The following is a 67,481-nucleotide window of genomic DNA, read 5'->3' on the forward strand; positions in this document are numbered from 1 at the left end:
TGCCAAAATACTCCTGTAGGAATATTTTTTGTTGGTAGTACAATAAATAATAAAGGCAAACTTATATCAATTCTATCCAAATGCATATTTTCTATATATGTTTCAATGATTTTTAATGCCTTTCTTGCTTTAGGTGTTAACATTCGGGGTGAATTTGGATCTGATGGACCTTTTAGGATATCAAATAAAGGTCCCAACTCTCCTGTTGGTATGCCTAGATAAGGCTTTATCCAATTTATGTCTCCTAATAAGTTTTGAAAGTCGTTAAGTGATTTAAGTTGATCTACTCGTATTTGAATTTTTGGTGGAGGGACCATGGTTGAGGATAATAGAACTCCTAAATAATTAATTGGAAAATTTAATTGTACTTTATCTATTGCTATCTCTAGATTATAATTTTTTAATAAGTTTGTAAGTGTGGCATAACATTCTAGCAATGTGTTTTTATCTTGTGCTAATAATACATCATCCATATAGTGAAATATTTGTAGTTCAGGATTTTGATTTCTAAGTGGCTGGATTGCTTTGTTAACATAAATTTGACACATAGTTGGGCTGTTAGCCATCCCTTGAGGTAGTACTTTCCATTCATATCTCTGATCAGGACCTTCATGATTCAGTGCAGGGATAGTAAATGCAAAACGTGGACTATCCTCAGGATGAATTGGAATTGAAAAAAAAATCTTTAATATCTATAACTAAAACATACCAAGTTTTTGGCAAAGCAGACAATTGGGGAATCCCCGATTGGGCAGGTCCCATAATAACCATCTCATTATTAATGGCTCTTAAATCTTGCAATAATCTCCATTTGCCAGATTTCTTTTTGATGACAAAAATGGGAGTATTATGGGGAGATACAGAAGGTTGTATATGTCCTTCCGCTAATTGTTGTTTGACCAGATCATGGGCTGCTTGTATCTTTTCTTTAGTCAGGGGCCACTGAGGAAACCATACTGGTCTTTCTGATTTCCAAGTAATTTTTATTGTCTCAGTGACCCCTCCTGAAAACCCAATCATGTCTGTCTGTTCCTTGATCTATTTGTATTGGTGCCACTATACTTTGTCTTTTTTCTCCTAATCCTTTTCCTTTCCTAAAACCTTGTCTGGCCATAATAGTGGGCGCATTTGGATTGATGTTATCTGTTAATGTTAGTCCTAATTGATCTAGGACTTCTCGTCCCCATAAATTTATAGGAAGGTGATCCAATACATATGGCTGAATAGTTCCTTCACATCCTTCAGGATCCCTCCAATCTAATACCATTGCACTTCTATGGGGATTAGTTGCCACTCCTAGGCCTCGAAGCGTTTGAGTGGGTTGTTGTAACAGCCAATGTTTTGGCCATTCTTTTTTTTTTTTTTAAGTAATGAGGTTTTTTTGAGAGAGAGAGAGAGAGAGAGAGAGAGAATTTTAATATTTATTTTTTAGTTCTCGGCGGACACAACATCTTTGTTTGTATGTGGTGCTTAGGATTGAACCCCAGGCTGCACGCATGCCAGATGAGCGCGCTACCGCTTGAGCCACATCCCCAGCCCCATTTTGGCCATTCTTGACGAGATAATGCTAAGGTCTGCACCTGTATCCAGTAGCTCATTAAATTCGTGTCCTTGAATATTTAGTTTTAGCATGGGGCGAGATTCTATATTTAAAGACAGCATAGCCCAGTCTACACCTGTGGAGCCTAATCCCCTGGAACCTCTTTCTATAGTACTGTAGGCTGGGTATTATTAATAACTGTGCTATTCTATCTCCTGGTGAAATTACTGATATACCCCTTGGAGAACTGGCTACAATTTTTATTTTATAATCGGGATCAATTACCCCAGGACTTATCATAAGTCCTTTTAGAGTAGAAGAGCTGCATCCTAATAATAAGCCTACTGTTCCTTTGGGAAGAGGTCCTTTTACCCCTGTGGGAATGATTTGAACTTCCATCTCTGGAGTTAGTACTGCTCTGGCGGAGGTGCAGATGTCCAACCCTGCACTCCCTCTGGTTTGTCTAATGAGAGATCTGATGGATAATGTGTCCTGGGCACTACCCTGATGGTTTTGCTGGGTTCCTCCAATGCCCCATATATTTGTGGTCGTGGGCCCCGGAGCATTGGGCCCCCCTGTCCGTTTTTTGGCAATGGAGCCCAATGTTTTCCTCCACGATATCGTGGGTAAACACCTGGTCCTTGTTCATTTTTTGATAACGGAGTACCCTGTATAATAGTCAGAACGGCATTAATTAGCCCAATGTCTCCCTCTATGGCATTGTGGGCAAATACCCAGTATTCTACCCCTTTGATCATATCCAGTTTTGTTAAACCCTCCTCCTATGGGGCAATTCCTTCTAAAATGTCCTGTTTGTCCCCAATTGTAGCATGTTTTTGGCCTGGCACCTAAAGCCTGTTGTACTGCAGCTGCCAAGACTTGCCCCTGTTCATTAACGTCTCTAAATAATTTAATATATGTGTTTAAAATCTCCATGTTTCCACAGTCTAATGGCCTCCCTGCACCATCTATTTGCTTGTTCGTAGGCTAGTTGTTTTATTAATGACATTGCTTGTTCTACATCCCCAAAGATTCTGGTAGCTGTTTGTATAAGCCTATCTACAAATTCAGCGTAAGGTTCATTAGCTCCTTGTATTACCTTAGATAATTGACCTTGTAAATCTCCCTGTCCCTGTAAAGTTTTCCATGCCCTAACCACAGCTGAAGCAATTTGTTAATTTGCTAATTTGCTGCAGCTGACCCTCATAAGGTCCCTCTCCTAACAACATATCTAGATTTCTCTGAGGATAACCAGCTGCTGCATTTCACCTAGCCATCTCTGTGCAAAATTCCTGATTGGCAACCTTCCATAACAGATATTGTCCTCCATTTAGCACAGCTTTGCACATACTAGCCCAATCTGCTGGCGTCATGTTCAAGTTATTAATGGATTCGACCATGCTTACAGTGAAGGGTGCTTGAGGACCATAGGTTGTTACAGCCTCTTTCAGCTCCTTCACTGTTTTGAAATCTAAAGCATGGTGAATTCGTTGCCCTCCTGCCTCCTCAAATACAGGGCATGCTAATATTTGAGGTCCTGTCTCAGGATCCCATCTATCAACTACGGGGGTTGAGGGCCACTCAGCATATGTTGTCTCCATAGGTGGAGCTGTTGGTTGGACACTTACACCCTCTGGTGATAGAAAGGTGTTAGTAGCAACCTCCCATTGTAACTTCTCCCCTGATAGCCCTTCCTCCTCTAAACTTTTTTCCCTTGTCTGACTAACTCGAGAGACTTCCTCTTTTACTTGATATAGGATGTCTTCTCCTAGACTAAGCAAACAAGATTGTACCAACGTCCACAATGGTAATGTGCCAACTGGCAGAGTCCCTGGGCTTTCCTTTTCTATTCTTTTTAAATCTTCACCATGATGGTTCCATTGTGATATATTTAACAACCCCTCATTAATGAACCATGGACTACACCTTTTTATCGTCTTAACGTATGCCCTAACTGTTCTTGATTTTACTGAGATGCCTCCTTCCTCTAGCAATTTACTTAACACCCTTTCAGTTTGGTTTTTACTAATTTTTAATTCCATATTTCTGCTATAAAGATAACGTAACCCAACAAGATAAAACAAAAGAAAACCGAAATAAAAAAACGGAACAAAAACGGAACAAAAATCTGTTGTATCAGTTTTTCTGTTTTCTTGACATGTATATCCGTGGTCTATTTCTATCTCTTCCTCAGGGGCAAACAACTTAAAACCTTGAGCCAACCACTTTCCCCAGTTTGCCTGAGAAAGTTCTAGGGAGAGGCAGCTTGAAACATAAACAAAACAAATCAAAACAAGAACACATTGTTTTTTGAAATGGTCACCCATTCTCTCGCCCTGCCCTCAGGGGCGAACAGTTTCACTTACCCCCAAGCTTCAGGCGTCCCCCGCATGGGCCACCAAATGCCGCAGTCTGGCTGGGCACAAATAACCGGGAGGTCACGAGCCACTTGTAGATTCAAGCAGGAACGAACTTTATTCGAGAACCCACGCGAACTCCACGGGAACTCAAGGGGAACCCCGCGAGAACTCAACGGGAACTCAACAGGAACTCTGCGAGAACTCAAGAGTAGCTGGCACCCGAGGTAGCAGGAGCCGCCTTATTGCCAGACAGCAGAGGTTTATATACACAACTGAATACACAGCTTGCTTCAATTTAGCATCATCCAGTTACAGCAATCAGTCATCATCCCAATAATTATACACAGCCCAACTCAACCATCATCATCTTAATGGCTCGCTGGCGCTACCCCTCCACCACTCCTTCTGGCAAAATGCCAGGCACCATCTTGACTGGGTTATGCTCTCAACACTCCTGTGTGTGCTCTGCTCCTCCAAAGAAAACCCAGGACCCACTCCTCTTGCTCCTGATAGTGGTCCTGCCAAAGGCCACGGGACGGGAGGATGACAGGATGGGCCCAGTGGGAGGAGCCCTGGTCTCCAGTTCTGAAACATGCAGATGTGCCCCCGAGAGCCCATCTTCTTCTTGTTTGCAGACCCAGGTTTGCACATATGGGGCATTGTACCCAAGCGACATCCTCAGCAGAACATGCTATTATTGGAGGCCAGGAAGAAAACTAGAGACCTCTGTGTCCATCTCACAGGAGCCCTGCTCTTTCCAAGTCCACCTCTGCAACCAACCAGCATTCCCCAGGGCTTGCTTACAGCCAGGGCCTGCCTTCAGGGCAGTTTCTCAATTTTAGAGAATTATTTTCCTCCCAAAGAGATCCATATTTCACTTCCTTGGGTCAACTCTGGAAGAAGGAATGAAGACTCTGGGGGTGGGGTGTGTTCCTTTGAGCTGGGACTCCTGGGTGACAAAGGCAGGCTTGGAAATGTTTTCCGAGCAGAACTGGAGTGCAGAGGAGGTCATACCTATTCACCTATTTGGGTCTTACTGGGTTGCCCAGGCTGGCCCCAGACGGCAGGGCTCAAGGGACCCTCCTGCCTCAGCCTCTGGGGTCAGTGGGATGACAGGTGGGTCTCACTATTGTTAAAATTTCACAGACGTTTCCTTTGGCTGCAATTCAGTGGCCTCTAACCCCCAGCCAAACTACAGAACCCACAGAGGAGCAGCAGAGGCAGGTCGATGTTTATACCCGATTTATTAGAATATCCTCAACATAAAAAGGGGGGAGTGGTGGGGGTGGGGCCCGAGCTGCATACAAGTGCTATCTGGGGCCAGCAGCAGCCACACTGTCAGAGGCACCCCGCGCTCTGGGTTGGAGGGACACGGGAAGCCATGCTCTGGATTGTCACACACCAGACCACAGGGGCTGAGGACGAGGAACCCCCGGTGATAGTTAAGACACACAAGGTTTGCAGTTGTTTTGGAATTGGCTCGGCCATAAAAACAAGATGGGGCAGGGTCAGGGGACGCAGTTTTCAACCACCAGAGAAAAAGAGGGGGGATGTTGTCCTGGGGTGGGGACCGAGGGGCTGCGGCGAGAGTACCATGGCATGGGACCCCATTGGGACAGGAGTATTGCACTGAGCCAGGTGTGGGGTGCACAGGGACGCATTGGAATGGCTTAGAAGGACAGAGGCTGGAAGAGGACTTGTGGGAGTGTCCACCTTGTCGGCCTCTGAGTTCTTTATGATTCACAGCTGCATCCGAACACCAGACACAGCCTGAGCAGTAGTAGCCATCAGAGGGCCACGCCGGGCAGCAGATCACGACAGTATTTACAGATCTCCTGGGAGGGGAGGCGGCCGGTGAGCCCAGTGCCTTCCTCTCGGGGAGTCTGAGGAAGGCCAGGAGTGCGCCCAGCATCAGAAACAGGCCTTTGCTCCCCCAGCTCCCCAAATCATAAGCAAACATGGCTCTTGACAAGCTCAGAGGGGCACTTTAACATCTGCTTGACAGTCCCCAAAAGGAAAAAAAAAAACACTACACAACACAGATCTCCAAGGGGTTCTTTGTGACACTTAACACAAAAATGGAACTCTGTGACGTCCGTGGGGTCTTCTGAGTCTCTCCTGCTGTGGCCGCACCAGCACACGTGGCCTCTGATCCCCCAGGCCCAAGGGGCTGCAGCAGCCACTCCCTGTCTTGCCAAGTCACCCTGGACAGCACTGGCTGCACGAGGGGTGGTGCCCACGGCTCCAGGCCACCTCCACAGGCTCCTGTTTCCGGCGCCAGGCCCCTGGGAACCCAGGTGCAGTGACAACGCAGCTGTGCCTGTGAGTCACCCAGATCCTAAATGCCCCTTGTGATCTCTGCTGGGTGTCCTTCACGAGGATGGGCAGGGACCGTCAGGGACAGCACACAGGGCCGAGGACGCTCTGTCTCAACAAACCCTCCTTGGGCAGGGACGGGCGGGTACTGGGGACCCCAGATAGGCTCCTCCTGATGGGGTCTCTGAGCCCCTGCATCAGCCACCAGGTGAGGGTCGTGAGATGACCGGGTCCCTGCTGTGGCTGCAGGGGGGAACAAGAGGGCCTGAGCAGCGGCCAGGGAGGCGCGAGGTGATGGGTCAGGCTTTCACATTCCGGGTGGACTGGTCCCTGTGCCGTTCTGCCCTGTGAGGGCCAGAGCGGCCTCTGCTGCAGGTCCACTCCCCCTGCACCCACTGAGGCCCTGCCACCCCAACACGCCCCTCCAGGGGTCCTGTGGGAGGCAGTGGTGGCTCCAACCTGCCCCCTCGAGACACAGCGGGGCCCAGGTGACTGCCCAATGAGGCTCTGGGGTCACTGTCCCCCTAGGAGCAGGTGTCCCTGCTGGAGATGACAAGTGGAAACATGCATGGCCATCCCTGAAGAGGGTCACCCCGCTGGGGCACATGTGCCCCGATGTGCCATGCAGGCCTGAGCACAGCCTGGCCCTCACTGGGATGCCAGCCGTGGTGCCCAGTGACCGGAGGTCTGGCCGCCTCTCCTCCCAAAGCTGGACACTGCTTTGAAGGGGTGTGTCCCCAGGGGGTCCTCTCCACTGGCACCAGTGAGCTGGGCAGAGACAGCCGGTCCCCCCTCCACCCGGCCCCGGCCCTGGGCTCCGCCAGGAGGGAGCAGCTGTGGGGGCTCCCAGTGCCAGGTCTGGGTTGCCACCTTCTTGCTGGATGCCCAGTCTCGGGCCGTCCCTCCTAGTGGCTGGAGACAGGTGTGAAGGCCACTGCTGAGGGATGTCATGCCTCGCAAGGGCCCCCACCTGGGCCGAGGGAGGGGGATCCTGCTTCCAGGTGAGGATGGGGTGGCCTCAGGACCCTCAAAGACAGTGGCCTTTGCCCTCTCAGCCACGGGTCTCCTCCGCAGGCCGCTGGGCTGAGATGGAGTGTGGGCTCTGGGCAGCTGGGCCGGGTCCCTGGAGTGGCAGACGGGCCAGCACGCGGGCCGCAGAGCAGCGGTGGAATCTCTTCCTGTTTGTTTCTTTTCTTTTCTCTAAAAAAGCACGCAGGTGCTTCCGTCCTGTGCGGAGTGAGGACCAAAATAAATACACGGTGACGCTCTGGGGGTCGTCGTCCTGTGGGCGCAGCTGGTTGCCAGGCGCCACGCCCCAGGTCGCCAGGTGGCCCAGAGCTGTCGGGGTGGGGAGGGGCTCGGCCATCAGTGTCCCCGGAGGACGAAGGAGGATGAGGTTGGGCCAGGTCTCCGGGCTCCAGGCCTCGGGGGTAGGTGACGCTTCTGAGCAGCACGTGGTGTGGGCGCTCTGGGCGCTCGGCTCCAGGTTGAGGGCTGCATAGAGATTACTGCAAGAGCGGGGGCAGGTGAGGGGTGCTGCAGCCGCCCGCCCCGTGCCACCCACGGGCCCGTGTGGGCCCTACCCCACCTGACCACGCCTGGTGCCAGGGCTGCCAGGCCGGGTACTTACCCAGGCAGAGTGGCCGCCTGCACCCTCCCGCCCGCCTGCTTCCCCAGCTGACCTCTCGGCCGCCTGGGCTCGGCCTGGGCCGGCGGCCACCGGCCACTTACTGTGTTGTTGCCGCTGCCGCCGCTGCCACCGCCGCCGCCATCGGGGGCGGGCTGGGCCTGCGCGCTATAGTGAAGCGGGGAGTACACCCAGCTCCTCTCGTCGGTGGGCTGCGGGTGGCGGGTGCGCGTGCGGGGGCGCAGGAGGGCAGGGTGAGGAGGGCGAGGCAGGCAGGAGAGGAAGAAAGACAGAGAGAATAAAAGAGGCAGCGCCCAGGCAGGGTGCAGGGCGCCAGGCCCGATGCCCTCTCCACTGCGCTCTGCCCCACGTGCGGCCCGGGGCGAGAGAGGCTGGCGGGCAGACAGCAGGAAGCGGTGAGCTCAGTTGAGGTGGCCGAGACAGCAGGGGACGCCATGTGCAGCCTGGCCTCTGTCTTAGCAGGGGCTCCTCTCAGCCTCCCCCACCTGCCACAGGCACCAGGGTCCCGGGGACCCTCTCGGGAGGTCCTGGGTGCTCTGGGCACCGACCTGTTTCTGGACCATGCAGAGGACGGTCAGCACCTGAACATGGGTGGCACCCACGAGCTCAGGCTGCCCCAGGCACTGGACTTTCCTTGGGACACAAGGATGCCCTTCGGGGGCATGGGGCCCAATGAGCTAGGCCCAGGGCTGGGCCAGGCGGAGCTGCACTCTGGCCTCTGCTGGGCCACCTGGGCCTGGCTGTGTCGGGGAAGGGTCTGGATCAGGAGAAGGGTCTGGAGGAGGGAGGGTGCCCATCCCTGTCCCTCCAGGGTCGGCTCCAGCTCCAGAGGCCTGGCTCCAATGTTCTCGGGCCTTCTCATTCCCTGCCCCCCAGGGCCTCCCTCGCCACTGGACTTCCAGGACCCTCTGGGTGGCTCCCAGGCCCAAACACCTGCCTACCTGGCCGTGCTCTCTGGCAGTCCCCCGGCTGACCCCTAAGCTCACAGCCACAGCCCACACGCTGTCCCAGGCCCATCACTGCCGGGACCTGCCCACCCTCTTGTCCAGGGCCTGCTGCTTCCTTGTCTGTGAACGGCAAGGGCTGGCGCCAGCATGTGGCCCAGTGCGCTGGCTGACCTGGCCTGGCCTGCTCTGGCTCTGCCCCAGGCTCCTGCACCCGGCACCTGGTCCTGTGAGGCCCCCTCCACCCAAAAGGCCCCTCCCCCCACTCAGCTATGACTCCTGCCCCATTCTGTTGCCATGTGAACTGCCCCGGCTACTGGGCACTGTGGGCGGCGACCCCTGCTCAGTGGCCTGGCCCAGTAGGGGCCTCCAGGCTCCATGGAGTTGCAAAGGCCCCGACTTCTGGAGCTGCCTCCAGCCCTGGGAACCAGCTCAGGCCCCCACAGCTGTCACAGGTACTGGGCTGGTGACAGAGCCGCCAGCTCCACCAGCACAGGCTGGGGTCCAGCAGCGGGGATGGGAGGAGGGTCTCCACCTAAGGCCCAGCAGGGCCAACCCGGGGAGGGAGGCTGGCAGCAGCCCCAAGCCCTGCAGGCCACGCTGCTCCTGGGAGGGGTCCCTGGCAGCAGACACTCGGTGGCCACATTAGAAAGGCAGTGCAGCCAGCTGCCCCTTCTCCAAAGCAGGACAGAGGGGCCCTGCAGCTGCCAGCTGGCTAAGTGGCCAGGACCCCGGGTGACCGTCCTTCCGGCTCCTCCAGCTCTGGGTGCCCCCCATATCTAGCTGCCGCCTGTTGCTCCCACCATGTCCCCTGCCAGCCCCTTCCTCTCCCACCTCTCCAAACCCGGGGCCCTGAGGCCCTTGTGGCTGCTGGGTGCATCCAGCCCCCAGCCCAAGCCTCGGGCGGCAGCTGACTCAGAGGTGTGGCGTCCCTGCTCACCACTGCTGGCTCAGCTGGACACCGGGACTGCCGGGCAGAGGACGTGCCCAGAGCACAGCCACACCCAGGGGGTTTGCTGACAGGGCTGGGCAGCCCTGAGGGGCTCCAGCTGCAGAACGAGCTCCTGGGTCTACGCCTGGGCTGGCCGAGCAAGTGCTGTGCAGCTCAGAGTGGGCGACTCAGCCTCTCGGGGACAGTGACACCATGGCTACATAACATCTGTGTGGCATCCCAGACGTGGGGGGCGAGTGCCTAGTGACCAGTGAGCACTGCGTCTAGGACCTGAGCCTTGAGCTGTGGCGGGCCCTCTGGGGAGCTGGCCTCTGCCCCTGTGAGATGCACACTTCAACGGGCTGCAGTTAGGGGCCAGTTCTGCAGCTGCCCTGCTGGCCCCAACCGCCCTCACCGGCGAGGCTGGGTGGTGACAAGAGGCCACCTACCGCGTGACAAGAGGGCTGGGGGGGGGGCAAGGCAGGCTGGAGTTGGAGTGGACCCCCCGCTGTGGCCCACAGGACAGACCCGCAGACAGGCACTCTCTTCAGTGCCCGCTTGATCTGGGACTAGGTGACATTCTCACGACCCACACCCAGCAGGGCGCCCTGGGGGCAAGCCTGGCTGTCACAACCTCCTGCCCTTTTCCTAAGTCCTCCGAGGAGTTTCTGTCGGGGACCTGCAGCTCCCTGCTGCCCCAAAGTGGGCGAGGCCCCTCTCCCCAGGGGCCAGCTGCGGTCACTTACAGTCCCCAAGGGGCTCGGCATCACGGCCCGCAGTCGGCGATGGCGGGGAGAGTAAATCCAGTACCTCCCATCGGTGAACTGCTCGGGCCATGGGCCAGAGGGAGGAGGAAGAGAGGAGAGGGTGAGGCGGGGGGTCCTGGAGCCAGGAGGGCGGAGGGCGGGCAAGCCAGCGGCCAAGCGGGAGTGGGCATGCAGGGGCCTGCACTGCTCTGCGGCCCACCCAGCGTGGAGACAGTCCTTCGGCAGGACACCACCCCACGGGCCCCACGCAGACCCGGACACACACCAGCCCGGGTGTGGGGCGACGGCGCAGGCGGGGGACGGCCCAGGCCCACTCCATCCTTCTCCAGGGCCAGAGGGGAGTCTTGGGCCCCGGCAGGCTCGGCTCAGAGACAAGGAGGCATGTTAGTGAGGAAGCAGTGCTGGCCTGGCCAGCTCCTGGGTGACCGTCCCCCAGAGAGTGACGTCCCTGGCCTCTCCTGTTGCAGTTGAGACTGTCTGACCCTGAGTGGGGTGGAGAACCCAGGACCCCCCTGGGGGCCAGCAGCCTGGACTGCAGCCCCACTACTAGGTCTACCTGTGGGGTGGGGGCAGCGCCTGGCTTGGGGAGGGCAGGACAGAGCCGGCCTCTCCCAGGTACCACAGTCCCTGGCCCCGCGGGCAGCACGAGGCCCTCCTGCTTTCCAGGAGGACAGAGCACACCTGGCCTAGCCCCGACCCAGGGGGACAAGCCCCGGGGCCCGTCCCAGCAGTCCAGACGCAGGGCCTCGCCCGGCCTGGGTCTCAGTGCGGGCCCAGCAAGGCCGAGAGTCAAAGGGTGCCAGAAACTGTGGCACAATCAGGCGGTGGTGACGAGGCTGGGAGGGGACCTGGGGTCACCCAGAGCCTGGAGCCCAGCCTGGGGGCCTGGGGCAGGGCTGCGGCCCTGGAGGGGAGACCTGGGAGGTAGGTGGGCCTGACCGAGCAGCCTGTGGCCAGGACAGCGCCTGTGTGCGTGAGTGCGCCAAGTGTGCCGGTGACGAGAGTGCACAGGGCAGCGTGCACACGTCCGAGGTGAGAACGTGTGTGCACACGCGGGGCAGCGTGTGGTGACGGGACACCTCAGGGGTTGGAGCTGGCCTCCACGGGGCCCATGGCCTGGGCACTTACGAAGTAGATGTCCGCAGCAGGCGTGTCCTCCTCGTCCGAGGCCTGGCTGGCGGGCTCCGAGGCCTGGCTGGCCGTCTCCACCTCCACGGTGGTGGCAGATGCACCGGCCAAGGAGGCCTCCACCCTGGGACGTGGGCAGAGGCAAGGTCCTGGGCCGTTCTGGGCAGCACCAGCCTCTGGCCCTCACCCAGGTCCTCCCTGCCTCTCCCCATCTCAGGAGCCTCGGCAGGGGCGTCAACGGCTGCGCGTCCCTGCGAGGGAGCAGGGACCCTGCAGCTGACACCGACAGGCACGCCCACTTCCTGCGGGCAGACAAGACGTCTGTGGTGCTGCTGCTGAGCCAGTGACCTGCTGGCCACTCTGGGAGGTCACACGCCCTCTCTGAGCAGTGTCTCCCCCGCGGGGTGGGGACTGCTGTGTCCTCTTCACGGAGCTCGCGTGCTCCATGCCAGGCCCAGTGCAAAGCCTTCCAAGGTCATGCCCACTGAGGCTCCGGGGCCTGGTGCATCCTTCCCGGCTGTGAGTGACGTGCTAACACTGTCCTGGGTGTGCTGAGGCGGTCCCTACAACCGCATGGGAGTGGCCGAGACTTGGGTGTGGACACACTCAGGAGCAGGGAGGCAGCCTGGCAGCCTGCGCTGCTGGGCCTCTGAGCAAAGCCAGGAAGGTGCGGACAGCGCAGGGGCCGCGCTGCGGGCCCCAGCACTCAGGCCGGGACAGGAAGAAGCCAGCGCAGCCACCCAGCAAGGCCCCATCTTAAGACAGAACGGCAGGGCGGGCCGCTGGGGCAGCTCGGTCCACAGGGGGGGCACTGGGGCAGCTCCGTCCCAGCCCTGCCCAGAGCAACAAAAACCACAACCCTCACAGAGTTAGAAACAAATACGAAAAACAGGGAAACAGAAATCTTTATATCCTCGGACGTTCAGAGACTCATCCAGGGCCCCCTGGGCGCTGTGGACATGGGGGCCAGATGCTGAGCCAGGACACCCCGGTCATGATACCGCACATGCCCGGGACGTTGCCCAGGGTCCCCTAGGGGTATAGTCATGCGACTCAGTGTCTCAGATCAAAGAAGTTAAAATAAAGGCACTATCCTTAACCAGTAAAAGAGTCACTGTGTGGCCACCCCTGGGCACTGCCGCTCTTCCTCCCACATGGCTGCACTCACCCCGAGTCCTCCTCCTTGGGGACCGCCATCTCCACGCCGCACGCAGGCTCCACCTGCACCGTGATCTGCTGCAGGTCCTCCTCCACGTGCGGCTCCTGCTGGGGCCTGTGGGCAACGGGGAGCTGAGGCTGACCCCCTTCCCACGGCAGAAGCGACCACGTCCTTCCAGGCCAGTGCCCAGCTGCCATCCTGTCAGGAGTCCCAGCCTGAGGCTGGTTCCTCTGCGATCCTGGTGCCCAACAGTCCCTGCCCTGCTGCAGGAGGGGCAGCACACGCTGGCACAGGGCATGAGCATGCACAACCTCTCTGTGCCCCAATACCAGAGAGGGCAAAGGTCGCTGGCATCGGAGTGGGTAGCTGGGCCCAAGGGGACGGGGCTGGGGGCTCACCGGCCATCCTGTCCAGAGGACTGCGTGCGCCGCCTGCAGAGAGACCGCAGCAGGTGAGGGGGCTGAGTTTGGCCTTCAGAGCCCAGGATGGGGACGGACCGGCCGCCCCTGCACCATGGCCCCGCCCATCCGCAGGGAGCCCCGCCCCCACGACGGGATGCCCCGCCCACCTGTACCGAGGCTGCTCGGATGACTCGGAGGGGGACCGCTCAGGGATGGAGAGGGAGGTAGATGACAGGGTTGTGGCGATGGAGGCTGTGGTGGCCTCCTCAAAAGAGGGTGGCGTGCAGGGCAGGAGGTCAGGCCAACCTGTGGGAAGAGGCGGTGGGCACCTCCAGGAGCTGCTGCCCCACCCTCGTGGCCAGTGGGCTGCACCTCCTGCCTGGGCACACCGCAGCGCGTCCCCACCTCCGTCTCCCGACCTGGCTTCTGGCGGGAATATGGTGGAATAGCCCCTGCAGCTTGCAAGAGGCAGGAAGCCGGGGGCAGCTGCCCAAGGCCCAGTGGTGCCACGGCTCTCCCCCCCCACCGGCCTGATCCTGCCTGGGGCTCTGTGCCCTGCCCCTCCCTGTTCTCCCTGACAGAACAGCAGGCCCGGCCCCAGGGAGAGCTTCCTCTGGTGACAGGCACACGTGTGTCCCAGGCCCAGCCCCACGTCTGCCCTCTGTGGACCCCAGGGTTGGGAGACGGAACCGAGCCCTGCCCCAGCCGGGCAGTCACCTTCGTCCTCCAGCGTGGGGTAGCTGCGGGCGCCCCGAAGGTCATACTGCCCGTCCTCCCGCTCGCTGGGGATCTGGCTGGCGGAGAAGGCGGCACTGGGCCCCAGGGGCTTCACGGCCAGCAAGGCCCCTCGGCCTTTCTTGGAAGGTGAGGACTTGAGAGCTGGGAGGGAGGGAGGGCACCTGTGCTGGGAGCCGCTGCCCACAGCACGACAGTGTCCACTCCTCGGCACCAGCTGCCCCAGGATCCCTGCCTGTCCCTCCAGGCCAGGGACGCTCCTCCACAGGAGGTGCCAGGGAGGCTGGGTACCTCCTGCTGACCCCACTCTGCTTCTCTCAGACTCCTGGGGACCCAGCACCAGGACTGTCCCCTGGGGTGGGGGCCAGAAAGAGCAGAGCAGGTGCTGCAATCAGCTGAGCGACAGTAGGGCTCTACCCAGCCCCCACTGTCCGGCCGGGACCTTGGGGAGCACTTCACTCCGCCCCCCGCCCAGCCCAATGCGCCCGACTGAGGTGGGTTTTAGCCTCTGGGCCAGTGGCCTCCAGGACAGCAACACAGTGAACAGGGACTTAGCTCCTGGGCTTTGAAGGAGGTCCCTGGCCTGGGGCAGGTCAAAGGGCTTTGTGGTCACTGCCCCCCTTCCCAGCCCCGCTGTCCTCAGAGTCCCTCCCCCAGGGGTGCAGGCAGCTCACAGGAGTTCTTCCGAAAGACGGTGTTGCTCATGAACTTGAAGAAGCGCTCTGCGTAGAAGCTGGGGCGGTGGACGGACACCGTGTCCTGGGAGGGAAGCGCACCCCGGGGTCAGGTTCCCCGAGACACTGAGGATGCGCTCCCCGGGACAGGTGCCATATTGGGGCAAGGGGCACTCTCCTTAAAAAGTGCCACGGCTTCTGAGAGGGGATCCCAGGAACAGGGAGCAGCAGCAGCTCCCATGGGAAACGGTGGCAGGGAAGGGGGTCTCCCGCTGCAGACAGAGCTGCACTGAGCCTTCCGACGCGGGTGAGGCAGCACCCAGAGACCTGGGGGACCCGGAAACAGGGGCGGAGCCTGGCCCTCGCCTGCTTGGCAAACACCATCCCACGCACAGGTGTCTCTGGCTGTTTTTGTGCCCGGTCGCAGAGTGGTGCAGCTGTGGACCAGCTGTGGTTCTCGGTACTGGGCAGACCACAGGGCCATGGCCACAGCACACAGTAGGTTTACACCAGGCAGGGAGCCTGGCACACAGTTGGTCCCCAGCACCATTCTCAAACTTGGCAGGGCACCAGACAGTCTTGGGTGGGGAGGGGCCGTCCCGCAGCCAGAGGGTGAGAAGCAGTGTCCCCACCCCCACCCACTCTGGGCCAGCAGCTTCCCAGCCTCAAATGTCCCCATGGCTGTGATGTGACGTGGCCTACAGCCTCCTTGGCTGAGGTGTGGCCTGGGATCACGTCCCGGCCCTGGGCACGAGCCAGTGCGGTGAAGCCCCCTGGCCCTGCCCAGCCCCGGTGCCCTTCCTCTGGCTGCAGTGAGGATGTGTCCCACCTGGGCCTGGGGACAAGGACAGTGCCAGGGGTGTGGAGCAGCAGCAGAGGGAAGACCTGGCTGGCCGAGCAGGACCAGACGGCTTGACCCATCATGGGCAGGCGACCCAGCCGGCGAGGCTCACGACTCCCCCAGCCCTGCTGCTGTGCCACTCCCTGCCACCCTGACCTGCTTGGTGTGTTCTGGAAGTTTCTGTTTCTGGACACGTCCAGCGTCCCTCTGGGCATTCAACTGGGCAGACTGCCCACGCTGGTCAGAGCTGCCTGAGTGGGGGCTGCAGGAGTCCACCACCCACAAGACCGCAGTGCGTCTCGGTCCTCAGAGGACACGGGAGCGGCCGCTTGCGGGGCAGACGGGGTCTCAGGCCCCACGCACTTGGCCCTGGTACACTTCACGTGACAACCCGACTGGTGCGCGCGGGAAGACGTGAGTGGGACGGTGGGGGTCAGAGCGGAGCAGTGCTGCCCTCAGCCCCCAGAGCAGGACTCCGCACGCCAGACAGGCCGGACACTGACTGATGGATCAGCTGTCCCGAGGACCCCTTCCTGCTCAGTGTGGCCCGCGGTCCCCTCCCCGGGTGGCTGCCTGTGCTTCTCCTGACCTAGGCCTAGGGGCGGTCAGGGCTTTCGTGTGCTGATGGGCAAAAAGCAGCAGCAAGCCACGCACCCCGTCGTGCACCAGGGCCTTCCAGGTGTGCTCCAGCTTCTTGATGAACCTGCAGGAGAGGGACGGGCAGGTCAGCGCCCAGGAGGGCCCCCAGCCTCCCTCAGGGCCCCCCAGGCTCTCCCTCCCAGGGCTCTGGAGGCGGGTGGCCAGGCACCTGTAGGACTGCAGGATGTCGATGATGCCCACGTGCAGCAGCAGCCGCTCCCCGCGGCCGTTCACGGCAGGGATGCCGCCCATCCTGGGGGGGGGGGCGCACAGTCAATGGCAGGGTTGGGCCTTCTGCTCCCACATGGCAGCTTAGGTGGGGTCCAGCATCGGGCACCCATTCCGTAGCGACTGTGTGGCCCCCAGGGTCCTGCTCCAACTCCACACTGGGGGTGGGGTGCTGCCCAGATCCCAGGCTCGAGGCGCAGGCTGAGCACAGGCACATGCACCCCACACTCTGTGGCCGCGTTAGTCACACGCTCGGCCACACCCGCGCCCTGCGGGGTGCAGTTAGTGAGGTCACGCGGGCGAGCTGCCCCAAAGCCGCCACAGTCCCAGGCCCCGGATAGCCCGAGGGCCGTCACACAGGCCACCCCAGGCAGGCTCAGCTCACCTGCTCCCTGCCGGCCCCGCAGACCCTAAAACGCCAAGACACGGGCTCAGGGCGCAGCTGTGCCGGGCTGTGCACCTGCAGCCGCCCAGCCGGCCCCAGACTGCCGCTCAGTGTCCCACCACGGCGGTGTGCCCGCCCCAGGGCATCGTGCCTGGTCGCATCTTGGCCCTGGGCCCAGCCAGCTGCCTCCACCCGTCACCTGGAGTGCCCCTGTCACTGAGTTCCAGGGCCCAGAACCATGGCATGTCACCTCCCTAATGCCCCAGAGGTGGGCACCACATCTCATGTCACCGGCAAGGTGTCTCTGGATGCTCTGTCCATACATGGGCACCGTCACCACCCTCCCAGGGACACCAGTGCAGATGAGGACCAGATGGAGGGGACAGCGCTGGCCTGCACCCCACCTACGTGTCATCCATCTCGATGGCCTCGCCGCGGGCAGCCCCGCCCTGGATGGACTCCATGGCCGTGGAGTACAGCGCCTTCTGGCCCACAGGCCGCTTCTCGTCCGCGCTGCCCTGGGCGCCCTCGGCCTGCCGCTCCCGCTCCTGCTGGTCGATGTTGTGCACGCCGAGCAGCAGGCTGTAGTCCATGATCTTGAAGCTCTCCAGCACCTGGCAGGGACAGGGCGCTGGACTGGCCGGACGCAGGCCCAGCAGGGACCCCAGCCACCCGAGGCCTGTCGTCCCCCCAGGGACAAGGGGTCCGCCCAGGCTTGAGCAACAGTCCTGTGCCCAGGTGAGGGCGAGCTCCCTCTGGAGTGGGGAGCCAGGCCAGGGACAAGAGGACGTGGGGACAGCAGGGAGCTGCCAGGCTCCGGAGGGTCTGGCTGCCTTCTGGGAGAGGTCTGGGAGCCGGGTGCAGTCAGTCAGGCTGGGACCACAACCCAGGCTCACTCCTGAAGGCCGGGGCCTCCGCTCCTCGGCTCTGATGAGGCGGCGGCCTGGGGTGCCGGGGTGCCTGGCCAAGGCCACAGGACACAGCAGGAGCCACGTCCGGCTCTTTCCACTGACAGCCTGTGCAGGCTCCGTAGGGTGCAGGCTGGCCACTTGGACACTGCAGCCCGCGGTGCATGGAGCACGCTCCCATCTGATGGGCAGGGGAGCAGAGGGCTCCTGGCGGGGCAGCCTGATGCGGGGCCCGGGACTCTGCGGGGATGGGCTGGCAGCGGATGGGCAGCCTCACCAAGCAGTCTCGCTGCAGCGTCTTGACCAGGGCGCTGAAGGTGTCGGTGTCCAGCAGCAGCCCCTCGGGCATGTCCTGCATGAAGTCCAGGTCCTTGTAGGTGGGCGCGCTCTTCTCCTTCTCCTTCCTGCTGGCCCGTCGCTTGTACGTGGAGCCCTTGAGGTCGAACTTGAGGTGCATCTTGACCACGCGCGGCAGCACGTTGTTCATGACCACCACGCGGATGTTCTTGCCCCCCGACTGCACGCAGTACAGCCCGTAGAACTTGGGCAGCAGCGTCCGCGGGTTCTGGTTCAGGTTCTGCCAGACGAAGGTGGTGGCGGGCATCAGCGGAGCCTCTGAACCCCTGCCTCCCGCAGCCCCTGGGTCCCAGGAGAGGGCCCTCGTCGTGAAGCCCCTGCTGGCCCCTGTCTGCCCTGGCCGGGCCCCGGGCCTGTCCCTCCAGGCCTGGCTCTCGAGGCAAAAACCAACTGGTCCTTCACAGTCCGAGGTGGGGACCCCGCTGAGGAGAGCCCAGCGCTCCCCTGAGCGTGCCAGCAGAGGAGGACCCAGCAGGGCACCGAGCACAGGCTGGACCGAGCAGCTGGGGCAGTCCCCGTGCCCGACACTGGGCTCCGCCAGGGAGGGGACGTCCACTCTGCATCCGCATCCGGGGCCATGGCTCCATCCTGCCCTCTCCCACCCGGGGGCTGAGCCCTTTCTGTGTGAGTCATGAGGGGCCGAGAGGCAGATGGAGCCCACCCCACACCCACCCAAGCAGCTGTTCCTTGGTGAGGCACCGGCTGGAGGCTGTCCCCTCCCCCTGCCTGAGTCACCATCGCTTGGCCCCGGGGGGCAGCCCAGAGACACTGTTGCTCAGGGACAGGATTTCTGGGACCCAGGACTCCTGAGGGCTGGGGGCAAGTGGCAGCGAGTGTCCTCTCTTCCCTGCCAGGGGACAGCCAGTTGGGCCTGCCGCTGTAGGTGAAGGGCCTCAGGGGCGGGGCGGGGCGGGGGCTGTGCAGGCCACGCACCATGTAGTAGCCGGGCAGCAGCTTCTGCAGGAACTCGGCCTCCTTGTGCATGACGGTCTTGATGATGAACTCGTCGTCACTGGTGACGTAGAACAAGGAGCCGCTGGCGCCCGGGTTGGACAGCTCAATGAGTGGCTCGTTGCACAGGGAGTACTGCAAGACAGGGACACCGCTGGCCTCCTCCGGCGGAGGGAGGCGCCCAGAGAGGGCGGCAGGGGATGGAGGGCGCACAGCCCTGCGAGGCACAGGCCGAGACCTGTTCCCAGGCTTGCTGCAGCTAAGCGGTGCGTCAGCTCTGCCCGAGGGGCTGGGGCCCACGTGGGGACGGCAGCTGGGCCACGAGACCAGGGTCCACAATGTCTGTCCGCTGGCAGACGGTCCCGCGTGGTGAGCTTGGGCGTCCTGCCTGGCAGGCTCTAGCTGGACGGCCCCGGCCCACCCGCGGCTGGCCAGGCCCTGGGCGGCTCCCACTCACCAAGTAGTCGTCGGGCCGGATCCCAAAGAGCTCCCGGAAGTAGCGGAAGGCCACGGGCGCGTAGGTCTTGAACCGGAAGTCCTGGAAGTGGTGGGCGGGGGTGAGGTTGCTGCCTTCACTGTAGAGAGGGACGCGGGGGACTGTGAGGGCCGGTGGCTTTCGGGGCGCCTTTCCCCACATGTCCGAACACCCGATCCCGCCAGTGCCACAGGGCTCCTGCTGGGACAGACACGCTGTGGCCAGTCTCAGGCTGCCCCTCCTCATTAGCCATGGAGCCCACCATGCTCCTGAGCATGTGGCTGCCAGGATGGGTAAGGCCACACCCCCACTGCCTCTTGCAGCTGGGCATGGCCATGTGACTACTTGGCCAGTAGGACAGGAGGGGAGCACAGAAGGATGTGTGCTATTTACTGATGGGCCCTTTTCCTCTTGTCCCTCCTGCTGCTGGAATGCAGACATGATGGCAGGAGCTTGAGCAGCCACCAAGAAATTGCTGTTTACAGAAACTACAAGTGGAGGATGACAGGGCACAGCGACCAGAAGAGCCCATGGCCTCCAACACCCTGGAACCTCCTGACCAGCCCCAGGGATGGCCTACAGGCACCTTTAGGCTTCCACCTTTCCTTTTTTGTGGTGCTGGGGCTGGACCCAGGGCCTTGTGCACGCCAGGCGAGGCTCTGCCGGGCGGCCCGAGCACCACCATCCTAGCTTAAAAAGCCACCGCGTCAGGCCCGTGGTCCAGCAGCAGCCGCGTCCTGGCCGCGGGATGCCAGGAGAGCCTGCTGCTGTCTTGGGGGTGGGGGCATTGAGTCAGGGCCGCATCTGAGTGCCAGGAGAGCCCCAGGCCCGGCCCCGGGCCAGCCCACCTGGGGAAGAAGATGCTCTCCACCACGTAGAAGTCCTGCATGAGCACATCCCGCTCGGGCTTGGAGCTCAGGTTGCCCACGGTGTAGCCGATGCCCAGCTGGATGGCCCCCTTCAGGGTGGAGGAGGTGGTCTGCGGGGACACAGTGCCATCGAGACTCTGCCGCCTGCTGGGGTCCAGGGAGCCCGACGCCAGCCAGGCTGTCCTGGCTCCGCGGGCTCCCTCCACGGCCACGGGTTAGTGCCGGATGGAGCCCAGGCCCGCACAGAGCCAGGCAGGCGCCGGCCACTGCCCCCCAGAGCCACCCCAGCCCGCCTGCCCTCGCGCTCTCCTATCTTGCAGTGCTGGGCTGGACCCAGGGTCCACCACTGAGCCACACGCAGCCCTGTCCCGTTCTGAAGCAGGGTCTGGCTAAGTCACGGAGGCCGGGCTCCCGCCTGCCATCTCCTCCGCGCTAGCTGCCCAGTCGCTGGGTCGACAGGCAGGGCCACTGCGCCCCACCAGGACTGCCTCGGGGCACGGCTTAGTGACACCCGGCTGCGTGTGCTCTGTGGCTCTGACGGCAGGTGGGCAGTGCCAACTGTGGGCCTTGGGTTCCCGCCTGGGCTGCCCTGTGCCAGCCAAGGCCCCACAGGGAGCAGCACATGGCTCTTCGCTCTGTGTCCCCTGCAGTCCAAGCCCAGTCACCCCTGGTCCAGACCCACACGCCCGTCCCAGGCCTGCAGGTCACCTGACAGGACAGCGCACACAGGGCCTCCCTCAGGCCCAGCCTTTGCCAGGGCCGCACCCTGGTACCACACCCACACCTGACCCGTGTGCCAGAGTGGACACAGACAGCCTGGGCACTGCATGTCCCCAGCCAGCCCACCTCGAAGAGTAGGAACGAACCTTCTTGTAGGTGGTCTCTCCAGATGCATCTACGCCTCGATGACCCAGCTTCTTCCCGTGGCCAGGGCCGGGCTGTCCTGTCATTGACGGGGCCTGGGGACCACGAAACAGGAGTTGAGTGGCCGAGGTGGCCTGTGCTCTGCGAGCCCTGGCGAGGGGCCAGTTACTGTGCCTATAGGAGCCCGGGCCCTGGCCAGGTGGGGCCTGGGGACACGGTGGGCTCCAGGCAGAGCAGGAGGCCCGTCCAGGGGCCCACCGTGCCCGACTCTGGACATTGCAAGCGCTCACACCAGCATCGGGACCCGTGGCCGCTGGAGGCAAGCTGGCAGGACGGGCAGCCCCGGGGACGGGGACGGGGAGGTCTTGGGCGGCACTGCCTGGCCCCTGGCGTTCCAGGCCGGGAGCTCCGGCTTCAGGAGAGCCGCGTATCCCGGGGCAGTGCCTCTGGAGCAGGCCCCTGTGTGGGGAGCAGGCCGGGCTGTCCCAGCAGGTGGGCACGAGGCACTGACCCCTCAGGACTCCCTGCTGTTCCGGGGAGCCTGCAGGGACACAGCCAGTGGGGAGGAGGGGCAGAGACAGGTCATGGCCTCTCTGGCCATCACTGACCTTGAACCAGTGCCCATCCTGTGCCACTCAGGGAGCCCGTCCACCTCTACCCGGTCCTCGGGTGCCTGGCCTCCACCCAGCCCTGCTCAGCAGGTTCTCTCCGCTGGCCACCAGGGGGCGGCTCTCCAGGGATGGACACCCCAGTCCCCAGGGCACCGTGCCCACAGCACGTCACTCCTCCAGATGGCCCTGGAGGTGCTCAGGGGCCACACCCAAAGTCGAACGTGTAGCAGGAGTCCCTGGCCAGGTGGAAGAGCTCCCCCTGCCCCCGGGGGGTTGTCAGGGACCAAGGGCCGGAGAGCGGGGAGGGCCGGGTGGACACACAGTGGCCACGTGGGCTCTGCTGCCCAGCTGTCAGGGCAGCTCCTTGGGCCTCCTGGGAAGTAGGCCTGGCTCCCACTGCTGCCCAGGACGCGGCTTCCCGACACTGACAGGCTGGACCGATGGCTGAGATCCAGGACACTTGGGAAGCTCCAGGAGGGGACAGAGGAGTGGGCAGGTGGGGCAGGGCGCAAAGGGACAGACACTGGGGAGGACGACTCCCGCGGGCCTCCCCGGGACTCATGGCAGCGCCCGGACCAAGCTGCAGCTCAGGGGGTGCAGGCCCGGCCTCGGCCGCCTGGCTCAGCCTGGCAGACCCTCCTGACCACCTGCGGGGCGCGTCCCCGCTCGACGCTGCAGGGCAGACGCGGGCTCACTGCCCACAGCCCCACCACGGCGCCCGGCCTGGACGGTGAGCCGCCCCAGGACCACGGCCCCGCCCTGCCTCTTCACCCCAGGAGACTCACCTCGGACGAGCCCGACTTCTTCTGCGCCGAGCCTGAGGGGAGAAGAGCGCCATTCAGCCTGCAGATGCCCCGCCATTTTGCCACTGTCACCAGGAGCCACCCCCGGTCCCCAGTCATCCCACACTGTCACCAGGACCTCTCCCTGGTCATCCCATCACCAAGAATTGCCCCCAAGCCATTCCACCGTCACCAGGAGCCCCCGCCAGGCCGACCCTTGCTGGGCTCCTGGACCCTAGAAGACCCACAGGGGCCAACGTCAGGGAGACGCAAGCCGCGGGCCGCGTGGACTGGGTGGCCGGGAGAGTGCAGGCCACGAGGACTGGACCGTCACCCTGGACTGGGGGCTGGGGTCCCAGCGCAGGTGAGAGGTGGCCCAGGCTGGGGACCGTCAGCTTTGGGCAGCATGGGGACCTGGCTGCACTGTTGGGTCACCGAAGCCGTGAGGGGTCGAGGCACACACCTGACCCACCACGGCCGAGACACTGGGTCCCGGGGTCACGGGGAGATCAAGTGACAGAAGGGAGCTCAGCCCACAGCCAGGTCCCCAGGGCCAGGGCAGCAGTCGGGGAGCTATGGTCAGTGGGAACTGGCCGGGCCCCTGGGCTGAGCAGACAGCCCCTGTGGGCAGAAGGGAGGGGCACAGGAAGGGCCAGGGACCTCCATCCTGCCCTGCTCCCTGGCAGCCTCTGGCTGCGGAGGAGGCCACCCTGGCCTGTCTGTGCCCCAGGGCAGGGCACTCTGGGTAGGAGGGGGGTGCGGGAGTGCTACCAGGCAGTGTCCGCCAGGGCTCAGGACGGAGGGGCTGCAGGACCAGAAGGTGGCGCCTTCACCCTGAGGCACCGGCTAGCCTCTGCAGGTGGAACCCAGGGCCTGACGCACAGGCCACGGACCGCAGCCTGGCCTGGACTCCTCCAAGGACCCTCGAGTGGACCTCCTAACTCTCCCTTCTGAGAAGAGGAGACTGATGGTCAAGGAGGCGAGAGGATCTGATCAGGGCCAAGTGCTGGGACAGGCCTCAAGGAGACACAGCCCCTCCCCGAAGCCACCAGGGAGCAGGCACACTCTTCCCACTGGGCAACGACCACCTGTGGGCAGGCAGGACCAGGGCACGAGGAGTGGGCTTCAGCCCCAGGCCCTCCCCACTCATCAAGGCCTGGCGCGCGGGCGGCGCGGAGAGCAGAGGAGGGGCCTGGGATGTGGGACTGACCTGCCCAGGGTCCTGAAGGAGGAGGGACACTGGGGACAGGTGGTCAGCGCTGCCCTGCTGGCCCTCTTGGGCCGGCCTGTCGCTGCAGAGCCTCCAACCCTGGCACACCTGTTTCCATACCCAGAGTGACCCTGGTCATGTGCGTCCTCAGCCGGTCAGTGCCCTGCCCTGGCTGGGCACACAGAAGGCCCGCCATGCACCCTGCCCTGGCTGGGCACAGCCCCGTATGTGTCAAAGGGGACCTGACTGGGTCGGTGGGGGCACGGTTCTGTCCGGGTGGTGCCGGGGGCCAGGGCAGGCTCTGTGAGCCTCAACAGGGACCCTGACGCTGGCCTGGGGGTCCCGTAAGCATGGGCAGCTGGCAGGCCTGGCGGGGGCAGATCTGGCCTGGGGAAGGGCAGCTGCCCGGCTCTGCGTGGCCCGGGCACACCAGGGCCCCGCGTCCTGTGCTCCAGGAACCCCCAGAAGGTGACCGTGCTGGGAATGGGGTCAGCAGCTATGACCAGCCGGAAGAAGCTGTGCCGAGTGGCCCACGACTGTCCCCAGAGAGAAGTGACAGACGCAGATGCTCATGGAGGACGACACAGGAAGGCGGAGGCAGGACAGTGATACACGACCACCAAGGAACACACTCCATGCCACCGTCCGACGCCAGGAGGGACCTGGGCAGGTTCCCGCTCTGACCCCTGAGGGCCGGCCCTGCCCACAGCTCGGGGCTGGCCTTCCGGCCTCCAGAACCGAGAGAAGGGACTCCCGCTGTCCTGACGCCCGTCTGTGGTCCTGCCCTGGGCACCACCAGGCGGTGCAGGTGGCAGTTGGTAGGCACAGCCCAGAGCCAGGTGGGGCCACAGGGGGTTCAGCTGGAGTGTAAATGGCTGCAAGTGAGGGGCCGCTGGGCCACGCAGAGGTCCAGGCCGGGGGGAGGCCAGGGCTGGAGCTCGGCCCCACGTGGGCGCCCCTCTGAGGAAGCCACACAACAGACTGCCCTCCTGGCTGAGGGACATCCCTGGGATGTGGCCACCCCAAGCTGGTGCTGGCGGAAGGTGCTGTGGGGACAGGGTGCTCAGCGGGCAGCTCACCGCACAATTCCCAAGGGCCTCTGGGCCCAGGAGGAAGGCAGAGGGCAGGACGCCGCGGGCGGCGGTGGGGTGAGGGCCGCCGGGGCCTCTGGGCCAGCCCGGCCTGGGCTCTGTACCGCCACCTCCCAACACAGACGGGCCACAGCCCTGGGAGGAGACGCAGGGAGCCCAGCACCCCACGCCTGGCAGAAGTGCCAGCCGCAGCACGGCCCAACAGCCCGAGGACAGCCCTGGCCCAGGGCCCAGGGTGACGGGGACCAGGATGTCCAGGAAGGCCGCGGCGGGCAGGGCCAAGGGGCCAGAGAAGGCTGGGGGGCAGCGGCGCAGCCTGGGGCACTGTCCTGCGGGGCTCCTCCCAGCCCCCCAACTGTTTTTGAGGAAATCAAATTTTAAAAATAGTCGCAGAAGCTACAGGCGGCTGCGCCCACGTGAGGCTGGGCTATGCGTCCCCCCAGGACAGCCAGGCTTGGGCTGAAGACTGGTCCCCTTCCTCCCGGGCTCCCCACCTGAGGGCCAGCGAGGACCCTGTGCCGCCCAGCCCTGCCCCCTTGGGCAGCCCCCTGCTCCGCCTTGTCCACCAGCAGCACTGGCGCCAGGGCTGACCAGGCCTGCAGGGCACCGGCCAGCCACCCCACCTCCTGCCTGCTGGGCACGAGGCCCTTTTGCCTCAGTCTCTCCTGACCCTCCCAGGCACCTCTGCCTGGCCTTAGCCTCCGTCCTGCCATTCTCCTGCCCCATCCCACGGCCCCTTCCTGGTTCCCCGGCTGGTCTGACCTGTGTGCGTTGACTGACTGATGGATGGACAGACGTCGCCTCTTGGCACAGCAGGCCTCAGCTGGAACCTGAGGCCAAGAGCAGCTGGACGGGCCACCTCACGGCACCCCAGGGAGGCCGGCCAGGTCGGCAGGGCCAGGGTGAGCTCCTCATCGGACCCAGGCCCCGGGGGGCCGAGGGGCCTTGAGGGCAGGAAGGAAGGGGAGGAGGTGGGCAGGGCACAGGACCCGCAGGGGGGCTCTGCCTGTCAGTGTCAGGCCCGCCCGGGAGGCACAGAGCAGGGGACAGGAGGTCACTCGGTCCGCATCCCACACACACCTGCTGATCCCGGCCACAGCCACAGCCTCACTCTCCTAAGTGCACCACATGCAGGGTGTGGGGCCCCCTGGCACCCCAAAGCCTATGTGCTAAGCGGGGGCTCCCTGGGCACTGCGGACACCGCCCAGCTCTCTCTGAGCAGCACCCTGACTTCCACCCACTCCAGGCCAGGAGCTCCTGGTAGTGACACCCACACATGGCCCAGTGTCCCTGGGGTGCCGTACCCTGATGAGACCCGCGGCGGGAGCCCCTGCGGCCACAACTCCTGGATGAGATGTTCACGACGCCGGTGACGCCGCCCTCCGAGGCCTGCAGCATCTGGAGTGCCAGGCCCGCACCAGCCAGACCAGGAGGCTGCTGCCCGCGGCTCCCTCTCTCGTGGGGAACAGCAGCTCGGGGTGGTCCAGGGCCCAGACGCTGCTCCTGGGAACCAGCCCCCAGCCAGCGGGGCAGGCCAGAGGCTCAGGCATTGGCCAAGAGGCCTTGGACCTTGCCGGGCAGCCCCTGGCCTGGTCACCCACGCAGGCCGCCTCCCTGGCCCACGGCTGAGGCAGCCCAGGGTGCATCCCAGCTGCGAGGCTCGGGGTGCGGAGCTGGCTCAGCCGCCTGCCTGTGCTGCCTCCTTCCCCCACCCCCTGCAGCCGGGCACCTGTGGGCTCCGGGCCAGTCACGGCCGGGCTGAGTGACCTCTTCTCACTGTGGCCACGCACAGGACTTTGGAAATACCTGAGCTGCTCACAGCCACAGGCAGAAAACCTCCCATCCAGAATGGCCCCCAGGAGTTCTAATGGACTCACGTATAAAGACAGCCATGGACATGGGCTGGGCAGCCCTGTGGCAGAGCGTCGCCTACATGCGGGAGGCCCCGGCCTCCACCCCAGGAGCACAGCGGCCACATGCGCTGGACAGCGGTCAAGAAACGGAAGGAAGGCCGGCATCGGCCCTCCCATGGAGTGCTGGCCTCCGTGCCCAAGGGCCACCCCAGAGCCGCACAGCGGAGCAGACAAGAAGCTGAAGAGAGAAGGGGTGGTGCGGGGAGACGCTGGCCTCACCTGAAACGGACGGAGCCCAAGTCTGGGGAAGCACGCCCGGCCGGCCACGCGTGGTGCAGGTGCTGGCCAGGGCAAGGGGACAGAGAGAGGAGGAGACTGGGGGGGCAGAGTCCAGAAAACCCACAGAACCAACTGGCCAGGCCTCGCAGCTGAAGACACGGGAGACGGTGGCCGTAGGCCATGTGACACGCCGAGGTCGAGTGCAGGTGTGCTGTGAGGAGGACCCAGGCCGGCAGCCCCCACGGTTGTCACGGGTGGCCTTCACCGGCCCAGTGCAGACAGTCCTCTCTGAGCAGCAGGGACACGCTGGATTCCCCAGCTCGAAGGGCACTGAGACCCCAGTAGCTGCTGTCCCCCCCGGGACACTGAGCAGGCCTGGGCCTGGGCATTTTGTCAAGCAGAAACCAAGGACGTGTGGGTCCTGCTGTTCCCGGGACCCCGCCTCCAGGCTGAGGGAGAGGCTGAGAACCCAGCAGCCGGCCGGCGGTGACCGTCCGTCAGCAGTGCCAGGCTCCATCCCAGAACCGTGACGGAAAGGGAACGCAGGACGGAGAGGGAGGGCGGAGGGTGGGAGAAAGAAGGGGCCCGCTGGCCCCGCGGGTGGGCACAGGCAGGTGCTGTCGCGCTGCCCACAGCCTCGCTCCCCCAGGGGCCTCTCCAGGAGAGTGTGCTGGAGAGGAGGGGTCAGGGCAGGGACCCAGGAAGGGACAGCGAGGCAGGCAGTCTGCAGCTACAGGGGACAGGATCTGGGAGAAGGTGAAGCTGGCACTTGGGCCCAGGCACACAGTGGGTCCACCACCAAGATGGCGGCTGGGTTCCAAAGGCCTCAGGGAGCCCTGGACGTGGCTGGGTGCTCAGGACTGGGTGCCCAGGACATGGCACATGCGCTGCCCCTGCTGGGACTGGTGGGGGGTGGACACCCTGCCTGCTGCCCCTGTGACGGTGGGAGACCAGTGTCCAGATCCAGCCCGGCCCAGTGTGCTCCGGGAGTTGGACTCGGCGTCCCGCTGCCCCGACCCGTCCCCCTCCCTAGACGGGGCCCCCGAGGATGAAGCCTCAGCCCAGGCCAGCACAGCCTGGACGCGGCTCTGCTCCGAGCACCCTCAGGGAGCTCTGGCCTGCACTTGCCATGCGGCTGGGCCTGGGACACAGTGGACACCCCACATCCTCAGGCCTGGTCCCAGAGCCTGCCCAGCTCCCGCCATGACCAGCTCCCTGCGCCCACGCTGCACCTGGGCGCCAAGTGCCCACGAGGGGAGTGGACAGGAGAAGGGCAGCCCCTACTCTGCCGCGGCTGCCCCCCATGCAGGGGCCACAGGCACCTCCACCTGAGGCCCGCAGAGCTCCTCAGGGCTGCTGGAGTGAAGGCCCCCCAGCACCGCCCCCCCAGCCGCCACCTCCCGTCCCCCCGCCGTCCCCCCTGCCCCCCCACACTCCTGTGGGCCTGTGGAAGGCAGCCGCATCTGCACCCCACCTGCTCTACAGGCCCCTGTGGAGGGCAGCCCTCCGGCCACACCTCCCCAGCCTGTCCCTAGCTGGTCAGCCCCACCCTCTCCCTGGCTGCAGGGAGGACACAGCGCTCCCGGCTTGGAGCCCTGGGAGCAGGTGCGGGCTTGGCCAGCCTGTCCACACAGTGCCCATCCACCCAGGCCTGTCCTCCAGCGGGGAAATAGGCTGGGAGTGGAAATATCAGGATGTTTTGTCTCGACTTCAACAGAACCAGGGAGCCGTGTGGCCACGCCTGCCATCCCAGCGGCTTGGGAGGCTGAGGCAGGAGGATCATGAGTTCAAAGCCAGCCTCAGCAACTTAGCGAGGCCCTAAGCAAGTTGGTGAGACCCTGTGTCTAAATGAAAAACCACAAGGGCTGGGGTGTGGCTCAGGGTGAAGCACCCCTGGGTTCAGTCCCCGGCAAACAAAGAAAGAAAAAGGGGGGAGGGGCCCCTCAAGGCCCAGCAAAGCCTCACAACCTGGTCTTTTTTGGCTGGAGACGGACACCGCACCTTTACTTTATTTACTTATGTTTACGTGGTGCCGAGGATGGAACCCAGGGCCTCGCACAGGCTAGGTGAGCCTCTACCGCCGGGCCCAGCCCCAGCCAGCCCGCGCCCTTCCCTCATATCAACCACCAGACACCCCCAGCAGTGGTGGGCTGACCAGGGACAACGAAGAGCTCCTGGCCCTCCACAGGAGACGCCCGCAGACCCTGGCTAACTGAGGAGGCTGGAGCAGCAGGCTTCAGGTCTGGATAGAACCAGGGGCCCCAGGCTGTGGTCACCTGCTCCAGTCCTCCTTGCTGACCTCCCACCAAGGCAGGCACCTGGTGTCATGGGTGTGACCTGAGACGGTCCAGCTGTTCCACAGAAAGCACCAGAGCTGCTCGGATCACAGGCTCATCTGATCCGGGCCCCGTGGCTGGCCTGCGTCTCTCTGCACCCACAGTCATTCTGCTCGAGCGTGGGATACAGGCGGGGCAGCCAGGGCCTCCAGCACCTGAGGGGACGCACCGGAAAGCTCGAGGTTGACAGCACTGGGTCTGGGAGGCAGCTGCCCCCAAGCACCTGCCGGAAGACCACGCCCCTTCCTGGCCGGGAGGGTCCCTGGTCCTCCCTCCGGTTGGGCAGGGCCAGCAGGCCACAGGCCTGAGCCTCCCCGGCAGCAGGAGGAGCAGGAGGAGGCTGCTCCCCACACCCGGGCCCTGCCCAGGCCCAACCCTGCTGGGCCCCGGAGCATGGGGGTGCTGGGCTGCTGATGGGGGCCGGCCACAGGAGCGCCAACGCCCCACAACTCAGGGCCCCCGCTGGAGGCACGAGGGTCAGGCGCGTTGCCGCGTCCACCCAGCTCTCAGACCCCGCAGGGTCCTGCCGGGAGGATGTGCGGAGCCAGCAGACCAAGGCCAGCCCCGTGCCTCCAGCCCAGGGCCCTGACTGCGTGATAGCCACTGCTGGACCCAGGCCTGGAAACCGCAGTGACGTGGGTCACTGCTCACAGCCTCTGCCCTCCTGCGCGGGCTGGTCACACAGCAAGAGCCAGCGGACACTCCTGGACCCGGATGGTGCCCGCAGCCTTCCTGGAAGGGAGCCATGGGGCGTGGGCCCGGCAGCACCGCTCCTCACCCCTCCCTGACCGGCTGCCCCGCAGACCGCAGGCCATGTCCACCCTCCAGACCTGGGACTTCCTGGAGGCCAGGCTGGGGCTGAGTTGGACCAGGCTGCTGGGACAGTGCTGGCACCAGGGAGGCCCTGCCATGGGGTGCCGCCCCGCCCATCCTGGCCCTCAGTCAGGGCCCTTCATGGCCTGGCTCTGCACCGGCCATCCCCACCACAAGAGGCCCCGAGGGCACGGGCCAGGCACTCTGCCCCTGCAGCTCTGCCTGTGGCCACCTGGCTACAGAGAGGCCCGGACTGCCCCCTCCCGAGGAGGAACCCCAGGGCTCCTCGAGAGGAAGAATGGGGGTGAGAGCTGCCAGCCCAGGGGCTGTGGCGGTCAGGACACGGAGTCGCTAGGGACAGAGGTGCACACGGGCCCCCAGTGCCCCACCACAGAAGGCCTGCCACCCCTCTGCCCGGAGGGCCTCAGGCCACTCTGGCTAATTGGATGAGGCAGAAATGGCACCATCAGCAAATGTCCCCAGCCTGGGGGACAAGAGGCTGACTGGGCAGCAGTGACCCCAACTGCCCTTACAACATGCCCAGAGAGGAACTGCCACTCGCCCAGGGGCACACAGCACGCAGGGCCCAGGCCATGAGGCCTGACGGCTGCCTGGCGCTGTGGTTGAGGGCTGGGGGGCAGGCACCTCTCTCTGGCCCTCGCGCCCCCTGGGCCTGGGTCGCTACATCTACAGAGATGAGATTCCACTGCCAGCAGTGACCCGCTCAAAGAAGCCACCAGAGGCAGGAAGGGAGGGGGACACACAAACGTGAGAATAGGTCACCTGTCGGCCGGGTTGGGCACTGTCCCAGGGAGCCACAGAAATGACCTCGGGATGCCCGTGGACCTGGATGGGTCCTAGGGGCACTGCTCGGCCAGGTACTGCCTCTGCTCCCCTGGACGCCACGGCAGGCGCAGGCGGGAGTCCAGAGTGGCAGCGGAGGGGGCCGAGCGGCTCTAGAGTCCTAGGAGCACCTGACCAGGAACTCCCCACACGGTCAGCCGCAGAGCTGCCCACCTGGCTCCTGCCCCCACTGGCCGAGGAGGGGCTCGGTGGGGCCGCCACCACACAGGCTCGGTGCTGTGGCAGCTGGCCCTGCAGGTCAGCGGCACAGGGGACAGCCCACGACGGGTCAGCTGATGGACACCAGAGGTGGCAGGTGCAGCAGCCGTGCCTGTCACCCCAGGTGTGCCGGGTCCCCTCCCAGCACTGGGGAGAAGAACACAGACAAGCAGGCGCCAGCCAGCCCGTGACGGCCGCCTGCGCAGGACGGCGTCTCCAGCCAACGCCGCGGCGGGCCTCATGGGGGCTCAGACAGCAGCTCACTGCGTGCCCGGGGTCCAGCGCACTGGGGCCCTGCCCACCTCGGCTTCCACGCTGGCCTGAGCGACAGAGGACACCAGGGAGGGGGCACGGGCACCACGGCCGGGGAAGGACGCCAGGGCCCCACGGGGCGGCCACGGGCTCTAGACCACCAGGCACCAGCCCCAGGAAGGCTGCTGAGGCCTCCCGGGCAGCTCCCGGGCACTGCCCAGGCAAGTGGAGACCTGCACAGGGGTCCCGGCAGGCAGGTGGAGCGCGGGGATGCCCACCCCGACGCCCGCTCTCCAGGGCGGAGGGGCCCGGTGTCAGAACAGTGTGTGGGACAGCCACACGCCCACAAGAGGGACGCTGGGGACCGCGCGACAGGCCAGACTGAGGGACGACTCCCCTCAAGCTGTCCTGGGAACAGAGGCAGGAAGGGAGGGGGCGCAGGCCCTGGGGACAGGACGGGTCACACCTCCCTCCCCCAGCACAGGGCGGGGGACACGTGCTTCCCCACCGGCTCCAGTGGTAAACAGGAAGCCGGTCACCGGGCTCCGCGGCCCCCCCATCGGCCCGGGAAGGGCACTGCTGGGCAGGGTCCCAGGGCCTGGGCCTGGCCACTTCTCGTACCCCTGTCCTCAGCAGAGCAGAGGCAGACGCCCCTCCAGCGGCCCTGGGGTGGGGTGCTCCCGGCACCCCTCCTGGAGCTGGGCTTCCTCTAGCAGTGCCTGACGGGCAGGGGCCGCTCTTGCTCCTGAGCAGCATGGGTGGCCACAGGGACAGCAGGAGGACCAAAGAGGCCGAGGGAGCCAGCGGCCCATTCCCAGTCGACCTGCGCAGGTCCCCAGGAAGCTCGCTGCTTGCTGGCAGCCTGGACGGTGCCATGGTGCAGGGTCTGAACAGTCCCCGGCTCATGCTCCAGAAGCCGGGTCCTCAGTGCGCCCACCGCCCTGGCGGCCGTCCGCAGCACAGAGAGCAAGGCAGAGGTGGGGCCTGGCAGGCGGTGGCAGGGGCTGCGAGTATCCCTTCAGCTGGGATCAGTGCACCACAGGGACAAGTCAGCTCCCCGGAGAGCAACACCTCTCAGGAGGCTGGGGCTGTGGCGCACGCTCGGGAGGCTGAGGCAGGAGGATCGTGAATTCGAAACCAGCCTCAGCGAGACCCGGTCTACATAAAAACTAAGAGGGCTGGGATGGGGCTCAGTGGAGAGGCATCCCGGGTTCAATCCTGGGTACCAAAAAGAAAAAAATATCCTGGCCTGGATCCCAGACCCTCTGGCTCCGCCCTGCCCTGGGAGGTCGCTCTGGCTCACACTCTGCCAGGAGGACACAGGAGGCCATCGCCATGAGGTCCTGCCCTGAGGGCAAGCAGGCAGGGCTGCCCCATCTGGACTCCCAGGCTCTGAGACCCTTCCCTGCGCAGCGCACACGCTGGGCACTGCCACAGACAGAGAGGCCTGCCAGAGCTGGGCCCCAAGCCTGGAGCTGGGGCTCGGCCTCCGGCCACTCAGGGAGGCTCCCACGCCTAGGGTCTCACCATTGAAGCTGCCGCTAGCTCAGCCGTCCAGTCCCCAGGCAAGGTGGCCTGCAGGGTGTGGGGTGGCCACGGCGCAGAGTGAGGCGGGGCGCTGTGCGGTGCTCTCTGACCCAGCGTCCAGTTCCACACTGCTGCACCTCCCGGAGAAACACACTGCCCCATCCACCGGGCACAGCTGACTCCCGGGCCTCGCAGAATCCCACACAGCAGTGATGCTGGCTGCTGGGGAGTCCCCGCAGGCGGCTGGTGCTCGCTGCAGCTCTGGCCACTGCCTCCACTGCCTTAAGGCAAGGAAAATCCACAGGCCAGCGACGCGGCTCAGCGCAGAGCCCACCAAGCACACGAGGCCTGGGTTCCGTCCAGAGCCACGACAGTGCCACGCAGCACGCGGCACGTCGAAGGGCGTCCAAGCCCCAAGGAGGCAAGGAGAGGGCCGGCTGCCCAGCCGAGAAGGACACAGATGCCCTGCTGCACCAGGACACGGTCCAGACACGCAGGATTGGAGAACACAGCCAGGGGACCCTCAGCCACGGTCCAGAGCACGGCCCAGGACAGCAAAGAGCCACCAGGAGCAGCCTGGTCAGCGCAGCCCCTGGAGCTTCCCCAGGACACCCCCAGGAGAGGGGCCACTAGCCGGAAGAGACCTTAGACAACCCCAGCGCAGGGAAGGGCTTCCCATATCTGACGGCAAACCCAGGAAGCCCAGAGGAAAGTTGGTCACTGTGGAAAACCAACACCCGCGCGAGAGGAGGTGGAGCGCACTGCCCATGCTTGGCCACAGATGGCAGGGCGCGCCATATGCAAAGAGCTCCCGGGAATCAACCAGGAGCTGCTTGGCTGCAAAGCAGGAAGGACCACCCAGGGCCCGGAACCCAGGCGGGCCTGTCCCCATGCAGTGACCCTCCTCCCCAGCTCTGAGAGACAAGTCACTAGTGGAGGGGGGAGGGAGCCCTGGCTGCCCGCTCCCGGAGCCGAGGAGACAGGAGCGTCAGAAAGGAGAAGCCGCCTCCAGGCTCCTCCCCTGATTCCCACTGAACAGACTGGAAGTCACCAGAAGGGACACCAGAAGTCACCACGCACCCCAGGGCTGGCAGCAGCAACAGCAGGCGGCGGGGCCTGGGCGGCTCAAGACAGGACACACCCTGCCCCTTGATCCCCAGGGTCTAAGGACGTCGATGTCTTGGCCCCGAGCAGGGGTGGCCCTGCGGGGTCAGCCAGGGGTCCCCAGCAAACGCGGGAGCCAGGTGAGCACCCGCCCTGCAACCAGCTGGACCCCACCAGTGCCCACCTGCACTGCCCGGTACCTGCTGCACAGGCCACCAGGCTCTGCTCCTGACAGAGACCATCTGACCCGCCTGGTGACATTCAGCACAGGCCTCTGCTCAGCATCTGCACGTCCACCCCCCCAGCACAGGGACCTTTCTGGGCTCACTGCACTGGGTCCCCAGAGCATGCTTCTGGGGGCTGATGGCCAGCCGTTGGCCGAGGGCGCCCTCGGGCTCCGCTGGCCTCATTTGGAGAGGAAAAAAGGGAAGCCGCTGCTCAGAGGCCAGGGCTGCCAGGACTGAGGGTGTGCGTCCCGACACAGCCCTTGGCGCCCCACAAGGGCGCCCCTGCCCTGGCCTTGGGGATGCCCGCAGCCAAGCCACCGCCCAGGGCTCAGCCCCAACCCTCCAGGGCCCTGCTGCCCCTGCACCCTTCCTGCCATGTGGCCAGAGGGAGCCTCTAAGACACAGGCGGTGCCCTCTGGCAGGGCCACTCACTGTCCCCAGAACAGAGCCACGTTACCTGCCAGGTCCCGCCTGGCTGCTGTCCCCACACTGACTTCGTCCTGCCACAGGGCCTCCGCACAGCTGTGCTGCTACCGCCGACTCGCGCACCCCGGCAGCCGCTTTTTCTTCCCACCGGCAGACCAGCCGCCTGCTGCCCTGCCCTCCCGTCACCCCCCGGCCCCCTCTTCTCCTGCCCCACTGTGTGGTGGACGTATTGGGGCGCAGACTGGGTACCTCTGGCCTCGTGGGTCGGGTGTCCGGGCCCCGGGCAGACAGAGCTTCCCTGGACACTGCGGCCGTCGCTGACCCTGGCCCTGTCTCCCTCGCTGCCCTCTGCACGCTCAGGGGCAGCGGGGGAGACCCTCTGGCCACAGCTCGGGAAGGAGCTCAGCCGCCCCGAGGGCACTCCACACCCCACGGGTGGCCTCTCCAAGGGGAGGGCCTGGGGTCAGTCACACGGCCAGGAAGCGGCCAGGGGTGCCTGGGAGCTCTCTGCCCCAGGTCAGCCTGGACCCAGGCCTGCTGCCCTCTCCCGGAGGAGGCACTGAGGGCATCCCGCCCAGGCAGCACGCGGCTCCTAGCAGGCCCTCTACGGCAGGCCACCTGCCACCCCACCACCTCACAGGGCCCGCCCTGGTGCTCCTGGAGCCACGGTCCACCTGTGGGGTGCTGCGCCGCTCCAGAGCCAGGCACCTGGGAGTGCTGCCCACTGGGCAGCGCCCCAGAGCTCTCCTGAGGGACAGGAGCTCTGTAGAGCCAACCATGCTGGGAGGTGACAGTGCTGTGGTGGGGAGGACACAGCAAGGAGCAGAGGGAGGGGCTGGAGGCCTGGGAGGCCGGAGACAGAAGTGAGCAAAACTCTGAGGAGCTAAGGATACAATGACCCAGATCCAGGAAAAGAACATTCCAGGAAGAGGATGCAGCCCATGCAAAGGCCCTGGGGCAGGATCCAGCCTGGTGAGCTGGAAGAGCAGCCCACGTGGCGGGAGCAGGGAGGGGATGGGGCAGGTCATGCAGGGCTCTGTGGGCTACAGGGAGGACTTGGCCTCTGACCTTGAGTGAGTGGGCGCATGCAGGGCTGTGGGCAGGGGAGGCAGGACCGGGGCCAGTCCTAAGGGGTCTCGAGGAAGAGGCAGGAAGCGGGGGGTGGAGCCGAGGCGCTGGTGCAGACTGGTGGAGGCTGTGGCTGCACCAGGTGGAGGCCGAGGTGCGGAGCTGTGGGCAGACCCGGCCTTGGTTCTGAAGGCAAAGCCGACATAATTCGTCACCAGATTAGATGTGGGGGTGGGGCAGGGATGAGGCCACTATTCTGCGGCCTCAGGAGACAGGGTAGCAGGGGATGGCTCAGGAACCCAGACCAGAGCTCAGGCCAAGCCCACGGTCATCCTCGGAGCCCGGCCGTGAACTAGGCACCCCGGACAGCCCCCATGTGCCGGTGGCCACAGTAACTGCCACAGGCCAGCCGGGCAGCCTGTTCCAGGCTGGGCATCAGGAGCCAGGAACCCTCAGAGTGACCAGACTCTAAGCACCAGTGAGAAGCGTTTCACCCACCATCAGACTGGCCGAAACCGCCACGGTGGGCCCCGGGAACCCCGAGTGCCTCTTCAGTCTTCCTGCCCTTGACCCCGACCCCGCATGGCTGGGACACCAAGTGCCAGCACTAAGCACCAGTCACAGGCCCATGTTCAGGGACACACAGGTGACCCTGCTGCAGCAGCCAACCCTCCAGGACAGGCCCCAGCAGGGGTTGGACGAAGCCCCAAATGCAGAGGCCTTGGCAGGCAGCAACGGGTACAGACAGTGCGGTCCCCACCCCACATCCCGCCCAGAGACCATGCGCAGAGGTGAAGTCACACAGCAATGGAGGGCCAGGCTGGAAGTGTCACCCAGCAGGACTGCTCTGGGCTTCCTCCCGGGGACAGACACCAGGCAAGAGGCCCAGATGCTGCAGATGAGAAGCAACGAGTCACAAGACGAGGCGCAGCGGTCCTCGTGGGGACCCTGCCAGGCAGGCTGCACGGCGTCTGGACACGTGGCTGTCACGGCTGGAGAGCCCCTAGCATGGAGGAGGCCAGGGACGCTGCTCAGCCCCTTAAAATAAAAAAGTTCCAGCCCCAAATGCCATGGTGCCGGGCGGAGGCACTGGCAGGAGGCAGCCTGGTGGGGAGGAGGGGCCGCTGCGGCGTGACCACTCACGGGTGTCCACTGATGTGCGTGCTCACAGGCAGCAAGAAGGGGCGTGGACTGTCACCACGCCCAGGTGGGCAGAAGGGGTTCCCAGGGGCACAGCGTGGAGCCGTGCCCAGCTGGCACTGGTGGGTCGTGTTTCTGTGAATTTCTGGGACAGGAGGGCAGGCCACTCCTTATCGCCCAGCTCCCTGCTCAGATCAGCCACTCTCTGTCCCCAATCAGATCACAGAGTCCCTGATAAGGCAGATGTCTGCTGCGTGGCTTTCTTGTGGTCAGTGGGTCTGAGGCCGCTGTGTCCCTGAGCTGCCCAAGCAGAGGGCTGATGCCCCAAGCAGAAGTTGGGAGGGCTGAGGAGGGACCCAGCTGGGGCCCACTGCCCGGCAGGCTTCCTCCTCCACGCCTGGTGCTGGCTGGGCCACCAGGTGACAGCAAAGAAGGAGGGCGAATGGCTCCTGGGGCTAAATGGGGTCACCTAGCAGGCGGCTCCAGATGGCGGTGGGGAAGGAAGCGGGGGCCTGCAGCGGGGACGGGCAGCCTCAGACCTGCAGCGGGGGCTGCGGCGCCCTCGCCCTGGCGCCTGCCCTGGCAGCACAGCACCACCTCGCCTTCCTGCCAAGGAAGCTCGGGGCCGGTGGAAGCAGGGGCTCGGATGCCCGTGGGTGTCTGCAGACACCACCACCCTCGGCCAGGGCCGCCTGGTGGGGGGGGCAGGGTTCTGCAAATCCGGTAACTTCCTATGTGGGAGCTTGTGACCTCACGGAGAAGGAACCTTCCGTTCTCTGGGCTCTGCACACCGCCGAGCGAGATGCAGCCCAGGCCCAGGCCCAAGGAAGCCCTGGCCTGCACAGCAGGTGCCGCCACCACTGCCTGGCAGCAGCGGGGAGACGGACACTTGCCCTGACACGGACTGCACCTCAAAACACAGTCCCCCTAGAGCCCCTGTTTCACAGGGAAGTCAGCTGAGGCCAGGAAGGGAAGGGACAGCCATTGTCGGCACCCAGTCTGGAGACTTCCAGAAGGAGGAATGACAGGACCAGGAGGCTGCCCAAGGCAAAGGTCCACCTCCACCCCCACGGCCACAGGGTGGCTGCTTGTGGGGGAAGGCCCAAAAGGTGACAATCGCAAGTCTCTGGGCCGGGGGTGGCATCTGGGGCAATGTCACCCCTAACCCTGAAGCGCCTCGGAGGTAAGGCGCCCATTAGCATGGGGGTGCCCCAGCACCCTGCACACCCAGAGCAGCCCCTCGCCCACAAGACAGGGGAGGCCGACCCCTCTGCGCCCTCGGCAGGAGGCAGCTCGCCCACCCTGCTTCCCAGACCCGGTCCCCGCAGGCGCGAGGACCCCTCTTCCCCGCATAACTCCAAAAGGGGCTCCCTCCACCCACCGGCCCCAGACCGGGCCCCGCACCCACTCCCGCCCCCAGACCGGTTGTCCCTCCAGGGACCCCAGAGCGGGCGGGGCGCTGCAGCCTCGCGGCCCGCGCGACGCGTCCCCCGGGCCGGGCGTGGGGCGTCCCGGCGCCCCCCGCGAGCGCCCGCGAGTGGAATGCTCCGGCGCGCCGGCTGCGGGTCCCCGCGCCCCTCCGCGCCCGGGAGGGCCCACTGCGCCGCGGCGGGGGGGGGGCGGGCCGGCCCATTCGCGCCGAGGGGGGCGCCGCCGGCCGCACCGTTACCTGACGTCGCGCCGCTGTCCGACGACCAGGCCGCCTCCGCGGGCACGGCCCCCGCCTCGGCACTCTCCGCCTCGTCCGGCACCTCCAGCTCCATGTCCGCGTGCGGACCGGCGGCGGCGAGGCCCGAGGCAGCAGCCGAGCTCGGCCGCCGCCGCTGAACAACAAGCGCCGCCGGCCCAGGGCGGAGGGAGGGGCCGCCGCGCGGGGGCGGGACCGGGGCGGGGCCAGGAGCTGACGTGCGGCTCATACCGCCAATCGGAGATCGGGGGCGGGGCTTTGCGGCCCCGGCCGGAAGCTTCGCGAGCGCCCCCGCGTGTCCAGGGATGGAAGGACGGCGCGGTGTCTTCAGGGTAGGTCAGGGGTAGCGCTGTGCGCTGGAGGCGCAGGTAACATTCGCAACCGACAGCAGCAGCGTTATTGTTCCGCCACTTCGGTTACGCACTGTTCCCGGGACGTTTCGCGCTGCCTGTTATTTCATGTATTGTACATGAAACAGTCAAGGGTCTGCATTATTCCTCAACACCGTAAATTGCATTACATAATATTCCTATTACATAAAATACATAATGTATTCCATAAATTGTATATCACGTGCGTAAATAAATACTTATATGGGGGCTGGGGATGTGGCTCAAGCGGTAGCGTGCTCGCCTGGCGTGCGTGCGGCCCAGGTTCGATCCTCAGCACCACATACAAAGATGTTGTGTCCGCTGATAACTAAAAAATAAATATTAAAAAAATTCTCTCTTAAAAAAAATAATAAATAAATACTTATATTTAGATAAATAATATAGAAATAGTATGGAAGTAAGGCTGGGGTCGAGGCTCAGAGGCAGAGCAGAGCGCTTGCCCAGCATGTGGGAGGCACTGGGTTCGATCTTCAGCACCGCATATAGATAAATAATAAATAAAGGTCCATCAATCACTAATAAAAACAGCCGGGTGCACGCCTGTGATCCCAGCGGCTTGGGAGGCTGAGTCAGGAGGATCTCGGGTTCAAAGCCAGCCTCAGCAAAAACGAGGCACTAAGCAATTCAGTGCCACCCTGTCTACATGAAATACAAAATAGGGCTGGGGATGTGGCTACTGGTCAAGTGCCCCTGAGTTCAATTCCCAGTACCCACCCCCCAAAAAAAAATAACTAATAAGAATATTTTTTTAAGAGAGAGTGAGAGAGGAGAGAGAGAGAGAGAGAGAGAGAGAGAGAGAATTTTTAATATTTATTTTTTAGTTCTCGGCGGACACAACATCTTTGTATGTGGTGCTGAGGATCGAACCCGGGCCGCACGCATGCCAGGCGAGCGCGCTACCGCTTGAGCCACATCCCCAGCCCAATAAGAATATTTTTTAAAAAATAGTATGGAAGTATGAATTATCTATGTGTATATTTGCATATTATATTAAATAATGAGTTTACCTTACTCATATCATGCTTGCATTTTATGTTTTATGAGTGACACAAATATATAAGTATTTATATTTGCATATTATGGTTACATAGGATAATATTTTTTTTTAAAGAACTTCTGACCTTTTTTTTAATATTTATTTATTTTTTCTTAGTTCTCGGCGGACACAACATCTTTGTTGGTATGTGGTGCTGAGGATCGAACCTGGGCCGCACGCATGCCAGGCGAGCGCGCTACCGCTTGAGCCACATCCCCAGCCCATAGGATAATATTAATGCATTGATACTATTAATATAATATGTATCTATATGAGTAACAAATATATAAGGAAAGAACTACATTGTACATCATATATAATACACTTACATTATTCATGTACTAGTACTCATTTACATTTATATGAACTTATGTGAGTTATAGAAGCACATTCACATATAAACACAATGTACATAGGTAAACATACACTGATGGGCAGGGGTAGTGGTCAGTGACTGGTATGCATGAGGAACTGGGTTGGATCCGCGGCACCACATAAAGATAAACAAATAAAGATATTGTGTTCATCTACAACTAAAAAATATTTTTAAATACTATTACTTAAGTATATACATATATACTTGAATGTTTATATCTGTATCTATATGTACATAGTAAATTCTTATTATTTGTGAATATCAACAATAAATGTAATATGCTAACAATCTGTTGTATTTTATTAAGCATAATATATATATATATATATATATTATATGATATAAATATTAACATCAGTAAGCCAAAATGTGTTACTATAACATAAATGTTAATATGTATGACTCTCCCACCTTTTTATTTTCTGTTACTGTAGGGTGGGAACCTAGGGTGGTGCACACGCTGGGCAAGGGCTCTACCACTGAGCCACGTCCCAGCCTTTTTTATTCTTTATTTTGAGATGGGGTCTTGCTAAGTTGCTGAGGCTGGCCTTGAACTCACCACCCTCCTGCCACTCACCATGGCTGGGATCACAGGCATGTGCCACGGCACCCAGACTCCACATGATTATTTGAAATGCTAAGTTTCGGGGCTGGGCTCAGCGGTAGAGCGCTTGCCTGGCATGTGTGGGGCCCTGGGTTCGATCCTCAGCACCACATAAAAATAAATAAATAAAATAAAGAGGTTGTGCCCACCTACGACTGAGACATAAATATTTAAAAATAGACTAAGTCGTGAGCGGTGATGTCCACTCCAGGCTCAGAGGTCTGCGTGGGGCCTCCTGAAGCCAGAGACTGGCTCTCTGCGGTTCCAGGTCTCCGTGTCCCTCACTTCCACGCTCCTGGCAGCCTGACACCTAGGTGACCTAGGCACCGTCCTGGTCCTCTCCTGCATGTGCACGACAGGGGCCCTCAGGCCTCTAGCCACCTGCCCAAGGGACCGGGTGGGGACTCCGCTCCTGGTGAGTGCTTGCTCGCACACCAGGCCCTGGTTCTGTCCCACATCACACCCTGCCAGTGGCTCGGGATCGCGCAAGAATGGTGCTCCGGTGGGTCCTGCAGGTGGCACACGGGGACAGGGGTCCTGCTGCTGAAGCACCATGATGGCTTTGCTACGGAGAGGCTCGGCGGTCAGGAATCCCGAGGTCCTGGTCTGGCTGTTAATAAGCTGCTATTAATAGTTCTGTTCATTAACCATCTCCGCTGGGGGCAGGGTGGCCCCTGCTAGTGAGGAGCGGCCTGATTCAGAGGCCTGGACCTCCTCTCTCAGGCAGTGGGAGGGAGGGGTCTGGGCTGTGGGGCCTGGGGATGGACCAAGGGGAACCAGGAAGCCGGGCAGGTATTTGTCAGACCTCGGCCCCAAGGATGCTGCAGCAAGGCTGTGGGTGGGCCCAGGAGGCAGATCAAGAAAGGGAAGAAATGTCCAAGGCCCCAGGGAGAGCAAAGGGGCCCCCATTAGCTGTGCCCAGCTAGAAGGGAGTCCACCCAGAGGGGACAGGCACAGTGTCAGGCGTCAGACTGGTCCACACAGTGTGGCCCACCCACACCCTCAGCCCCGAAAAGGGAAGAAATTCTGACACCTGCCACAAGGTGACCTGAGGACACAGTGCTCAGTGACAAGGCACAAAGGGGCACACACTGCAGGGTCCACCCACAGCAGGTCCCTGGAGTCCTCAGGTCCACAGAGACAGGAAGCAGCAGAGTGGGAGCCAGGGGCTGGGAGGGGACCGGCTAGTGTTGAAGGGACAGAGGTTCAGTGTGGGAAGGAGAGAAAGTTCTGGAAAGTTCTGTGGGGACAGCTGTGTGCCCTACGAGGGCTCCAGGCCCCCAGCTGCTCCCTTACCACTGGCCACGTGGTGCATCCTACACCTGCCAGCTCCCTTGACCCCTGAACAGCAGGGACGCCTGAGCTGTCCAGAGGAGACGGTCTAAGTGCGGGCCCTGGAGGCAGCCTGGCCCACCTGGACCGGCCACAGACGCACATGCCCAGGCATCCGTGGGAGGGCACAGTGTGAGCTCAGGAGGCTGCACGGGCAACTCAGGTGCCAGGGCAACTCGGAGATCCATTCGCTGGCCCGGGCAGTTCAGGAAGGGCAAGATTAGGTACGACGCTAGTCAGAACAGGAAGCAACTTGGAAAAAAACACCAAAAAGCGAAACTGGAAAATCAACAAGTGGCATAAAAGTCATGATTGAGACACGGAAGTAAATGTCAAAATAATCTGTCAGAAAGGTCAAGGAGGGGCCCGTGGGGGAACCGCGGGAGGCAAGGGCTGTCCATGTTCTCAGCAGGACAGAGACGGCTCTGCGCTTTGAAACGCAGTGTGTGCGCCTTCGATGAAAATAAGCAGCTTTAGGACTTTGGCGCTGGGGCGGAGGGACAGAGCGGGTAGGCAGCGGGTGGTGAGCCGGACGGGTCCCGGGCAGCAGCGCTCTGGGCCCCTGCGATCCATGTCCACTCCCTGCCCATTTTGCAGGGTTGGAAAACTGAGGCTGCCCAGCGGCTAGTGGCCGGGTTTCCAGCGCCCCCTGGTGGCCATGGCGCCTATGACGTCAGCACAGGTAGGTCCCCGCCCCGCTCCCCTTGGCTGCGATCCATCTGCCCTGCAGCCCCAAATGTATCAAGCACCTACTGTGTACCCTGCTGCGCTCTGGACCACAGGGGATGCCAGGGTTCAGCCAGACAGAATCCCCGACCTTGAAGATGGCCAGCAGGCGAACCAGGAGGCGTGAGGCCGGCTCAGAGTAGGGTCGATGGGTGGACCAGGGTGCTTCTCAGGACACCGTGCTGGCCTAGCGCGCCTGCGGCCCTGGGCTCCACCCCAGGACGCAACACAGAAAAGCAAAACTGGTAAATCCACAAGTGACTAGAGATAGAGATGGAGCGATAGAGTGGATATGCATACGTATGTCTCCACGCATACGGTGCGCACCTTCGTCATCCCAGGGCTGAGGAGGCTCAGGAGGGAGGATGGCAGCTCCAGGCCAGCCTCAGCAACTTGGTGAGGCTGTGTCTCTAAATAGAAAATAACCAGGGCTGGCGATGTGGCTCAGTGGTGGAGCACCCCCGGGTTCGATCTCTGGTGCCAGAATCACATATGTCTATGTGTGCATATTCCTGTATACATACGATGTTCATGTGAATGCACGCACCCGAGGAAATCGGGAACAAGAAATAACAACAGGATAGAGAGCAAAGATGGACTCCAAGCTCACGGTGGTTTGGTTTGGTTTCCTTGCACGGGGGATTGAACGCAGGTGTGCTTAACCACTGAGCCACACTCCCAGCTTCTTTTATTTTGAGACAGGGCCTCGCTAAGTAAGTTGCCGAGGCTGACCTTGAACCAGCAATCCTCCTGCCTCAGCCTCCCGAGTCGCTGGGATCCCAGGCGTGGCCACCACGCGGCTTCCCAAGCTTGTGCAAAGCAAAGAGCTGGAAGGAAAGCCAGTCTGAATGGCTGACGCACCTTTTTAACCAAGTGAGAAGCAGCCCAAGTCTTGCCGCAGGCTCCGCGGAGCCCCGAGTTCCGGCAGGGACCCGTGGGCAACACGAGGAGCTGCCCAAGTCCCGAGCGCACGGCCTCTGTCCCCCGCGCTTCGCACTCAGCTCTCTCCTGGGTCCTGGGACGAGCCCCGACCGGGTCCAGGCCTGGGCGGGGGGCGCTGCTCGCTGTCCCCAGGCACCCGGGAAGGGGGCGCGAGCGTTGAGGTGAGTGGGGACTGCCCGGGGACCCGCGGTGGGAGCGCAGGGCGACCCCGCGGTCCGCCATGCTCAGGGCCCAGGCACAGGTAGGGCTGGGTGTCGCCGCCCGGGCCAGCAGGGGTTAAAGCCGGCGGCTCCCACGTGGGAGCCCCTTGCGACAGAGGCACACACCCAGCCAGCCGCTGGGTCCTCCCTGGCACCCACACCTGCCCACTTGCCGGCACCCTGCAAGGCACCTGCCCGCCTTCCGCTGCCCGCGGGAGGACCAGTCCGGCGACAGGCGGGGCCCAGCCGCCGGCTCCATTCCCGCCCCAGGCCATCCAGGTGGGCACTCGCCCGGTCCAAAGCCACCTCCAAGGTCCAGCCAGCTGCCAGACAGGTAAGTCCCCACCCGCTCTGCGGCATCCAACGTAGTAGTAGTACGGCTCCCCACGCCCCGCGGCCTGGGACCCCGCTGCCCGGCTTCCCCGAGCCAGCGCGGCTGCCCCTCCCCGGGCCTGACACAGTTTCTGAGGGATTGTCTGCCCCTGGCAGCCTGCCCAGCGCACGGGGAGCCTTGAAAGGGTCATTGTTGGCCCAGGAGGTGCTGGGGCGAAGGCAGCCAGGGGACACTGTGGGACTCCCTCCATTCCCCAAACTGAGGAGGGGTGGTCCTCAGGCCCACTAGGCTGGCCCTGCCTCCCTACCCCAGACCAGCGCAGGGGTGGCAGGCGCCTGCCACCTGGCCCAGCCTCCCGGTGCTTCCTGACCCTGGTGGCCCACCGCGGGGACCTTGGGGGCTGGGGAGTGGGCTGGTGTGGGACCCAACGCAGTGGGCAGTGGACAGGGGCAGCAGAAAATGGAAGGTGAGGACCCCCAGGTCGGGAGGGGACGGGACTTGGGGGACAGGAATGTTTTCTCTGGGTCATTTGCTCCCAAATGGGAGAACAAAGATAGCTTCCCAGAGAGGCCAGTGTCCCATTGCACCTCGCGGCTCTGTCCAGGCCCACGGAGGCCTCTGGGGTGGGAGGGGCCAGGACCGTGGCCTGGGACACAGAGCGGGCCTGGCGCTGGGGGTGGCCAGGAGGGCCGTGGCCAGGGCCTGGCACTGGGGGTGGCCCAGGGCACTGTGGCCAGGGGGTGAACGGATGCCTGAGCCCTGGGTCAGAGCCTGAGGGGTGGAGGAATCCCAGGCTCTCAGAGCTTTGCCTTGGCCCCTCTCCTCCCTAGCCTCGAGCAGAGCAGTAGTAGGTGCCAGGGCATTCAGGGCTCCAAGGGAGCCGTCCCACCACGCTCGGAACTCAGAACGCAAGGCCAGTCGCACAGCTCCATCTGATACCCCATTTTACAGAGATGAATCCAGGCTCAGAGAGGGCAGCCACTTACCCAGGGCTGAACAGTAAAGTAGGATTGTGATGCAGACCAGAGCCCAAATGCAGAAGGGGGGTGGTCTGGAGGCTGGCCCTGTCCCCCAACCAATGCCCCATGCTCAACATCTTGAAAAAGTCCTGCCTGCTGGGCCCAGCACTTCCGCATGGCCCTGAGTCCTGGGGAAAGTCCACAGCAGGGAGTCTGGGCTCCTGTCCTTCCTCTTCAGCCTGGCCAGGCGCCAGGGAGCAGTGTTGGCTCAGGGTGCAGCCTGACACCCTTTGGAATGGCCGAGGTCAGTGGGAGGCCTGGCTGGGGCAGGGCTGCTTTGCAGTGAATTGGCATTAATTGAGCACTTAGTGAATGCCAGGTGCGCAGTTCGTGACTATTGGGGCACAGCAGTGAATGAGACAGTCAAGACCCCTGCTCCTGTGAGGCTGATGTCTTGAGGGAGAAGACAGAATCAGAACCAGTAAAGAAATCGAGCCACCAACGGCGTCAGGGGTAGGGACCCTATTTTACTCTATTTCCACGGAGCTGGAGCCGGAACCAGGCCTTCATGCAAGCACTGCCCCACGGAACCCCAGCCGCCCTGCAATTTTATATAGAAAGGTGAAGGCACTCACTGTGCAGCTGGCATCTGTGCACAGACTCAAAGAACCTGAACAGTCGGCCAAACCCAGGCCCAGGCAGAGGGCACCGGTGTGCAGAGGCCCAGGGGCAGGACCAAGTCTGGCATCTTGTGGGCACAGTAAGGAAGGAGCCCGTGTGGCTAGGACAGAGGGAGGAGGGGAGAGAGAAGGAGGGGAGGCAGAGAGGGCCTGGGGCAGGTGGTGCAGGGCCTTGGGGGCCCTGGGAGGACTTGGCTTTGACCTAGAGGGAGGTGGGAGCCAGAGAGGATCCCGGAGGGCTCTGAGTTAGCTGCTCCTTCGCGCCCTCCAGTGGCTGCTGTGGGGAGGACAGGCTGCCAGTGAGGGCGGGGACTGGCACCAGGTGGATGGACTGGGCTGGTCCTGGAGGGGGCAGATTCTGGAGAGACTTTGGTAAACCGTGGCCTGTGCTGATGGCGGCAGACACCCAGCGTGATGAGGAAGGGCGGGGAGGGTTAAGATGGGGAGCGGCGTGGGGTGGCCATACCTGTCGTCCCAGCAGCTCGGGAAGCCAAGGCAGGAGGATCGAGTTCCCAGCCAGCCTCAGCGACTCTGAGGCCCTGAGCAGCTCGGGGAGACCCTGTCTCTAAGTAAAATACAAAATAGGGCTGGGGTGTGGCTCAGGGGTGAGGGCCCTGGGTTCAGTCCCCGGCACCACTGCCAAAAAGAACTTAGATAACACACACACACAAAAAAAAAAAAACACGGGGGGCAGAGTGACGGGGCAGGGAGGGGACTGAGGGACACCCTTGGGTGCCAGGGCAGAGCCACTGGCCTCCTGGTCAGCCTCCTTTCTGAAAGGTCAAGGGTTGGGCTGGGGCGGCTCCCGAGCAGGGCCCTGGGTTCATCCCATAAACAAGAAGGTGAAGGCTGAGCAGGTGGCACCTGGAATGCTCTGAAGTCACCCATCCACAGGGAGCCGGGGGTCACAGGCTGATCCTGCGTCACACACAAGCTGTCATCGGGGTGACCTGGGCCCACAGACAGAGCAAGCCTGGTCAAGGCCACTTGGATGATCAGCTGCAGTCTCCCCAGGACAAAGTGATTTGCATTTGAACCTCTCCACCATTTGCAGCCATTTACCAGGTTCCCAAGTGGCTCAAAGACAAGGAGAAGCACAGCTGACCAGAGGGGCCCAGGGCTGGACTGGCGGGCACTCCACGCTGACCCTCGAGGGCAAACCGGGGAGCTGCAGGGCGCTCCTGAGCAGGAGCCCAGCTCGCGGTCTGTGCGCCCTGGGTGGGGGGCTCTCTGTTCAGCATCTCCTCCCAGCCCATGCGTGTGGGCCTCACCAGGGGATGGGGTTTGGTATGCAGTAGGTGCTCCATAAGTGAATACATAGCCTGGGGGAGCCCTCTAAGACTCTGAGCAGTGCACTTATAAGGGCAGAGTCAGGCGTGGCCCTGGAGTACATGAGGACGGGGCGGAGGGGGGGGGGTCCTGGGGAACTGGCAGGGTGGGCCCCAGGGGCTGGGAGCAGGGACTGTGAGTCAGAGGTCAGCGCTGTGGGCCCTGCACCCGGCTGCTGCCCAGGTCAGAAGTGCAGTGTGGACCACTTGAGGGTGGACGTCCCTCCAGCAGCAGGACACCGTATCTCACCTGCCTTTCCTGTGGGGCCCTGAGGGGAGGAACAAGCCCTGGGTGAGTCCAGGCAGCCTCTAGAACTCTCTGCCCACCTGCACCCCGTCAGGTGCCCCAGACCCTGGGGGGACCCAGCAAGGCCAACCCCTGGGACGTCCCTCCCTTCCCATGAGACTTGTGGCAGGTCCTGCTGGCTCCTGGACCCTCGCCCGCCCAGGGCTCCCCAGCCCCCCAGGGACAGTCTCCAAACCACCTGCCCCACCATCGGGACGGCGGGGCCCCAGGAGGACAGACCCGAAGGACAGGCAAGACCCCCCAGCTGGGTGGGGGGCAGGTGACCCCAGACGTAGCTAGCACACGCGTGCCAGGGACAGCCATGGGAGCACAGGATTCTGGGACCTTCCCTTCACGTGGTGTTTCTTCTTTTGGCACCAAGGACTGAACTCAGGGGCACTTAACCACTGAGCCACGTCCCCAGCCCCCCTCCCTTTTTTGTGTGCAAGGCAAGCGCTCTACCAGCTGACCTGTACCCCCAGCCCCCCTTTTTATATTTTATTTAGAGACAGGGTCTCACTGAGTTGCAGGGGGCCTCGCTATATTGCTGAGGCTGGCTTTGAACTCATGATCCTCCTGCCTCAGCCTCCTGAGCTGCGTGGGTGTCAGGCACATGCCACGGCCCCCGCCCGATTCATGACAAAGGACGCCTGTGCGGCCAGCCGGCAGGGACAAGGCTCGTTAGGGCTGGGCAGCGGCACGGACGGGGTGCAGTCCAGGCCGGTGGGTCCCTCTGGTAGAGCCAGGAGCGGGGGGGAGGCTCAGGGGATGGAGATGGCAGTTGTCTGTCTGCGCTCTGTGGGCGTAGTCACTGGGCCCCCGGACAGGCCCACTGTCCTGGGACGATTTAAAACAAGTAACAGGCCTGGGCTGACCTCCCCAGGAGCCGTGTCCCTTCCACTCTCCTACCTACCTCTAAATGTCCCCACACAAGAAGCTCACCTCAGCCTTCCTGAGGCCGGGAATCCCTGGTCTCCCATGACTCCTCCGCGACCCCTCCCATGGCCCCTCTCCGGCCTCCACCAGGACCCTCCGCCCTCCACCTGATCCCCGCTGCTGCCTCACCCAAGCCTGTCCTCCCTGCAGCCACCAGAGGGCGCCTGTGAGCACCTGCGTCCTCCCTGGCTCCGCCTCTCTGGTTCCACCTGTGTCCCGTCCCCCCCCCCAGCCTCCCTGCCTCCCTCCCCTCTCTCCACCTGTCCTCGGCTGCAGCCCTGGGCTCTAGCTGTGCCTCCTCCTGCCCCGTCCTCTGCACAGAGGCCCTCAGCCGGGAGCACCTTCCCCAGCTCCCAGGGCCCTCTGCCCCTCCTGCTGTCTAACTGCCGTCGGCCTGGGTGCCTGTCACCTGGCCTCTCCTGTCACAACCCAGGCCAGGGCCACCTCCTCAGAGCGGCTCTCAGGAGTCCTCCTGCGCTTCATTCCCCTCTGACTCTCCCAGGACCATCTGTCTCCCTGGGGACCACAGGCTTTCTTGAGGCAGGGACTGTGTCCCTTTAGGACCCGTCTCATCAGCTGGGCATTGTGTACACAGTGGGCGCTCCACAAATGCTAAAGCAACGGGCCAGAGCCCAGCGGGCTGCTGTTTATTCAGGGTGTTCTTGGGTTTCCGACAGACCCGGTAGGTCACGGGGGTGACCCCAACCTCCCCCGGCCCAGGGACAGTCAAACAGCCTGCGTCAGCTGCCCCCCACCAGCCGCCAGGGCCCCGCCCTCCGGTGGACACGCCCCGCGGGGACGTCAGCCCCGCCCCGCCCTCCCCGCCCTCGGGTTCCCGCGTACAGCGACAGGCAGGGGACCGTCTCTCAGCCCTGCAGGCCGTTGAGCAGAGCCCTGCCTGTCCCCACCAGGGGCCAGGGGCCCTTTTCAGCTGCAGAAACCTTGAGACACCAAGTGTCCCCTCCCCGCCAGAGACCCTGGTTTGGGGCATCGAACAGCACGAACTTATCCCGTGCTGCCGCGGGTGGGGAGGGCGGGCGCCAGGCCAGCACCCACGCACAGCCACTTGCTGGGGCGGGAACACAGGACCTGTCCCCGGTGTCTGTCGCCAGCTGGACTCCTGGCAGGTGCAGCCTGGATTCCCCGGGTGGGGCCGGCAGCTGTTCAGGGGGTCGGCAGCCCCCCCACCCGCGGTGCTGCCCCCTGTGGCCCATGCGCGGGGGGGGGGGGGGCTGAGCTGCCCAGGTTATACAGTAGGTGCTCAGCAAGCCCGAGTTTGGGTGGAAGGTGTTGTTTTTTGAGGATATATTTTACTCATTTATTTTTAGGTGGTGCTGAGAGTGGAACCCAGTGCCTCACACACTCGGGGCAAGTGCTGTGCCCCGGAGGCCCACCCAGCCCTGAAGGTGTTCTTAATTTTTTTTTAATAGAAGTAGATGGACACAAAGCCTTTATTTTATTCCTTTATGTGGTGCTGAGGGTCGACCCAGAGCCTCCCATGTGCCAGGCAAACGCTCCAGCTCTGAGCCCCAGCCCCAGCCCAGGGGAAGGGGTTCTGCATTGGGTGAGTATGGGCTGGGGGCCATTTACTGAGCACCCAGGGAGCTGCGGCGGGCCATCTCTGGGCCTTTCCCTGTCTACTGTGCGGCTGTGCAGAGCTCCGGGAGACCTTGCCTCTGTGGCTTGGGCCCAGCCTGAGGCAGGTTCAGTCAACACCCACATTTATGGAAGGGAAACTGGGGTGCAGGGCTGGTCCCCTGCTTGCCACTGGGAGGCAGTGGCATGGGGTAGTGGGTCACATTACTGTCTTACTCCAGGCCCCCTTTAATCTTCCAGTCCACTCTCTGGTGTAGGAGCCATTATTTCTCCCAGTTACAAAGTGGAAATTGATGCACAGAGAGGGGAAGTAACTTCCCTGTGGTCACACAGTGAATAGGTGAAAAGGCTGGAATTTGAGTCCTTCTGTCCTGAAGTTCCAAGGAGGCCTCCAGAAGGCGCTTTGGGAGAGGCTTATTCTAGTAGGTGGTGGAGGGGTCCCTGAGGACCCTTGGACTGGTGTTTTGGATAGAATCTCAGGAAGGGGTGGGAAGTCATTTTGGGGGCCTTCAAAGTTTCCAGCCGATTGAGGGGCTGGCCTTGCACACGCCGGCAAGTGCTCTACCACTAAGCTACACCCTGGGTGCTCTGTAAACTTCTATTTTATTTTGAGACTGGGTCTCCCTAACTTCCCTGGGGCTGGCCTTGAACTTGTGATCCTTCTGCCTCAGCCTGAGCTTCTGGGATTCCCGGCTGGGCACTCATGTTTTCACTCTCTCCTTGGCACACCCTTGACCGACTCTCAAAACCCTACCTGCAGTGCCCGACGCTGGCCGCCTCCCTCCTCCCAGCCTGGACACCACCAACCCCGAAGCCTCAGGGGCAGGCGGGCGTGGCCACAGCTGGGCGCAGGTGTCTTTCTCTTCCCGTGGGAAGTCCTGTTGGGAGGAGTCACTGCCAGCTTGGCTGGCGCAGGTCACTCCTGCGGCCCACCCCAAGTAGCAGCTCTGCTGGCCCTGGCGGCCCTTCCTCGTTCCTACCTCCCCAACCACCTGGGAGGGTGAGGCCCACCTTCTCTCCCGGAGCCCAGGGCATTCCCTCCTGCGCGGCCGCTCCCCTCCTTGGCCTCCCTCTGCAGCTGGGGTCTGGGCAGGTGGGTGCGGAGCGGGCCTCGGTGCCTCTGGAGAAAGGCGGTGCTGCTGGCCTCCCGGGCCTCGGTTTCCCTGTGAAACCGCGCAAACTTCCTGGAGACTGGCCTCCTGGGGACGGGGTGGCCCGGGAAGCACCACAAGCTCCTGGTCCCGGAGGCCTCCCAGATGAACCTCGAAAAGTGCCCCTTTCGCGGATGGGAAAACCTCCCACGTCTCCGGCTCCGTTCCGAGCGGCAACCCCCTGCCGGGTCTTCCTCCCAGCCGGGTCCTGCGGGGCTCCGGCCCCAGCCGCAGGCGAGTGCTCGGCTGCGCGGAAAGTCCGGCCCGGAGTTCCCGCCCCGGGCCTGGAACCTGGATGGAGGGAGGGGGCCCAGACGGCCCTCGCGGCTTCCCGGAGGCGTGTCCGGCCGGGGCGGGGTCGGCCGGGACCTGAGGAGGAAGAGGGCAGGTGCCGTCCGAGCCGCCGAGCGGGTGGAGGAGGGCGAGAGCGGGTCCGCACCGGGCCGCGACCCTCTCGAGCCTCTCCCCCTACCCCGGCGTGGGGTCCGATTGTCTGTTTCCAGGCCCCCGCGGCCGGGGCAGCGGGCGAGCCCCAGGGTGGACCATGGCGGTGAGATTCCAGGCAAGTAGCCCGCCGCGGCCGGAGCGGGTGGGGATCCGGTGGGGCGCAGGCGAGGGCGGCTCAGGAGTCAGACCCGGGACCCCCGACCCTCCACCTGCCGACGGAAGGGGAAGGTGGTCGCCAGCCGCGTGCTGCACCGCGGGGAGCGAGGGCGACCCTGGCCCCAAACGCCGCCCGAGGCCTTCCCCGCCGCGGTTACCCCGGGTCCGGGTTCGAGCTCCGCCTCCTCTGCCCACCGCGCTGCCTGGCCTCGGGGCGGTCAGCGCCCGCCCGCGCCCTGTCCCCCTGTCCCCCTGTCCCCCTGTCCGTGGGGAGGGTTCCGGGGAGGGGTTTCCAGCGCGCGGCGGCAGCGAGTGTCCCGGGAGACCTCCGGGCACTGAGCCGCCGCTTATGGGGCGCCTGCTGTGTACCGAGCCGTCGGTGGGCGGCGTCGTGCCCGAGGGCTTGGCCCCAGCGGAGCCCCAGCGCCCAGCTCCTTCGCACCGCCTCCAGGGTGACCCCAGCGCCACGCCTGGCGTAGCCACTCCACCCGGCTCCGGCGCGGGCGGGTCTGGTCCCCGTCTTCGCTGCCTCCAGGCTTCGAGGAACTGCCGGGTCCCCTCCCAAGCCCCGAGTCAGTCCCCCAGCCTCCCTCCCTGCCATTGTTCCTGGGGGCAGGGGAGGGGGGGAGCGGCAGCAGCCACGTGCCCGGGGGCTGGGGGCGTCGCCTCCCGGTGTTTGTCCCGCAGGGGAGGGGACAGCTCCCCACAGCTCACCTTGAGCGGGCGGGGCCACACCTGCTGGAGTCCTTCCACCTTCACCTGCTCTCAGACAGTTCTCCCAGCGCCAGTCCTGTGGGGACGAGGCAGCAGCCCCCAGCCCCCAGCCTGCCCACCTGGAGCTCCCAGGCTGGGGACCGGGTAGGGGAGACAGCAGATTCTGAGGTCCCAGACCCAGGTGATCGTGGCTGGTCCAGAGGGAGGGGTGGGAGGGGTCAGGGCCCTGGGCTGTGAGGGGTGAGTAGGAGTTTGCCCTGGAGCCAGGTGGCTTATGGGAGGGCCCAGAGGAAGGACAGACTTACCTCCAGGTGATGGAGTGAGGATGGGTTCAGAGGGTGGATAAGAACAGGTACCGAGAGCAGGGAGCGTCCTGGGGGCCCAGGGGAGCAGTCATCTGGTGGCCAAGGGGACTTCATGTCCCAGGATGTCCCCGGCACAGGGGACAGCTGGAGTGGAGCCAAGCTGAGGTGGGCCCTGTTGGGCTTAATGCCGGGGCATGGGAGCCTGGGGTTCCGGCCAAGCTGTGGTGTCCAGGGAGACAGCCCACTCCAGCAAGCAGGGACAGGCCCCCTGCCACCTGCCCCGCCCCCAAAGGCCTGGCCCCTGGGGGTGTCTTAAAGTAAAGCCGGGAATGCAAACGGGGGCAGGGCAGTGTGCAGAGTGCTGCCTCAGAGCAACTCCACCCCGTCCTAGAGACTGTTTGAAAAATAAGTTCAGAAGCAAAACAACAGTAACCGAAGGTGACGCTGGGCTCAGGGTCGGGTGCCAGGGTTCCCCACTGTGCTGTGGGACCCTGGGAAAGTTGCCGAGCCTCTCTGGGCCTCCTTTGTGCGTGTGTGAAATAGGATGTAGCGAGGTGGCTTCCTGCAGTCTCTGGGGTTAAACGCTGGGCCCCGTGAAGTAGGCGGTTCTGTGGCCACTCACACCCCACTGGGGGCGGGTGGCCTCCTTCTTCATTCCTCTCCACACACAGCCCTGAGCCTGCGAAGGGCAGCACAGGCTTCTCAGGAGGACGCGGAGGCGTGGGGTCAGGGGCAGAGGTGGCCACCTGGCTCCCTGGGCCTGCAGGTCCAGCGCTCTGCTGCTTAGCTCGTCCCCCTGCTGAGATCTGCTCCCTGGGGAGCCTCTGAGGGGGCTGCCCACCCGCTGGGCCATCTGCTGGTCCAGCCCTCCCCAGACTCCCCAGGCCTGGTCTAGAGTCCCCAGCCTGCCTACCTGGGGAACGTGTAGGGGAGACACAGATTTGACACCTCAGACCCCGATAGTCAGGGCTGGTCAGAGGGCGGGGGAGTGTGCGGGGTCCAGGGGCCAGGCAAAGGCGCGGGCTGAGGAGACTGAGCGGGAGCTGCCCGGAGCAGGCCGCGGGCTTCACTGCCAGTTGCTCAGGGCCTGAAAGTAACAGAATCTACCTGGCCCATGGCTGGGAGGCCGGGCAGGAGGAGCGCAGGTTCAGGCCAGCCTCAGCAGCTTCTCGGTAGGAATCTGAAAGGGCCGGTGCGCTCGCTCGCTGGGTGCCTGGTGGAGACAGAGCCCCTGCCCTGCCTCCTGCCCTCCCGGTGCCTTCTCTCCTCCTGTGTGAGGGGAATGCGGGCCCCCTGTCCCTCACTGACCCGTGAGCGAGTACCTCTGGAAGCCCGTGTGCCTTGGGTGTTGTCAGAGGGCTGTGACCATAGCCTCTCTTCCTCCAGACTCGTGTTCTGGATAGAAGGAGATAGACACAAACAGAGGAAAGACTAGGGGCCCCAGGGGGACAGGGGTGTGTCCCGCAGGAGGGGCTGCAGTTCCCAACAGGGTGGTCAGGGCCCATCTTACCCCGGAGGCCACGTGTGAGCAGAGACCTTGGAGGGTTTGGGGTGCTCCAGGGGGAGGGCACAGCTATGCAAAGGCCCTGGGGCAGGGGTAGCCCACGTGTTGGAGGGCCAGTGAGGCTCCGCGTAGAGCCGGGGAGGGGACGGGCGGGTGGCACAGGGCCTCCTGGGCCACAGGGAGGACTTGGGCTTTGTCCCTGAGGGCTGTGGGTGCCCTCTGTGGCTGCGGCAGGGGGGGCAGGAAGGGGAGGTGAGGACAGCACTGGGTACCTGGTGGAGGTGGCTCTGTGGTGTCTGTGAGCCAGGAGGGGGGCGGAGGCGTCCCCTGGGGACCCCCGAGGCAAACCCATTCTGCAGGTAGGAAAACCGAGGTCCCGAGTGGCAGCGGCTTGCCCAGGCTGACCAGGGGGAGGGGGTCGGGACAGGAGCCCGAACCTGCTCTGCGGCCTGCGTGGCCTAACGCCACCTCCCGTCCCTCGGTCCAGGTGGCCAGCATGGAGGCGCTGACCATCTGGGAGCAGCACACGGCCACACTGTGCAAGGTGAGGCTGCGTCCAGCACCGGGTGGCCCTGCCCAGCTCCAGGCGGGACCCCTCGACCTGGGCCAATCCCTCTGGCCTCTCCCCAGGACCCCCGCCGGGGCTTCGGCATAGCCATCTCCGGAGGCCGGGACCGTCCCAGTGCGCCCGGGGGATCCGTGGTGGTGTCTGACGTGGTGCCCGGAGGACCGGCCGAGGGCAGGCTGCTGTGAGGACCGGGAGGCCTTGGCCCGTCCTCCTTCCCTGGGCCCTCCCTGCCGTTCTTGGGGACCAGTGGCCCTGGGCCCTGCCGGAGCGGGAACCCGGAAACCCTCAGGGCGGGCGGGAGGCTCCTGGGGCCGGATGGACGCGGAGGTGGCCAGGGCCCGGCCCAGCCCCACGGGAGACCAGGTTCCGAGGAGGGCGAGGGAGGGTCAGGCGCCCTCTGCTCCAGGTGGTGCCTGTGGGAGGAGGACATGGCCGGGTGGGTCCCCCCGGCCCCTCCTGAGCCGCGTCCCTGCAGGACGGGCGACCACATCGTGATGGTGAACGGGGTCTCCGTGGAGAGCGTCTCGTCCGCCTCCGTCATCCAGATCCTCCGGACCTGCACCAAGGTCGCCAACGTGGTGAGTGCGCCCCTGCCCGGGAGCCGTCCTCCGCCTCGCCAGGCCCCCGCCGCTGGCCGTCCGGGCTCCCGCTGGGTCAAGGCCCCGTGGGTCCCCGGGGCACCCAGCGTTAAGCCCTCCTGCCCACTGACCTGTCCTGTCCACACCCTGACAGACAGTGAAGCGTCCCCGGAGGGTCCAGCTGCCGGCCACCAAGGCCAGCCCCTCTAGCCCGGGGCATGCGGACTCAGACGAGGAGGACGGGCCTAGGCGGCTGGAGGAGCCCGACCACGGCCAGGGCTACGAGGGTGACTCGTCCAGCGGATCTGGCCACTCCTGGGGCGAGCGTTCCCGCCGGGCCAGGGCTGGTCGCCGCAGCTGGGCCAGCAGCCGTGGGCGCAGGAGCCCGGGCGGGGGTTCCGAGGCCCCCGGGCTGGCCCTGGTGTCAGGCTTCAAGCGGCTGCCGCGGCAGGACGTGCTGATGAAGCCCCTGAAGTCAGTCCTGGTGAAGAGGAAGGACAGCGAGGGTGAGCGGCCGGCCAGCTGGTGTCCCCGGACGGGCACCATGTGTGGCCCCACGCGAGGGCCCCCAAGGCGTCCGTGTCCTCCCCTGCAAACCCAAGGCCACATCCCCTCCCACTGCAGAAGGGTCAGCGAGGGACCCTGAGCTGGGTCACTGGGCCTGGGGATGGTGCCCAGACACGGCCTCAGTCCCCCCCCCCCCGCCCTGTGCAGAGTTTGGGGTCAAGCTGGGCAGCCAGATCTTCATCAAGCACATCACCGAGTCCGGCCTGGCCGCCCGGCACCGTGGGCTGCAGGAAGGAGACCTTATCCTGCAGGTGAGCCTGGGAGACCGAGGCCAGGGCCCGCGGTGCCCCGAGTCACTCAGCGAGGTGGCAGAACCAGTCCCCAAACCATTTTCCTTCTGTGTGGCTGGAGGTGGCCAGGTACCAACTCCCCTCCTTTCACTGGTGTGGGACCACAGCCAAATGTCGGTTTCTAGTGTCCCCTTGGGTTGGACATTTCTAGTACCCTGGAGCTGCGCCAGGCCTCCGAATCCTGTGGCCTGCTGGCTGCAGTGCTGAGCCCTGGACCCCCCTTGTTGGCTGGGGGCTAACGGCCCACAGCTGGGACCTAGGACCTCAAGCTGCTCCTGGTGCAGGGCTCTAGATGCTTCCAGCTGTTTGCTTCTGGGGGCTTGTTAGACGTTTCTGTTTCTAGCGATCCTGAAGAACTGTCTGTTTCTAGTGGCCTGGGGCAGACACTAGAAACAGATAACTTGGTGGGGGCACTAGAAACTCTCAGTCCCCAGGATTGCTGAGAACAGACGCTCCCCAGGGTTCCTGGTGAAGGCGGTGACCAGAGCCTTCCTAGGACCCATTCCTGACCCACCGCGGGGTCTGTTCCCAGCTTTAGTAGGTGCCCACCCCTCGCCTTCTGCTTGAGAGGCCCCGGTTTCACCTTCAGATCTGCTCCTCACACAGAGGCCAGGAGGCTCCACCTGTTTCTCTTCCCCCCTGGGTCCCTCGCCCTCTGGGGGAAACTGTTGCTCGGGTTCTGTGGCCGGTCTGTTCTTTGCACGGTCTCCATCCACAGCAAGAATCCAGGTCTCGGGGCACACTGTGATCTCAGAGGCTCGGAGGCTGAGGCAGGAGGACTGCAAGTTCAAAGCCAGCCTCGGCAACTTAGTGACGCCCTAAGCAACTCAGAGAGACCCTGTCTCTAAATACAGTATAAAAAGGGCTGGGGGTGGCTGAGCGATTAAGTGCCCCTGGGTTCAATCCCCAGGACCAAACAGAAATGCACTTCTGACCTTTGTCCTGGGAGTGTCTGTTTCTAGTGCCCCTGGAGAGTGTTTCTGGGCTCTCCTCCCCACCAAGCCTCGTTTTCTCCTTCTGTTCTTCCTTCTCCGTCCCTTTCAGATCAATGGCGTGTCCAGCGAGAACCTGTCCCTGAGCGACACCAGGCGGCTGATCGAGAAGTCGGAAGGGCAGTTGACTTTGCTGGTGCTCAGGGATCGGGGGCAGTTCCTGGTGAACATCCCACCTGCAGTCAGTGACAGTGACGGCTCCGTCCTGGAAGGTGAGGGGTCAGGAGGCAGCCCCAGACCGGGCCAGGCAAGAGCCAGCAGCCTGCCCCTGGCTCAGAGAGTGGTAGGAGCCTGCCCCAGGCCACACAGCACATGGAGGCTGGAGCCTCCCGAGGCTGAGCTTCTCATGGAAGCTCCTACTGGTCTCGAGCCGTAGTGTCCATCTGGCCTGGTGGGTATGGCCCTGGCTGACGAGCGTCCCTCGCCCACAGACATCTCGGACCTCACCTCGGAGCTGTCCCAGGCGCCCCCATCTCACATCCCGCCACCCCCCCGGCAGGCGCACAGGCCGCAGAGCCCGGAGAGCCCGGAGGCCAGCCCAGCGGACTCCCCCGTGTGCGTACCTGGGTGGGAGGAGGGGGCGCCGGCTCAGCGGTTCCCCAGGAGGGCAGCTGCCAGGGTGGGTCTTACATGTCCAGCCCTGCTGTGCCCGTGGGCGCCGGTCACTGTCCACAAGGGCTGCTGGACCTGCGTGGTAGGCTCGGGGCTGCGGCAGCCGGAGTCCACTGCCCATGGTCCGGGAGGACATGGTCAAGGTGGTGGCGATTCTGTTCTCTGCTCCCGGCTGGCAGACAGCCCCGCTGTGTCCTCACAGGGCAGGGGACAGCAGCGCTGGCCTCCTCTCCTGAGGACCCGTCCCAGCATAGCCCCACCTCCCAGCACCGTCCCCCACCCCGTAGGGCTTCTGTGCCCGTGTGTGCTGGGGAGGACGCCCCATCCAGGGCACCCCCAGGAGGTCGTCCGTGATAAATTGACACTGGGCGGGCGCAGCCCGGGTCCTGGGAGGGTGACGGGGACTCAGCGGGGGGTGAGAGGCCCACCTGGGCCACCAGCCACACCCACCTCTAAAGGCCTCCTGACCGGGACCTGGTCCCTCCAGGGAGCACCCGCGGCCTCGGCAGGAAGGGCCAGTGGATCCCAGGACCTTTTTGGACCCAGGTGGGTGAGAGGTGGGTGGCCGTGACTCTGAGCACCCTGCCCTGGGTTTCCTGGTCCCAGCCAGGGAGGAGGTGGCGCGAGTTGAGGAGAGCCGGGGACAGGAGTGGCCTTTCCCTTTCAGACTCGCCCTCGGGGAGCAGCTATGACCTTTACAGAGTGCCCAGCCACCAGGGCCTGGAGGACCGCGGGTGTGTACCCCGGAGGCCAGCCCAGCGGCCCAACTGTCACCTCCCAGGGCACCTCCCCCGCGGCGCTGTCCTGTCTCCTGAGTGGCTGAAGGGGACCGGCACGTGGGGCTTGTTGGGAGACCGAGGCAGGGGTGAGGGTCCCTCCCGTCGCGCTGGCTGACCCCGGCCTCCCACAGGTACAGCCCCGACACGCGGGTGGTCCGCTTCCCCAAAGGCGCGAGCATCGGGCTGAGGCTGGCCGGCGGCAACGACGTGGGCATCTTTGTGTCAGGGGTGCAGGCGGATAGCCCGGCTGACGGGCAGGACATCCAGGCCGGAGACCAGATCCTGCAGGTGACTCGGGGCCTCCCCGGCACCTCGCGCCCATGCGTCTTCCCTCGGCCAGCCTCGCGTCCAGTGGGAGCCGTGTGCGTGGCCCCTGACCCCTGTCCCCACCATGGTGCCTCGACCCCGCCCTGCGGTGTCACCTCTGCCAGGACGCTGGCTGAGGGCCTCGGGACCAGCCCCGTGCTGGAGCCCTGTCTCCACCCAGCGCCTGCTCCTGGTCTTTCTTCCTTTATCAGGGGCTGGGGACAGAGCCCAGGCCTCCCACACGCTGGGCCAGCACTGACCCCTGAGCCCCGCCCCTGCCCTTTATATATTTGAGACAGGGTCTCACTAAGTTGCTGAGGCTGGCCTCCAACTGCAGCCCTCTCACCTCAGCCTCCCACGTGGCCGGGCTGACAGGCATGGCCACTGTCCAGCTGTCCCTACTCCTTCGAGTCCCATCCCCATGTCTCTGTCACTGGTTGTGCGTGCACTGAGCAGGTCCTGCCCCAGCTTCTGTGTCGCGGTCTCCAGGGCGGCCATCCCTGGGAGGAGGCCCGAGGGCAGCTGGGCACTCTCCTGTCCGCCGTCCCTGGCAGGTGAACGAGACGTCCTTCCGGAACCTGACGCGGGAGGAGGCCGTGCAGTTCCTGCTGGGGCTGCCGACGGGCGAGGAGGTGGCGCTGCTGATGCAGCGGAAGCAGGACAGTGAGTGGCCGGCGCTGGGCAGGGGCCACCCACGCTGCAGGACACGGCCCTGGAGGTCCCTGGGGAGGCTGGCCCGGGCCCTGGGAGGAGCTCACGTCCCCCTCCGTCCCCCTCGTCCTCAGTCTTCCAGAAGATGGTGCAGTCGCGCGTGGGCGACTCCTTCTACGTCCGCACGCACTTCGAGCTGGAGCCGAGCCCGCCCTCCGGCCTGGGCTTCACGCGGGGCGACGTCTTCCACGTGGTGGACACGCTCTACCCAGGCCCTGGGCCCGGTCACCGCGGAGGCCACTGGCTGGCGGCGCGCATGGGCCGGGACCTGCGGGAGCAGGAGCGGGGCCTCATTCCCAACCAGAGCAGGTGGGTCCCTGTGCCCCTGGCCCGGCCTCGGCTCCAGCTGCCCGTGGGTCTTCACCAGGGGCACTCGGTGGCCCTGAGCGGCTCCCCGTGGCTGCAGCAGCCGGTGACAGCAGAGACCCTGAGCAACAAAACCCATCTCCTGGGTCAGCTCGGAGCCCATGGCCGGCGACAGTCTGTGGCTAGGGACAGTCCGTGGCCCTCCCCAGCTCCAGAGCAGCAGCGTGGTCTTAGGCCCTGACTCTGGCCCGCCTTCCCCTGCCATGAGGACCCCGGGGGACCTGGGGGACCAGGGCAAGGTGTCTCCAGGTGGACTCTGCCCAGCTCAGGGCTGTGCCTCTCCCCAGGGCCGAGCAGCTGGCCAGCCTGGAGGCCGCACAGCGGGCAGTGGGCCTGGGCCCCGGCCCCTCGGGGGCCTCCAATGCGCGTGCCGAGTTCTGGCGGCTGCGGGGTCTCCGTCGAGGAGCCAAGAAGACGACCCAGCGCAGCCGGGAGGACCTGTCCGCCCTGACCAGGCAGGGCCGCTACCCGCCCTATGAGCGCGTGGTGCTGCGAGAAGGTGGGTGGGGACACAGGGACACCACCCCGCCAGCGGGACACCCACCCGCTCCCGCCCGCAGGCCTGCTCTGCGCCATTTTAGGCAGCAGAGGGAAGAGGACCGGGCGGTCCCTTAAAGTCTGACCCGTTTCCCACCCGTTTCCCAGAGGAGTGGAGTAGGAAGCAGAGTCGGGCGAGTGCCCAGCCCCTGGCGTCACCCGCCCACTCTGCAACTGTGGCCCGAAAGTGCCCCTGGGTCACACGTTCCTCCAGGACAAGCAGACTCTTCTTGTCATCAGGGTAACTGTCCCGAGGGGACCGGAAGTCCCAGCAGGTCCGAGCAGACACCACGGGCATTTTATAGAAGGGACTCAGCATCTTGATCTCAGTGTCTGTGGGGACAAGGGTACCAAGGGACCAGAGTGACCTGAAGAAGAAGAGTCGAAATAGTTTCAGTGACTCGTTTAACTGCTGTATCCCAAGTATGATCTCAGCCAGGGCTGACCTGAGACGGTGCCGGAGGGGCCTTGTGCCTGCCCGACCTGCACCCCGCCGCCCAGCTGCGTCCCTTTGGGGACGGAATGTTCTAGGTGAGGGGGCGGGTGATGCCACGCAGCCCCATGCAGGTGCGGAGTCTTCTAGACTGTGTGTGAGCCAGCCTGTGTGCAGGCTCAGGTGTCCAGGGTGGTCCCTCACGATCCACCCCAACGTGGACCCTAGGGCTCTGCCCGGCTGTGGGCCCCCCAGAGCCACGGGCAGCAGCTGCACTGGTTCTGGGGACGGAAGGGCGACAGGAGACCTGCTGCAGAGCAGGCCCAGGCGGCCTGTCCCCGGGACACATTCTGTGCCTCTTGTCTTCTTCCCGCCTGTTAGGCCGGGACCAGCGAGCGGTCCTGAGGAGGGCTGGCCAGGGGATCTCTGCGGGAAGGCAGGCACAGGAGGACGCAGCCCGTGGACACGGCTGTGTGCCAATCAGACTGCACTTACAAAAGGAGCGCCGGGCCAGGGTGGCCCCGGGTCCCAGTGGGCTGACCCCGGGTCAGGGGTGGTCTGCAGCTGAGGCAGACCCAGAGAAGAGCAGCCGAATCAAGATGGAAGTGTCTTTGACCCCAGGGCCTCATGGGTGTCTGGCCAGCACTCCACTGTGAGCCGCACCTGCCCTGCGTCCTCTCCAGCCCGGGGGGCCCGGGAGGGGGCTCTGCCCCGGGGACCGTGACTCAGGAGCCCCCACGGCAGCCCCACTCGCATCCCATTGGCCAGAGCTCACCAATGTTCCTAGCTGCAAGGGAGACTGAGAGATGGGGTCCTCGCTGGGCACCAGGGCCCTGCCGGAGGCCGATGTGGGGGTGGGGGTGGACAGTTTGCAGTGGCCCTTGCCGCACACATCCTGGTTCTTGCCTTTGTTCTCTGCCCTCAGCGAGTTTCAAGCGCCCAGTGGTGATTCTGGGCCCCGTGGCAGACATTGCCATGCACAAACTGACGGCAGATCTGCCTGGGCAGTTTGAGATCGCAGGTGAGGAGCCAGGTGCTGGGAGCCAGGTGCTGGGGAGCCAGGTGCTGGGAGCCAGGTGCTGGGGAGCCAGGTCCCAGGGAGGCAGGTCCCGGGGAGGCAGGTGAGGAGCTAGGTGCTGGGAGGCAGGTGAGGAGCCAGGTGCTGAGGAGGCAGGTGAGGAGCCAGGTCCCAGGGAGGGGCTGCGGGGCTGCTGCTGCTGTTCTGGGGGAGAGAATCTGACCAACCCAGGCAAACACAGGACGTGGGACCCCCCGTGCCCTCTCCCAGGCCACCCCAGGCTGCCTCATCAACCCGGGCAGTTTGTCCAGGTAGACCCTCTGAATCCTCCTTAACACATGGAACCAGGTGTGATGAGTGAGCCGAGGCAGCATTATTCGGAGACGGGGTGTCCTGTGTTCGGGAGATGGCTACTGAGCTAGAGGCTCGGCCACGAGCAGGGCAGGCGAGACCCCAAGGGAGCCCAAAACCCACCACCACGGAGCCAACTGGACGGCGGGGGGGTCAAGGCCTGCAGCTCTTGGCCTAGTCTGGCCTGTGACCTCTCCCCTGGTGCCGGTGCTGGGGAGGACCCCAGGGCGCACAGAGGCCAGGCGAGCTCTGACCACTGAGCTCACCCCACGCCGCCCAGGAGCGAGGACATTTTGAGTGGTTAGGGTTTTGTGGGACCCTCTTCCCCAAGGTGCAGTGTCTCTGCCTGCCGAGGGCCAGGGCCAGTGTCCTGCTCGGGAGGCGAGGGGAGGCCAGGAGGGGCCCCAGATGCAGCTCTGGTTTTTCCTCATGAGCACTCGGGTCCTGATGGCTTTTTGAGCAGGGGAGGGCTGGGTGGACGTGGATCTGAGCGGCGAGGGTCACCTCCTGAAGCTGCACGCCCTGTCCCCCCAGAGAGCATCTCCAGGACTGACAGTCCCAGCAAGATCATCAAACTGGACACCGTGAGGGTGATCGCCGAGAAGGTGAGTGCCCCCTGCTCTGGGCCCTGGACGGGGAAGCTGAGGCCTGGGCGCCCAGTCGGGGCTGTCCTCACCCCACACTGACAGCTCCCCGCAGCCCCTTGGAGGCTCTGTGTGGGCGGCCACGAGACAAAGCCCGCCCTGAGTCACTCTGCAGTCAACCTGGGTCAGAGGCAGGGAGACCAGAGGGCAGCTCTGGTGCCCAGGATGCCCACCAAGCGGCCCCAAACCCTGCCCCCAACACATGCTGTGAGTGCGAAGGTGTGGTCCACTCTGACCTCCGACTACCTCTTTCCGTTTCCTCCACCTCTGCTCTGTCTCTTGGGTGTGTTTCTTTCTCTCTCAACACTGCCCACCCCGTGAGCCCTGCCCAGGATAAGCATGCGCTCCTAGACGTGACGCCCTCTGCCATCGAGCGTCTCAACTACGTGCAGTACTACCCCATTGTGATCTTCTGCGCCCCGGAGAGCCGGGCGGCCCTCAAGGCCCTGCGCGAGTGGCTGGCACCCGCCTCCCGCCGCAGTAGCCGGCGCCTCTACGCACAGGCTCAGAAGCTGCGGAAGCACAGTGGCCACCTCTTCACAGGTGGGCGGGTCCTGGGGGTCCAGGAAGGGCGGGCGGGTCCCTCCCAAGCATCCCAGCCACACTGACACCCTGTCCCATAGCCACCATCGCCCTGCAGGGTACGAGTGATGCCTGGTACCAGGAGCTCAAGGCCACCATCCAGGAGCAGCAGACGCGGCCCATCTGGACAGCCGAGGACCAGGTGCCAGGCACCAGCAGGGACACGGATGCTCTCCGGTGTTAGGGCTCGGGGTCAGGCGTGGCGGGGTCGAGAGTCGACCTGAGGCTGGGTCTTGGCCTAGGCCTGGGGTGGGGCCAGGCTGGGGCTCAGCTTTGGGAGCAGGGTCTCCCGGGGCTGGGGCTCAGCGTAAGCCTGGGCCCTGTGTGGGTCCACGGCCTGTGACCGGCCATCTCGGCCTGAGGTCTGAGGACTGGGGTCTGGGAGGTTGAGGGTGGGCCTTTCGCCTGGCTGGGGACCATGGCTGAGGCGTGTGTCCTGCGTGGGTCCTGGTTGGGGCCTTGGCTCGGCTGGACCAGTGCAGCATGCCCGCTCCCTGCAGCTGGACGGCTCCTCGGAGGACAACCTGGACCTGCCTCACCGCGGCCTGGCCAGCAGCTCGGCAGACCTCAGCTGTGACAGCCGTGCCAACAGCGACTATGAGACGGACGGCGAGGGCTGCACAGACGGCGAGGGTGGGCCCCACACGGACGTGGAGGAGGGGCCCCCGGCACCGGCCCTGGCCCGGTCCTCAGAGCCTGTGCAGCTGGACGAGCCCCAGAGCCCGAGGCATCCTGGGGACATCGCAGCTCACAGGGAGCCCCAGGTGAGTCCCAGCAAGGATCCAGGGATGGGAAGGCTGGGCACCAGGCGTGAGCCAGCGGAGTGTCCCCAGCCAGACCAGCTTTGGGGATTCAGGCGTGACGTGTTCAAGCCACTCAGTGAATCTCTGACGGACAGGAGGTGGCTGCAGGACTCCCAGGGACGCCTAGCTGCAGGTGCTCCATACTTGCATGGGTGTGGACAGGCCCAGGTGTGCCATGCCCCGGGTGACCCCAGGGTGGCTCTGCCACCGAGCCACGCCCAGCCCTTTTAATTCCAAGACAGAGTCTTGCTGAGTGGCCCAGGCTGGCCTTGGACTTGTGAGCCTCCCGCCCCCAAATACCTGGGATGACAGGTGTGCGCCCTTGCAGAGTCACACCTATGTACATATAAAGCGTGGGGGTACTAGGGATGAAACCCAGGGTCTTTTTACCACTGAGCCACATCCCCAGCCCTTTTTTAAAATTTGAGACAGGGTCTCACTAGCTGAAGGCTGGCTTTGAACCTGTGACCCTCCCGTCTCAGCCTTGGGAGCTGCTGGCCACAGCACCCAGCCTGCGACTTATACTGACAACTGTGTAGCAGCTGTGTAGGTGACCTACATCGTGTCCCTTGGCAGTGGGGGCGAGGGGCGCGAGGAGCCGGGCAGCTACACGTTTGGTAGGGACTTTTTCTCTTGAGTTCTTGGGTCCCTGTTGGTAGAGGTGCTGGCTACGGCTGGCTCCTCACCCAGTGCTCAGCCTCCTCTCTGGGATGCTGGGGTAAACAGCAATGACTGCTGCCCGGGCACAGGCTGGGCCCCTCACCCTAGCCGCCCCTGCTGTGGGTCACTCTGACCCTCCTTCCTCCCTGTCCCTGAAGGTGAACAGCCGCCACCCCCAGGGCCAATGGCGACAGGACAGCATGCGGTAAGAGCCCCCTCGCTGCAGGCCCCGGGGCCCTCAACCCTTTTCCTGCAACCCAGACTTTGGGGTGGAGGCAGACGTCCAGTGGCAGGCCCCAGCTTCCAGGTGCACCTAGCCTAGGGGTGGACGGGGCCTGATGGCCTCTCCAGGCCCTGTGAGGTCAGGGCCAAGGGCTGGAATCCTCTTCCCGGGACCCTGAGCTGGGACTCTGAGGTGCACAGGAGTTCTGGACCAGGCCCTGCCCACATGCGTATGCCAGGCAGCGTCAACCCCCGCAGCGCCTGCCCTCTGCACCCAGGGAACGATCTGTTTCCTCATCCCCAGGACCTATGAGCGCGAAGCCCTGAGGAGAAAGTTCACTCGAGCCCGAGACACAGAATCCTCCGATGAGGAGGGCTATGACTGGGGCCCAGCCACCGACCTGTGACCCCGCCCAGGGGCCGAGTCCTTCTTGCGGCTGGAGTCCGCTCCCCTGCAGGACCTGGAACCCGGTCTCCCTCCCCTGGGCCTTAGTCAAGTCACAGGGTTTCTAGTGACTTCTGAGGAACACAAGGGGCAGGAGGGTGGGCCGGCTTCCCTCTGGCCCCACCACAACCCAAGACTCTGCCCATTCAATAAACTTTTAATTTTTCACGTTAGAAAATAAGTGGCTACATTCTCCTTTGGGGTCCCAGGCAGCTCAGAGAGCCACAGGGACAAAGGCACTGAGGCGGCCCTCACAGGTACACGGGCTGCTCCTGGCCCGTCAGCAGGCGGTAGGTGGCGGCCGGCATGGTCTTGATGTGCACCTGCGGGGACAGCACTGGGCTGAGGCCGGCCCGTGCCACAGGGACCCGCCACCACCTCCTCCACTGCCTCCGCCACGCACCTCGCTGTGGGCCTCGGTGAGCAACTCGATGATGCGCTCGTGCCGCGTGGCCACCACGCTCTGCCCGTTGATCTCGATGATGCGGTGCCCCACACGCACACCCCCGCGCTCCGCGATGCCGCCGCGGAGGAGGCTGCAGATCTGGGGGCCGGAGCGGTCAGCAGCCCAGGCCCGCCCCGCCCGCCCCGCCCTGCCCCACGCCTCGCCCCAGCCTCACAATGCCGTCCTCCACGCAGAAGCCCAGCTGCTCGCGCGCATGGGGTCTCCGGATGATGGCAGTGGTGACGGGTGGGCAGTGGACGATGCTGAGCCTCACTGAGGTCTGTGGCTTCACCTCCTATGGGGCGGGGTATTGGCCTCACCTGGGGCTGGGCCCCTTGACAGGCTGCAGCCCCGGGCCTCGGCTTTCCAACCCGCCAGGGGCCACGCAGGGGCCCTGCCTCCCAGGGAACTCACACGCACAGCTGCCTGGCACGCGGCCAGGGGCAGCCCCACCAGGCTGGTCCCATTGATGGCAGTGAGGCGGTCGCCGATGCTGAGGGCGCCCGAGCGCTCGGCGGGGCCCCCGTGCAGCAGGTTGGCGATGACAGCTGTGGGCAGCAGGGAGCCCCAGCCCGACTCCACCAGGGCCACACCTAGGCCTTCACCCCTGCGCTTCTCGATGCACACCTAGGCGGGGACCAGGCCACAAGGCTGCTTGGCACAGGCCGGGGTGGGGGCACAGGGAGCCGGGGTCAGCTGGCGCCTCGCTGGCTCACCTCCCTGCAGTTCTCACTGTTGGAGAAGTGGTCCAGGTCCCCGTTGTGGAGGTGGCCAGGGCTGGCGGCCCCCTGGCTGGGCTGGGTGCCCACCTGGCTGGGGTCAATGCCGCTCTCCCGCAGGAACTGGCTGTAGGCCACGGTGAAGGCCTGGCCTATGGCTCGTGCAATGAGCTGGGCCTGCAGGAGGTGCCATGAGTCCCAGGCTGTCCCACCCTGCCCTTCAGGACCAAAGTCCCGGACATCCTCAGACCTGGGCCTTCC

The 67,481-nt window shown here is 63.8% G+C and overlaps 3 protein-coding genes across 11 annotated transcripts in view; 1 reads left to right on the plus strand and 2 right to left on the minus strand.

Moving 5' to 3' along the window:
* Nucleotides 1-7,397: 7,397 nt before the first annotated feature.
* PIP5K1C (phosphatidylinositol-4-phosphate 5-kinase type 1 gamma) lies at nt 7,398-38,755 on the minus strand. Of its 9 annotated transcripts, none has more exons than XM_081286083.1 (19): nt 38,571-38,755; nt 22,517-22,548; nt 21,123-21,215; nt 20,236-20,366; nt 19,370-19,487; nt 18,895-19,047; nt 17,882-18,181; nt 17,105-17,310; nt 16,253-16,336; nt 16,099-16,147; nt 14,604-14,688; nt 13,912-14,073; nt 13,368-13,500; nt 13,192-13,224; nt 12,803-12,991; nt 11,635-11,758; nt 10,486-10,563; nt 7,948-8,055; nt 7,398-7,724 (listed from the first exon to the last, which is right to left on the minus strand). In XM_081286083.1, the coding sequence occupies exons 1-19, from the start codon at nt 38,662-38,664 to the stop codon at nt 7,722-7,724; spliced, it is 2,175 nt and encodes a 724-aa protein (XP_081142209.1). In that variant the 5' UTR covers nt 38,665-38,755; the 3' UTR covers nt 7,398-7,721. The 9 variants fall into 9 exon arrangements, with proteins under 9 accessions (XP_081142209.1, XP_081142208.1, XP_081142212.1 ...); XM_081286082.1 differs by having other exon boundaries at nt 13,362-13,500; XM_081286086.1 differs by having other exon boundaries at nt 12,803-12,907; nt 38,571-38,754.
* A 13,123-nt stretch (nt 38,756-51,878) lies between these two features.
* On the plus strand, nt 51,879-66,064 carry TJP3 (tight junction protein 3). Its single transcript, XM_081283621.1, has 21 exons — nt 51,879-52,028; nt 55,080-55,136; nt 55,223-55,341; nt 55,636-55,738; nt 55,893-56,244; nt 56,453-56,556; nt 57,640-57,799; nt 58,019-58,142; nt 58,687-58,745; nt 58,867-58,933; nt 59,110-59,266; nt 59,839-59,947; nt 60,070-60,304; nt 60,649-60,860; nt 62,257-62,352; nt 63,235-63,305; nt 63,677-63,887; nt 63,968-64,068; nt 64,427-64,690; nt 65,548-65,594; nt 65,916-66,064. Exons 1-21 carry the CDS (start codon nt 52,011-52,013, stop codon nt 66,016-66,018), a joined length of 2,769 nt encoding a protein of 922 aa, XP_081139747.1. The 5' UTR covers nt 51,879-52,010; the 3' UTR covers nt 66,019-66,064.
* A 133-nt stretch (nt 66,065-66,197) lies between these two features.
* APBA3 (amyloid beta precursor protein binding family A member 3) overlaps nt 66,198-67,481 on the minus strand; it is a gene marked incomplete at its 5' end in the record, with an annotated part of 5,671 nt that continues 4,387 nt past the window's right edge. Inside the window, 5 exons of the mRNA XM_081283622.1 lie at nt 66,198-66,379; nt 66,460-66,600; nt 66,677-66,796; nt 66,916-67,128; nt 67,218-67,397. Coding sequence (XP_081139748.1) covers nt 66,308-66,379; nt 66,460-66,600; nt 66,677-66,796; nt 66,916-67,128; nt 67,218-67,397 — 726 coding nt within the window. The 3' untranslated portion in view covers nt 66,198-66,307. The remainder of the gene's footprint in view (nt 66,380-66,459; nt 66,601-66,676; nt 66,797-66,915; nt 67,129-67,217; nt 67,398-67,481) is intronic.

The sequence above is a fragment of the Spermophilus citellus genome (genome assembly GCF_964194105.1).
Source record: "Spermophilus citellus genome assembly, chromosome: 3".
Lineage (NCBI taxonomy): Eukaryota > Metazoa > Chordata > Mammalia > Rodentia > Sciuridae > Spermophilus > Spermophilus citellus.

What these genes read in the sequence shown, in the direction of transcription:
- PIP5K1C (XM_081286082.1), bottom strand. Translation starts at nt 38,664, where the DNA reads ATGGAGCTGGAGGTGCCGGACGAGGCGGAGAGTGCCGAGGCGGGGGCC. An exon ending in GACATCCTGCAGTCCTACAG is followed by an intron (nt 16,148 to 16,252) that starts GTGCCTGGCCAC and finishes CCTCTCCTGCAG; the next exon opens with GTTCATCAAGAAGCTGGAGC. An exon ending in CCCCACGCTGGAGGACGAAG is followed by an intron (nt 13,501 to 13,911) that starts GTGACTGCCCGG and finishes CTCTTCCCACAG; the next exon opens with GTTGGCCTGACCTCCTGCCC.
- TJP3 (XM_081283621.1), top strand. An exon ending in CAGGACCTTTTTGGACCCAG is followed by an intron (nt 58,746 to 58,866) that starts GTGGGTGAGAGG and finishes TTTCCCTTTCAG; the next exon opens with ACTCGCCCTCGGGGAGCAGC. An exon ending in TCTGGACAGCCGAGGACCAG is followed by an intron (nt 64,069 to 64,426) that starts GTGCCAGGCACC and finishes CGCTCCCTGCAG; the next exon opens with CTGGACGGCTCCTCGGAGGA.